The 72,089-nt window shown below is 39.5% G+C and overlaps 1 long non-coding RNA gene across 2 annotated transcripts; it reads left to right on the top strand.

The window, feature by feature from the left end:
- The first annotated feature begins 43,221 nt into the window (after window positions 1-43,221).
- Window positions 43,222-61,629, top strand: LOC122564463. Of its 2 annotated transcripts, none has more exons than XR_006315920.1 (3): window positions 43,222-43,297; window positions 43,751-43,834; window positions 61,061-61,629. It is a non-coding gene; the product is annotated as an uncharacterized LOC122564463 (long non-coding RNA). The 2 variants fall into 2 exon arrangements; XR_006315919.1 differs by lacking the exon at window positions 43,222-43,297 and adding an exon at window positions 43,413-43,515.
- The last annotated feature ends 10,460 nt before the right edge of the window (window positions 61,630-72,089 follow it).

The following is a 72,089-nucleotide window of genomic DNA, read 5'->3' as shown; positions in this document are numbered from 1 at the left end:
CTGAGAACCTTCTGTAATATTAAATACTTCAAAAATGTTCCCTTGTCAATATGTTGTTGAAATGAAAAACCCAGCCTTTTCTACTCAGTCAGGAGCCTGTGAGGAATAATGAGGTTAGTTGCAACTGAAGACAATAAATCAATTTGATCAGTTAGAATATGGAACCAGAGCTGATCACAATCTAAACAAGACAGTGTAGCTTTCTCCCACTATTGAGCAAGTGTGGCGTTGAAGCAAATACACTTTAAGATAAGTGGATAGTTTCTGAAAGTAAAAGTTTCTGTTTATGTTAGTGTTTGATCTAAATAGGTAATGTAACAGTAAGCTTCTGGAATAACAGTTCTTTTAAAAACAGCTTTGCCTTTGACAAGACAGACCAAGGTTTTGTCTTATTTTGGAATTTTACTTTCTCCAAAATTATTTGCAGATGCTAATTTGTAATAACTAGGATGTTCCTTGCTGTAAAGGCACTAGTTGGTTCTATTTGAACGTTTCTAATGTTTTACTTGCAGAATTGATTGGCATTTGGCACGAAAGTTGAAAAAGAATGAAATGTACATTGAGTTTTGTTAATTTTAAATATGTACAGTGAGATGCTACCATCTAACATTGCACAACAATTTCACTCATGTCAGATATCCCTGCAATAGGCAAGACAGTGTGCACACTACTTAATAGAAAATAACCTACAACCATAGGGAAATATGAAGAGAAATGTTAATAAAAGTGTCATTACTGACAAATAGTATTCTGGAGGCAGTTGGTCCAGTCGCACAGTGGTTAGCACTGCAGCCTCACAGTGCCAGAGACCCGGGTTCAATTCCCAACTCAGGCGACTGACTGTGTGGAGTTTGCACGTTCTCCCCGTGTCTGCGTGGGTTTCCTCCGGGTGCTCCGGTTTCCTCCCACAGTCCAAAGATGTGCAGGTCAGGTGAATTGGCCATGCTAAATTGCCCTTAGTGTTAGGTAATAAGGGGTAAATGTAGGGGTATGGGTGGGTTGCGCTTCGGCGGGTCGGTGTGGACTTGTTGGGCCGAAGGGCCTGTTTCCACACTGTAAGTAATCTAATCTAGTCCATATGACCACATATAATTCTGCTTCACAGGCTCATTTCTGCTAATCATATTTTTGTGCCCTGGTTCATTATCAATTGCATGTGTTGTGATTCTCTATTTCCATATGTCTAAAAAGGAAACACATTTAATGCCTGGAAAACTGTACCAGGTATGATATATGTGCACAGCCAGCCTATGAAACTGTGTATTCAAAGAGCTAATCTGGAAAATTCCTGCATCCACTATTTTAATGAGGTGTTAACCCAGGCACTTTGAAACAAGCAGATGTAGGAATGTGTTAACAAATGTGTTAAGCAGTTCTCAATTACTGTGACCAACAATAATAATTCCATTACTACCACAAACAATAATTTCTATCTTCATGTATTTGGAAAGGCAAGGACTGATTAGGGATAGTCAACATGGCTTTGTGCGTGGGAAGTCATGTCTCACAAACTTGACTGAGTTTTTTGAGGAAGTAACAAAGAGGATTGATGAGGGCAGAGCAGTAGATGTGATCAATATGGATTTCAGTAAGGCGTTCGACAAGGTTACCCATGGGAGATTGATTAGCAAGGTTAGATCTCATGGAATACAGTTTGGATACAGAACTGGCTCAAAGGTGGTGGTGGAGGGTTGTTTTTCAGACTGGAGACCTGTGACCAGTGGAGTGCCACAAGGATCGGTGCTGGGTCTTCTACTTTTTGTCATTTACATAAATGATTTGGATGCGAGCATAAGAGGTACAATTGGTAAGTTTGCAGATGATACAAAATTGGAGGTGTAGTGCACAGCGAAGAGCGTTACCTCAGATTACAACAGAATCCTGACCAGATGGGCCAATGGGCAGAGAAGTGGCAGATGGAGTTTAATTCAGATAAATGTGAGGTGCTGCATTTTGGGAAAGCAAATTTTAGCAGGACGTATAACTTAATGGTAAGGTCCTCGGGAATATTGCTGAACAGGTTCATAGCTCCTTAAAAGTGGAGTCACAGGTAGATAGGATAGTGAAGAAGGCATTTGGTATGCTTTTCTTTATTGGTCAAAGTATTGAATACAGGAGTTGGGAGGTCATGTTGCGGCTGTACAGGACATTGGTTAGGCCACTGTTGGAATATTGCGTGCAATTTTGGTCTCCTTCCTGTCGGAAGGATATTGTGAAACTTGAAAGGGTTCAGAAAAGATTTACAAGGATGTTGCCAGGGTTGGAGGATTTGAGCTATAGGGAGAGGTTGAATAGGCTGGTGTTGTATTCCATGGAGTGTCGGAGGCTGAGGGGTGACCTTATAGAGGTTTATAAAATTATGAGGGGCATAGATAGGATAAATAGACAAAGTCTTTTCCCTGAGGTCGGGGAGTCCAGAACTAGAGGGCATAGGTTTAGGGTGAGAGGGGAAAGATATAAAAGAGACCTAAGGGGCAACTTTTTCACACAGAGGGTGGTATGTGTATGGAATGAGCTGCCAGAGGAAGTGGTGGAGGCTGGTACAATTGCAACATTTAAGAGGCATTTGGATGGGTATATGAATAGGTGGGGTGCTGGCAGGTGGGACTAGATTGGGTTAGGATATCTGGTCGGCATGGACAGGTTGGACCGAAGGGTCTGTTTCCATGCTGTACATCTCTATGACTCTATAAGGTTTATAATTAGAAATGGAGGGAATTTAAGACACCCAAATCCAATCTCATACAGCAGGATGAGGAGATGACAAAAAATGCCCTTGAGACATAATCCCAATGAATACCCCTACTTCACATCAACTCTCAAAATGAAGCTACTCTTTTTAACAGGACAACCCTGGAATGCATGGGGGTACCTGGTTCAATTATGGAGGTCAGTCTTTGATGGTCGCACTGGGATTTGACTATCCAAGGCAGTTGGGGGAAATCCTCTGAGATTTTTTTGCCAAGCAGTATCTGTCCAGAGGACAATCTGACACCAGAGGAAAGGTTTTTTTCTTTGAATTATTTTGTTTCGTTTTCAGCCAAAAGGAGTAGGAGTACTGCTCCAGCCCCAAAAAAGAAATCTTGAGTCTCCTGTCCTTGGGGTTTCCCTCCCACTCTTAAAATGGAGTAGAATCTCTTAAATCTCGCATTGGATGACAAACCATTCCTTTGGCACTCCAGTGGTCACTTTTTGTCACCTGAACCTGTGCTTTCACCATCAAATAGATACTGTGATCTGCCGAGTTCCATAACAAGATTGATTGCAATTGTGTAAATTTAACCTGGCTGTTAAAATCCAGCATCGGAAAGTGTGCCACTGGAAAAGCACAACAGTCAGGCAGCATCTGAAGAGCAGGAGAGTTGACCTTTCAGGCGTAAGCCCTTCATCATAAGGGCATCAGCTCTCAGATGCTGCCTGTCCTGCAGTGCTTTTCCAGAGCCACATTTTTTGACTCTGCCTCTTCAGCATCTGCAGTCCTCACTTTCTCCTAGCTGTTAAAATCCAGCCTCTGCTCAACATTGGCATTTACACTCATCATTCTCCAGCCATTTCTACTTCTATCATGTCCAAATTTGGGTGGGATAATCAAAGAGAATTCTGCCAAGTGCCTCATTGCAAGTGATATTGAAGCAGAGATTATACCATTCTGAAATGCAATTAGGTAAACATTTGAAAGATTACAAAAAGTTATTGGGATATAACTGCAGGAAAATGAGATTCAAGGAGATAGCACAAGTTCATTCAGTTAAATCTCTTCCTGCAATGTTTCAATGCATTAACGCAAAGATGGCATCCAAAGACGGAAGAGGTAACCACAACTAAGAAGGACACTGGAAATTGCAACATCATGTAACATCAAATTTCTACACCGTCACCAGACAGGTACAAAAAGTGTTAGAAGGACTTAAATTAATATGTAAACTTACTTGACCAGAGTTAATGAATATAGAGGTAGATTGTAAAAGGCTCTTGCTATAATCCTACCTTACCTTACTGGAAGTGAAATATGATCAACTGACCTTGAAATTATACCTTGAAATCACTTCCTCAACCCCAACTTCGTTCAATCTAATCACAATTGTACCTTCTCACACTGATACACACACCAGCCTCTCAGACCTCTAGCTCTCACCCTACTAACACCAATGGAGGTGTTTTCTTACGAATTATGTGAAAAGTACTTTAATGTTATCTCTTATCAGTTATTTTGAAATGCATGCTTTACTTTTCACGTACTTTGGATGCAGTGAATTTTGACTCTACAATCACTGACATGAAGATACCGCATTCGCTATTATTATTATTAATAATGAATACATTTATAACTATAAAAATGTTAAATAACCGATGACAAGGCAAGATTTGTATGCAGCTATAAACCTAAAGCAGTAATATATATTTTTAATATGAAATTACTTATCCTAATGTAGAAACTGACCTTACTCAAACAAGTATATCAGAAGATTTGCCTCTGGGAAAGCAATTGAAAATCTAAAAGAAAATAGTTGTTTAAGCTTTATATCATCGTATACTTATAATAACAATGGAGTCCAAATATTTAACACTAACAGCAAAGATGAGATTAAGTTTCACATTTCTTCATAAATGGCTTTTGTGCAATGGTTTAGAACCAGCTCCCAGGCTTTTATTGCCATTAAAAAGCAGGGGAAAAAAAGTCAAATTAATGAAAATTTCCAGAGTTTAATACTTTAACTATGGACTGAATCTTTTTTTTGGCATAGTGAGAGTCAGATCAAGTTTTGTGGTCTGATGTTTGCTGAGAGGTATAACGGCTTTCTTGTGGTACCTTATCAAACTCATTGCAAAAGTTGGTGTTTATGATGAGAATTGTGTCTCGTTTCCGCTCCACTTCACCATGCGATGTTCACAGAGCAACTTATCACTCACCAATGATCCCAAATTAGCTGGCACTGCCACCATTTTTAAAAGGGCATTATGCAGTCTGAAACTGCCTTGCGTGGTTCCTGATATTTACCCCAAATGCAAACAGAGGGAAATTGGTGTCCCACCCTGTTGGGAGCGTAAAGGATAAGAAAGGTGCACTTTCTCTTTCCCCAAAACCAGCAGTGGATGCCATGACACCAGACCACAACAGCCTGGTCTGAGGTTGCCACCTAGGTTAGCGCAATCTCAGCTGTCTGGAGGAATGCCCAGTGCTGCAGGAAGAAGGTCAATGTTCTTCTCTACCCTGCCAGCATAGATGTCACCATCTTGTTATACTTCACAGTCAAACTTTCTACACAACTATCCCCACCTCCCAGCAAGCGTCATACTCTACCACTGTCATTAATACTTTCAAAGTCTTCCCCACTCACCTATCCCAACTTTTGACACCACTCCCCTGCACACATCCTCTGTGCAGCCTTCTCATTTTCTGGTAATAGCTGTGCTACCCACTTTCATTATCTGCAATATGTATCTCTCTGTCATGCTAGGAGCAAAACAGCCCACAATAGGCCAGAAGGACTCAGGATGGGTGTTGGTGTGTTGACCGTCATTTGACTCTGCATACCTCAACAGCAGAGGATTTTGACTCTGACCGCACTGAGCAGAGTCTGGACTGGTATTGAAAGCTACCTTCGAATTACAACATTGAAATAGAGAATCAGAAATTATCAGAAATGAATGGTGGAGCAGAGTTAAAGGACCACCTAGCTTACTCCTGTTCCTAGCCTTGTATCTATGTAGACTTTACCTGGACTGAGGTCTGCTGACAACTGTGGCAAGCTTCCTGGCTTTGTGCCTGCATTAATAGCACAACAAAACAGTAATAATATGACTGGTATCTCTGGCTGAGGAGGCAATACACAAAAAGACCAGACAATGCAAGGCAAGGATGCTGTGAGCATCCAGGTATGCCCAGAGTGAATGAGTTCTATGAAAGTGAGTGAAGAGTCTGGAAATACAGCCTGGTCCAGTGTATGTGCTAGGTGCATATCCCTGAGTGCAACTGTCCTTTCTACAACATTACAGTGATAATTGCTGGTTCAGCCCAAGGTGTGTCATTGAAGTCCAGAAGCATCCTTTGAGGTTTCATAGAGACTGGCACATCTTAGATGCCAATATCCATGGACATTAAGTGTGTGTACAGTGCCCATGGAGTATGTCCGAGATTTTGGTGCCCAGTATCCAACAAGGAGGTCCTTTGGCCCAAGTGCTGAGTTGAACCACCAAGAACATTCTCTAGTTTCCATGTCAACTTTCCCCAGTGGTTAGATTGAATGGCAAATTGGACTGTTAAGACCATTAACAAACAGTAATGCGCATCAATCAGAAAATTGTTGCTGCCTCATAAGAATTTCATCATGCTGCTGGGAAAAGGTGAAGAAGATGCAGCGAGATGATCTTGATATTAAGATGGACTTTCAAACATCTCACCATAGCTCATGTTGCTCAGAGTCTGTTAAGTATCTGCACTATATCTAATAAATCTTCATTTCAATGTTAACTGCTTCTGAGTACAGCTTGTCAACTCCTTCAGCTGGTAAGGTGGGTCCGTGAATTGCTTCACAAATAGGTAAGTGATTGGCAGAATTGCAAATCTACACAGTTTTAGAAATCCTGCTAATTTTCCATCAAGTGGTTCTTAGCTTATCAAAATTTGTTTTTCTGCTCTACAGCTTCTCGGAAACCTGTCACTCAACTCTCACAATCTGACAACATCACTGGGGAAATTGATATGTATTCTTCTCAAAACAACCACGTTCTTCCTCCCCTTTCTAGCTCAATATGGAACTACCACCAGCTGCTATTCCTCTGATAAAATAGGCACATAATTTTTCACTGCTCAGCCAGAAATTGAAGCAAATATTTCTTCACCACAACTATTTTGACTGGGATTTGATCCTTCCCACACACGAATGTAGGGAAAACAGATCTACTGACAGAAGATGAAGAATTACATGGACCAACTGGACAGCCAAGAGGCAGAGTCCATGTGATTTTTCAACTTTAACATGAATCACAAAACACATCTACCTTTTACTGCTGCAAGTACAACCTGAATTTGTTTCCTATTGAAAAGAAAAACTTGCATTTACAGTATAATTTTCATAACTGCCAGACATCTCAAAGTGTTTTGCAGCCAATTAAGTGTGTGGTTTAAGTGTAGTCACTGTTCTAATCTCGATAACACTGAAGAAAATTGTGCATTGCAAGTTCCCACAAACAGCAATGTCATGATCTCTTTTTTGAGATGTTGCTGAGGGATTATCATTGGTCAGGACACCAGGTATAAGTTCCCTACTCTTCTTTGAAGTAATGCCACGGATACCTTTACAACCACCTCAACGATCAGGTATCCCTTGGTTTAACATCTCATCTCTACCAGTCATGATTTGGAGATGCCGGTGTTGGACTGGGGTGTACAAAGTTAAAAATCACACAACACCAGGTTATAGTCCAACAGGTTTAATTGGAAGCATGCTAGCTTTCGGAGCAACGCTCCTTCATCAGGTCACATTGCTGCCTCACAGCGCCAGAGACCCGGGTTCAATTCCCGCCTTGGGCGACTGTGTGGAGTTTGCACGTTCTCCCCGTGTCTGCGTGAGTTTCCTCCGGGTGCTCCGGTTTCCTCCAACAATCCAAAGATGTGCAGGTAAGGTGAATTGGCCATGCTAAATTGCCCGTAGTGTTAGGTAAGGGGTAAATGTAGGGGTATGGGTGGGTTGCGCTTCGGCGGGTCGGTGTGGACTTGTGGGGCTGAAGGTCCTGTTTCCACACTGTAATGTAATGTAATCTAATCTAATCTTCTGACTCAAAAGTGAGTGTGCTTCCAACTGAGACATTGTGGCCTCAATGGAAAAGCATTTGGGGTGAAAATCATAAACAACAGCTGTTCAAAACAGCCTGTTTTTCACCACAACCACATTTCTTCATCATTTGTGAAAAAAAGGAAACAATCTATTGCTATGAGCTCATTTTGAATTGCTGCCATTGATCAATGTCACCTCTCATGTTTATCTTTGTTTGAAAAAAGATCAGAATAGAACTTAAAAACGATCATCAAAATCTAACCACGTAATGCAACAGATACTAGTAATCTGAAACATAAATAGAAAATATTGGAAACACCTAGCATCTGTGAAGTGAACAGAAAACGTTTTCCAGTGTGGACCCTACACCCTGTGAAGGATCCACACTTGGAGTCTCTATTCTTTCTTAAGATACTGTCCATTCTGCTGTGCTTTTACAGCATGTTCTACTTATGTTCCAGATATAATGTAATTTGTGCAAATGTTTAAATGAAGTTTTGGTACAAATTGTGAGTGGACCATATCTGCAAATAGTATTGGCCAGTGGAAATCACTGACATAATGAAATTTGACAGAAAATTAAGCAAATGATATGTATTTCCCATTTAATTTTTCTCATTTTGTACAGATTTGGGTGAGAATTCCTTTGGCCTCAGTGGGTAAAGTCATAAGTTAAATTAGTCCAACCATCAAATTAGTAAACATGTTTTTCAGTACAAAAATAAGGAAAACGTGTACAACCATATTTATAATGTGTTGCACCTAGCAACCAGAGAAATCTTATCCCCAATGTTTTTTAATATTGAGATAAACTAAAATTCATCACTGTTACTGTGTTAGGGCAAACAATTATTTTTCAAATTGATTCTTTGTATTTACATTGAGGATGAAGACAAAAACTATTTCATTGGAATAATTTAGAACATTCATCAATTATTCTAAATTCTGGTGAATTTTTGTGTCCCAATATTCTGTTTTTTTATTGAATAAAATGGTTTTCAATCAGAAAAATGCGCTGTTCTGAGATTTTAGATCTGTTAATGTAATAAAGCTGCCCATTGCTATTGAGACAGATGCATATTCTGGAGCTTTTATTGCATAAAAATTTACAAGTGTTTCCAAAATTCAGGTTATTAGGCTCAAAACAGATTGGCAGGCAAATAAAAAAGGATTAAGACGGAAAAATTTAAAGTTCTGGGTTCAAGCAATTCCAATCCAATTTCTCATTCTTAAAAATAAAGTAAATATATTTTGAATCAAAATTATGTATTTCATATATTCAACATGTTGCTAACTAGGGTAAAAGTACTTGTGCATTTGGAAGGATCATGTCAAGGTAAAATATATAATTTTCAGAAGAAACGCAGTTTCTACCTTTAAAGTGACAAGTTTCATTCAAGATTTGACATTGCCTTGTAATGACTGATTCGAAGTACAGAGCTGGTGTGAAAAATTGCACGTATTGGTAGATATAAGCTTCATATCTGACAGGAGTCTACAATCTTCACCTTATCCGAATAAATGTTTACTCTCTGGTTTATCGCTTTGTAAACCTGTATGTGAAGAAAATGCCTGATAATGCCGGATTTATTTCTCTGCTATTGCACTTTTCTATATCAGTAATTATGAGAATGTTTCAAATGCGTTATCAGTTATTAAAAATCAAAAACTTTATTAATTTACATGGATTACATCACTTTTTGTTAGCATACTTAGGTGGAGGCTCAGTATGAATAAAAATAACCCTTAACATTCATTTGTAAACAAATTATTCCAACAATGCATGGGACAATCCTATGTTGAAATGGTGTGGTGCAAAATTCTGACCTAGGTTACTAGCAGCCATAGTGACTATCAATAAGCTGTGCGAACAGGTTTAACTCATTGGACCCATTGAGTTTGCTCCACAGTTCAATGAGGTCATGGTTGATCTCATAATCCTCAGCTTCACTTTCCTGCCTTTTCCCCATAACCCACGATTCACTTACTGTTTAAAATGGCTGTCATAGCTTTAAATATACTTATTGACTCAACATCTATTGCTCTCTGTGGTAAAGAATTCCACAGATTCACGGAGAGAAAATCTTTCCTCCTCTCTGTTTTAAATGGACAATCCCTTACTCTGAGATTATGCTTTTTGGTCCTCGATTCTCCCACAAGGGAAAACAACATCTCCATATCTATTCTTGAGAATCTTATAATGGTACACATCAAATTTCTCCTCATAATAAAATCCTTCAATGCATGGAATCAACTTAATGAAACTTCTCTGACCTTCTCTAGACTGCTGTACTTTTATCCTGAGTAAGGGGACCAAAACTATTCACAGTATTTCAGGTCCTGTTCACTTAGTTCTTTGTAAAGTTTTACCCAAAGCTTCCTGTTTTCAATAAACCATTCCCTTTGAAATAAATGCCAAGAGTTCATTTGCCTTTCCTATTACCCACTGAACTTGAATGCTAGCTTTTTGTGATTCATGTATGAGGACACCCAAATTCCTCTGTAGCTACATTTTTTGTAGTCTAGTATATTCTAAGGGAGTTGAAACTTTATTGCTGGAACAGCACAGCAGGTCAGGCAGCATCCAGGGAACAGGAGATTCGACGTTTCGGGCACAGGCCCTTCTTAAGGGAGCCAACAGAGCTATGTAATAGTGCTGAGATATACAAGTAAAGTGAAATGTAATCAATATAAAATTAACAGAAAAGAATCTGACATTCAAGAGAAGCCCATTCAGAATGATATCAGGAGGCAGGAACATTTTCACTAGTCAATATATGATAACACTGTTGTAATAGTTTTATCCATGGCGTATCATAAAGCACTCAAGTATTGAATGCATTGCTTGTGTTAAGATAACCCATTCCATAAAGATTCATGGCACTCTTTATTATGAAATGCTGTTTTTCAATGCATTGTATTTTCTGCTTCTGGGTAATGCAGGAAAGCTTCTGCTTTGCTTTGTGTAGAGTTTTCCCTTCTGCATACAGGAATGAGAGGATCTTAAAGATGAAAAATCTACTCCTGATGCACATTTCCCCTAAATAGTGCAGAACAAACTCCCCAAGCAATTAAAACAAGATTCCATCTGCTCTTTGCAAAGAGAGAATATTATAGAAGCTGGCAAGTTAAGATATTGTTCATATTTCAAAGGGGTTAAATGATTATGATGCATCTCAAGAAATTCTCCACTATCAGTGGAGAACTATCATTGGTTTATTGACACTGTTTAAGGATACATGCTTTACAAATTTGAGTGAGTTTTTTGAAGAGGTGAGCAAGAAGATAGATGAATGCAGAACGATAGACAATGTCTACATGGACTTTAGCAAGGTCTTTGACAAGGTTCCACATCTAGACTGATTAGTAAGGTTAGATCACATGGGATCCAGGGACAGCTAGCCAATTGAATACAAAATTGGCCTGATGGTAGGAGACAGAGGGTGATTGTTCATACTGGAGACCTGTGATCAGTGGTGTGCTGGAAGGATTGGTGCTGGGCTCACTGCTTTTTGACATTTATACAAATGAGTTGGATGAGAATATGGGAGGCATGGTTAGTAAGTTTTCGGATGACATCAAAATTGGTGGAATAGTGGACAGTGAAGAAAGTTATCTTAGTGTACAATAAGATGTTGATCAACTGGGCCAGTGGGCTCAGGAATGACAGAAGGAACTTAATTCAGATAAATGTGAGATTTTCCATTTTGGAAAATGAACCATGGAAAGACTTACACAGGCAATGGCAGGAGTCTGGGAAATATTATTGAACAGTGAGACCTTGGGGTGCAGGTGCATAGTTCTTTGAGAGTGGCATCACAGGTAGAAAGGATGGTGAAGAATGCATTTGGAACACTTGTCTTCAATGGTCAGAGTACGGCGTATCGGAGTTGGTGTGTCATGTAACAGTTGTACAAGACATTGGTAAGGCAACGTTTGGAATACTATGTACAATTCTGGTTACTCTCCTACAGGAAGAATGTAATTAAATTGGAAAGGGTGTAAAAATAATTTACAAGGAGTTACTGTGACTGGAAGATTTGAGTTATAAGGAGAGGCCAGATAGGCTGTGACCTTTTTCCCTGGAGCATCGGAAGATGAGGGATGACCTTAAAGAGGTCTACAAAATCATGAGGGGCATAGAAAAAGTGAAAGGCCAAGACCTTTTTCCCACGGTAGGGGAGTCCAAAAAGAGAGGGCATAGGTTTAAAGTGAGAAGGCAAACATTTCAAAGGGACTTGAGGGATAACCTTTTTAGAAAGAGGGTGATGCGTATATGGAAAAAGTTGTCACAGAAAGTGGTAGGGGCAGGTGCAATTGCAACATTTAAAAGACATTTGGATGGGTACACGGATAGAAAAGATATCAATGGATATGAGCCAAACGCAGGCAAAAATGACTAGTTCAGGAAACCTGTTTGGCATGGATGAGTTGGGCTGAAGGACCTGTTTCCATGGTGACTGACTCCATGATTCTATGACATATTTCAGACTCGATAAGCAACGTATACTCTAAGCTGCAGATTTTGAAAGTGATGTGTCGGTAATCTGTGCTCTTTTTATTGGTGCTCTTTTTACTCGTAATAGTCATCAGCTCCTCTGATCTATTTATTTCTCATAGCTCTGGCTAAAGCTACATATTCAATCAATGAAACTATCAAGCATGACTCAAAAGCAATGAAGTCAAAAGTGTTTTACAGCAGTGCACATTCAAAACATGGCAACAACATGAACCCATTAGTAGATATTTAGCAATACAACATAATCAAACAACTAGTGATGATCACAGGCTATATACAATATCATTAAAAGACAGGCACAATTAGATCAATATAAAAAGGAAAATAGTCTTAACAAAAAAAAAGCCATTAGCCCACCAACCATGATATGTTTGAGATACTTATGTACATGTTTACTTCATGGCACTTTTGCAACTCATGATTTATGTCATATTAACATATGTCACTATTTATGTAATGCAATTTATATAAAAGAAAACACCAGTCAATTTGCAAGTGACAGATCTTTTATATGTTTCACCTCCCCATCTCTCAATAGTTGTCAATGTTTTGTGATTTAATATCAATACAAAGAATATTCCTGCACACATTGTTGTTATCTGTTAAGAGAACCCGTGGACTTAGTCGACTGCTGGTAACTGATAACCAAGAACCTGATTCCAAATATTGGTGCTTCTTTGCCTATGTGCTGTATCATTTTTAATTCTCAGGACAGGGAAAATCTGTCCTCATGCAAAATGGACACATCAATCAAATAGGTTGTAAAAACTTTCAGAATCAGATATTTGATTTCTATGTTTAACTTACAAATCTAAAATAAGAACTTAAATTTGACAATTAAATAATCATGTAAGGAATAGCAGCAGCAGCATGACCCCTCAAGTCAATAAGATCATGTCTGATATTTTACATCAAGTTCTTGCTGCTTACTTTTTGTGCTCCTTCTCTGCAGCTTCAACATTGTATTCCTCACTCTGTTCTATCACTTTATGAACTTCTTATGGCATGATCTGCCTGTCCTGCATGCAAAAGAAAACTTTTCATTGTACCTAGGTACATGTGACAATAATAAATCAAATCAAATCAGAAATATCCCTTCATTTCATTAATGCTCAAACAGAGTGGCTATCAGTCTTGACTTGACTCAATGCCTGAGCAGTCACAGCCCTCTGGGGTAGAACAGTATGAAACTTTACAATCTTATGAGTGAAAGGTTTCTCCTCATCTTAGTCCGTAGAGATCATCCCTTATCCTGAGACAGTAAGGCATGGTTCTTTATTCTCTAGCTGGCAACACAGACTCTCAGCATCTACCTTGGCAAGCCTCACAAATATCACCTCTCATTCTTCTAACCACAAAACATGTAGCTCCATTTTACTCATTCTCTTACACAAGAATCAACATTTTTTTGCATTTCCTGGAAGACAAGTTTATCCTTCCACTGGTAAAGAGGCCAAAATTTTACAAATTACTCCAGATGTAGTCTCACCATTGTCTTTTATAATTGCAGCAACAATTCTTTACTCATTTAGAATACAGACATAGGATCTCTACAGTGCAGAAAGACTGCACTGACTCTCTGAAGAGCATCCCACTCAAACGCACCTCCCACTTCACTCCTGTAACCCCGCATAGGTTTTTAATGTGGCCAGCTCACCTAACCTGCTTATCCTTGGAAACCACAGGGCAATTTATTTTTAGCATAGCTAATCCACCTAGCCTGCACATATTATGGGCAATCTGGCAAGGTCAATCCACCTAAACTACACATCTTTGGACTGTGGGAGGAAATTGGAGCACAAGCTTTACAAATGTGGAACAGTGACTCTTGAAGACTGCAAATAATACTGGTAGCACAGGAGTCCATGAATCTTAATGGCCTGTTGTCTAGGATTGCTGCCTGCAATACCCTTCTTGCCAACAGAAGAGAGTAGCATTTATATATAGTTAAAATCACATAACACCAGGTTATAGTCCAACAGGTTTATTTGGAAGCACTAACTTTTAGAGTGCGGCTCCTTCATCAGGTAGTTGTGAATGCTAGTGCTTCCAAATAAACCTGTTGGACTATAACCTGGTGTTGTGTGATTTTTAACTTTGTCCACCCCAGTCCAACACTGGCACCTCCAAGTCATGCCGATTTATACATAGATAGCCCCCTGTTGGAGACCATCATCAACCTTTTTAGAGCTTTTTAATTGACTGAATTTAAACTCCACCAGCTGACATACTAGGATTTGAATCATGCTGCAACTGCATTAGCAGGGCCTCTGGATTTCTAACCCAGTAATATTACCACCATTACCCCTTCAAGTCCCCTTTTATGTGGTCAAGATATTCATTCAATCAATATCCTCCCTATGTCTATTCTTAACTTTACCAATTAGCATAATATTGACAGCAATTGCCTGAATGTTGCTTCACTTGCTCCATTGAGTCTAACCCTTTTATACAGACTTTACCACCAAACAGTCTTATCACTTTCTGTGACTGACCCTTAGCACACCGCAACATTTAAGCAGCTGTTTCTGTGAAAGTCACAACAGAGGCTGATGGACATCCTGTAAACACTGGCCTCAAAAGCTTTACTGTTAATCTTTACTAATTGTATTCAGCACTTGTTGGACTACTGTGATAAATCACCTGTTTGCAAATTGCATTGACATCAGGGTAGTATACAGTTACAATCTATAAGGCACAGGTGACAGTTCAGGCTCTGATGGTGCCTGAGCTTTATAGAATCGCCACAAAATTCACAAAACTCAATGCTTTTCGTGGGAAGGGGGGTCATTTTGATCTTTCTTGCTGGCTGTAAAATATATAATAGCAAATCAGCAGCCCATTGTACACCCAGCTCAATTTTCATCCTGATTGATTTTGATTGAAATTGCCTCTCCAGTGCACCTCCTAGTGGCCAGCTTGTGTGCTGCAGCATCACTCAGAGAACAATAAGATCAAAAGTCCATAGTTCTTCGAATGCATTCCTGCAGCAAGGCTGGTGGGAGTCTTTTGGAAGGTGCAGAAATCCAAATATTCAACACGCAATAAGGATTTTATGAAGCCTGCTTGGAACAGAGACTCTTACAAAGCCAGTAAAGCAACGTAGGGGACCCCACCAGGGATTGGAACTCAAAAGATTTCACATTCCCTTGTCTATAGCTCTCAGAAGGAACTTCATACCTGCCACAAGGTCTCTGTCACAAGACTGGTGCCACTGCTTGCATATGTCACTCCATAGGGACAGTCCAACCTGTGGAAATAATTGAAAACCACGTCCCTCACAAAGAGACCTATTGGGGGTACATCAACATTCCAGGCACCTTGCTCTGGAGATGTCGCATTGTACTATAAATTGCAGCTTCTGGGAGTTGACAGATCTCCTGTCTGCATTTTGAGGGATGCAGATACTTCCCATTCAGACACTAATAAAAGAATGTCCCTTTCACCTCACAAAGTTTGGTAGGATTGGCAGTGGAAGTCACAGGGTGGTGAATGACAGAGCTTGTGGTTGAGTGTACAGCCCCATCAATAGTCATCTCCTGATTTCTGGAAAGATATTTGAAGGAATGAGGACTAAAAATAGACACAGACGTTTAGTAAGTTCTGGTTTCAGCCAGGAAACATGTTACACTTCTGGCTGAAAATTGACCTTTGCTATTCAAATTTTTCCCAGTTTTGTTTGTAAGTTAAGCAGAATGTTCTTGCTTGGACAATCACTATATCAAATGATTAAATCAAGAGCCAGTGTGTTTGACCTGCAATGCAACCATGACTTCACCAGCTTGAGAGGTATGAAATTCAGTCCACATGTGGCAGATTGTTTCTGCTATTTTACACCCAAAACTGTGTTCTTGTCATAATGATTGTTTGAAACAGGATATAAGGAGAGTGGATAACTACTGATAGAATACTTTGACCTTAGAAATGCCTCTGACAAGTGGCATCAGCCCATAGATAAACTGAGATTTTACTGAACTGACTGAGCAAAACTACCCTGAACTCACTGGGACATTTCAAATCTCTCAGCCTATTCTTAGTTTCTTGAGCACCATTCATTAGTTACAAAACAGAAAATGCCAAACCTTAGCACTTTTCACATTTGCAGGATGCATTAGATTCTAGCCTAGTCAAAGAGTTACTTTTGAAAAACAGATCTGTTGTAGCTTTGAAGTTGTTTTGTCAGCAAACAACTCCTAATTTGCACACAATAAGGTCCTATGAACAGTATATGACATAACTGACATGTAAATCTCCTCAATGCTGTTCGTGGGAGGACAAATATTAGGCAGAACTCAGAAAACACTCAGTGTCCCTCTCTAAAAATTGCCTTGGGAACTCTTGCTCAACTTGAACATTAATTGAGCCACATTTAAAAGAACTTGACAATGGCAAATAGGTTCACTAGCCTTATTCCTGTGACATTGACCAAATGTGGGTATCAGACACTGCCCTAGAAACAGCACATCAACTGGCGGGCAAAAGCAATTTTATCCAGTTAGGCAGCAAGCTGAAGGCCAATACTGAGTCCGGACATCATCGTCATTCCCTTGAAACAAGATGACATCCATTAGGCTTCTTTATGTATCCTCAGGTGACTCAGCGGGTGAATTCTGGAGCCACAGATCTTTGAGTACAGAGGACAAGAGTCGCCTTGGAGGTGGGAGTGTGATGGTAGGGCTGGGGTAATGAGTTCCCAAGCTTGCGTTCAGCACCCACCACTTCCATTATTGTCCCTTTTCTGCAGCAGAAACTCCCAACAGTGTTGAACTTTGGGAAGGCTGCAGAAAGACACTGTCCATTGGGTGGTTGGCTTGTAGCAAGTTCCTCCCATATACTGATATCAATTCATTCACTTTTGAGGACATCAATGTCCTTATATGTTTTCTTTGTCCTCCTTGAGAATTAGAGACATCCTTACTTTATGAAAAGAAGGTCTGCTTAAGAAATTGATTATTTTGTGCCAAGTGAAGCTAAACTTGCATGACCACTATTGTGATGCTAAAGGAATTGATTCCAGTGAGAATGCTGGAGTTTGGCTTTCCATTTAACCTTGAACATTCCATGTAGACTAAGACCCATAGCCTATTATGGAGATCTCTGCTGTCAAAAACACAGTTGCATAACTTTTGGAAGGCCATATTGGCACAGCTGATTCTATGCTGGATCCCCTCTTTAATGGTGAACTTTCAGAAAGGTAGCATAGAGTCAAAGAGACAAATCCTTTGGCCCACATTGGTCAATGCTGACCAAAATGTCCATCAAAGCTAACCCCATTTACCCTCACTTGGCCCAAATCCTTCTAAACCTTTCCTATTCATGTATTTGTCCAAATGCCATTTAAATGTTACTAATGTACTCACCTCAACCACTTCTGCTCGCAGCTCATTCCAAATGTGTACCACACTCTATGTAAAAACGTTGCCCCTCAGGTTCCCTTTTATTCTTTCCCCTCTAACCTTATACTGATGCCCTCTTGTCCATGATTCCCCAATCCTGGAAAAAAAGAGTGCATTCACCCTAACCATGCCTCTCATGATCTTATACACTTGTATAAGATCCTCCCTCAGAGCTGAAAATGTGTTGCTGGAAAAGCGCAGCAGGTCAGGCAACATCCAAGGAGCAGGAGAATCGACGTTTCGGGCATAAGCCCTTCTTCAGGAATGAGGAAAGTGTTATGCCCAAAACGTCGATTCTCCGCTCCTTGGATGCTGCTTGACCTGCTGCACTTTTCCAGCAACACATTTTCAGCTCTGATCTCCAGCATCTGCAGTCCTCACATTCTCCTCTAAGATCCTCCCTCAGTCTCCTACGCTCAAACTTGTCCAACCTCTCCCTAAATCTCAGACCGTTGAATCCTGGCAACATCCTTGTAAATTTTTCTCTGCACTATTTTCAGTTTAATAACATCCTCCGTATCGCAAGGTGGCCAAAACTGAAAAAAAGCACTCCAAGTGTGGCCTCCCCAGTGTCCTGTACAACTGCAACATAACATCCCATCTTCTACACTCAATGCCCTGATGGATGAAAGCGAGTGTGCCAAAAACTTTTTTCACTGCCCTGTCTACCTGTCACTCCACTTTCAGAGAACCGTGCACCTGAACTCCAAGATCCCTCTGCTCCATTACACTCCTTAAGGTCCTATCATTCACCATGAAATTTCTACCTTGATTTGACTTTCCAAAATGCAAGACCACACACTTACCTACATTAAACTCCATGGCCCACTTCCCCAGTTGATCAAGGCCCTACTGCAATTTCTGATAACCTTCCTCAATGTCCACAATACCTCCTATTTTAGTGTCATCTGCAAACTTACTAGTCATGCTTTTTGCATTCTCATCCAAATTATTGATCTAGACATCAAACAGCAATGGACCCAGGACCAACCCATTGAAGCATTCCACTAGTCACAGGCCTCCAGTCTGACAAGCATCCTTCTACTATTACTCTCTGTTTTCCACCATCAAACCAATTGTGTATCAGCTGAGATAACAACATTTCCCAAAAACTTTGCAAGTCTCCTCATCCATAACAATATGTGGAGGTATACACATTTATGTGGGAGACAGCTTGTGGTGGATTTTGGTCTTACTGATGTTAAGTGGGAGACCAAGCCTTTTGACAGGAAGGGGAGTGTAGCAGGGAACACAATGGAGCAGCAATGGCAGGAGTTTGACAAAGCCTACAATGTGGTGAAGATTAGCGGGAAGCCAGGGGATTGGGAATTCTTTAAAAACCAGCAAAGGATAACTTAAAAAAAGATGTGGGGGGGAAGGTGAGGAGATGAAATTTCATAGTAAACTAACTAGTAATATAATGGGAGATATCTAAAAATAACATTGGACCACTCGAAAATGAGGGTGGAGAAGCAGTAATGAGGAACAAGGAAATGTTGGAGGAACAGAATCAGTTGCATCAGTTTTCACAGTGGTAGACACCCGCAACATACCAGAACTTCAAGAGAATCATGGGGCAGAAGTGAATGTAATGGCCATCGCTAAGGAGAAGGTGTGAGGAAACTGAAAGGTCGAAAAGTGGATAAATCACCCGTACGAGGTGGACTACAGTCCAGAATTCTAAAGGAGACTGTAGAAGTATTGGTAGTGATATTTCAAGAATCACTGTCGTCAAGAAGGGTCCCAGAGGACTGGATGGCTAATGTGTAACACCTCTCTTGAAGAATGGCAGAAGGCAGAAAACAGGAAACTATAGACTAGTTAGCCTGGGTTGGTCATTGGTAAGATTTTAGTCCATTATTAAAGGTGAGATTGAGAAATACTTGGAAATGCACTGTAAAATAGGGCCTAGTTCAGCATGGCTTCATTAAGGGAAGGTCATGCCTGACAAATCTATCCGAATTCTTTGAGGAAGTACCAAGCAAGTTAGACAAAGGATAGCAAGTGAACGGGATTGTTTGGATTTCCAGAAGGCCTTTGACAAAATGCAGTACAAGAAATTATTAGAAGAACCCATGGCATTAGGGGCATGTTTATGGCATGGATAGAAGATTGGCTGACTGGCAGAAGGCAGAGAGTGGGGATAAAAGGTCTTATTCACGATGGCATCTAGTGACCAGTGGAATTCTGCAGGGGTCCATGTTGGAACCATAACTATTCACGTTATAAATTAATGATCTGGACAAAGGAACTGAAGGCACTGTTCCTTCATTTGCAGATGACACAGGCAGTGTTGAAGAAGTGGGGAGGCTGGAGAAGAACGTAGGCAGGCTAGAAGAGTGGGCAAAGAAGTGGCAGATAGAATACAATGTGGGAAAGTGTAAGGTTATGTACTTTGGTAGAAAGACTATTTTCTCAACAGGGAAAGGCTTCAGAAATCTGAAGAGCAATGGGACTTGGGAGTCCTAGTTTAGGATTCTTTTAAGATTAACATGCAGATTCAATCGACAGTTAGGAAGACAAATACAATGTTAGCATTCATTTCAAGAGGACTTGAATTCAAGAGCAGAGATGTACTGCTGAGGCTGTATAAGGTTCTGGTCAGATCGCATTTGAACTATTATGAGCAGTTTGGGTTATGTATCTGAGGAATGATGTGCTGGCACTAAAGGGGGTGAGGATTTGTAGCTCACATTGAGGATCTGGATGTAGGTTTGCTCGCTGAGCTGGAAGGTTCATTTTCAGATGTTTCGTCACCATACTAGGTAACATTTTCAGTGAGACTCTGAATGAAGCACTGGTGGTGTAGCACGCTTTTTATTTATATGTTTGAGTTTCCTAGAGTTGATGTCATTTCCTGTGGCAACATAATTTCCTATGATTATGTCATTTCCTGTTCTTTTTCTCAGGGAATGGTAAATGAGATCCAAATGTGTTTGTTGATAGAGTTCCGGTTGGAATGCCATGCTTCTAAGAATTCTTGTGCATGTCTCTGTTTGGCTTTTCCTTGGATGGGTATATTGTCCCAGTTAAAGTGGTGTTCTTTCTCATCCATATATAAGAATACTAGTGGCTGGTAGGTGGGTGGAGAGTGGGTCATGTTGTTTTGTGGCTAGTTGATGTTTATGTATCCCAGTGGCTAGTTTTCTGCCTGTTTGTCCAATGTAGTTTACAGTTCTTGCAAGGTGTTTTGTAAATGACATTAGTTATGCTTGTTGTCTGTATAGGGTCTTTCAAGTTTATTAGCTGCTACTTTAGTGTGTTGGTGGGTTTGTGGGCTACCATGATGCCAAGGGGTCTGAGTAGTCTGGCAGTCACTTCTGAGGTGTCTTTGATGTAGGGGAGAGTGGCTAGGTTTTCTGGACATTTTGTGTCTGCTTGTTTGGATTTGTTGCTGAGATATCGGTGGACTGTATTCATTGGGTACCCGTTCGTTTTGAATACACTGTATACACTGCACATCTCAGCTCCAGGACATCTCTGCATGAGTTCTTAAAGGTATTATCTTTGGCCCAAAAATCTTCAGCTCTTCATAATGGCCTACCCTCCATCAAAACGCCAGAATTGAGGATGATTGCACAATGTTCAGCATAACTTATGACTCCTCAGATTCTGAAGCAGTCCATGTCCAAATGCAGCAAGACTTGGAAATATTCAGACATGGACTAAGAAGTGACAAGTAATATTCATGCCACACAAATGCCAGACAATGGCCTTCTCCAATAAAAGACAATCTAACTCTCACTCCTTGATATTCCATGGTGTTACCATTACTGGCTCCAACACTATCAATGTCCTGGGGGTTACCATTGACCAGAAACTGAACTTGTCGCATCACATAAACACACACAGTGGCTACAACAGCAGATCAGAAGCTAGGAATTCTGCAGTAAGTAATTCAACTCCTTAACTCCCCTAAAGCCTATCCATGATCTACAGTTCACAAGTCATGAGTGTGATGGAATACTCCCCACTTCCTTGGATAGTTGCAGCTCCAACAACACTCAAGATGCTTGACACTCAGGAGAATGCAGCAGCTTGATTGGCACCAAATCCAGAAACATCCACTCCCTCCACCACCAATGCTCAGTAGCAGCAGTATCTACAAGATCCACTGCAGAAATTCAGCCAAGATCCTTAGACAGCATCTTCCACATCCACAACCCCCACAATCTAGAAACACAAGGGCAGCACCACCTTCAGATTCCACTCCAAACTACTCACTATCCTGGAAAATATCACCATTCCTTCAATGCCAAAACTTTGAACCTCTACTTTGGGTCTACCTAGAGCACACTGACTGCTTGGTTCAAGATGGCTGCTCACCACCACTTTCGCAAGTGCAGTTGGGGATGGGCAATAAAATGCTAACCCTACCTGTGATACCCTTGTCCCACAACTGAATTAAATAAAAACACTGGTTGCTTCAATGTTCCTTGGACCAGGTTCTGTCTCAGAAGGTTAACCCATCAACAGTTCTCCTGGAATGTCTTCCAGAGCAGATGACCAATCTGCTCTCTCCTGGCAGCAGGAGTGTGTTTTTTAAGAACTATGTTCTTTGTACCTCTTCTTGCTATTATTGTGCCCTGTGAGGTAATGCATAATTTTGATTTTTTATTGATCTTTGGTTATATTACTGTCTTGTTTAAAGTTGTTACCTGGTGTACTTTCTCTAAATCCTTTCTTCTAGTCCATGCTTGAACAAACACAAGTCGTTGGCCAAGGTGTTATCTCTAATTCATTAAAATAATGGAATGTGTGAGAAGTTTTATGATCACACAAAAAATTGTTCTTCACTGCTCAAATACAGTTTCAGACTTTTAGCAAAAATCTGTGGCTTGATAAATATCTTCCCATTTTGCCTGGATCTTCATGGCCATAAAAGTTCTTTGGTTAGGGTACCAATTCTTCTTCGATGCCCATTCTACAACCATGAGGTAAACCCAGCACACAGGACTTCACCACAAACATTCATTAGGATGAAAAATATAAAAGTGCGGTGTGTATTAGCTTACACTAAGCTTAAGAAAACTATCCTCAATCAGAGACCAGTGAATTTCATAAAGAGTTCATGGGATCCCTGATAGGAACTGGATGTCATTGCTAAAATACTATCTAGTGCATTACCAGAGTGAACTGTGTGTACACCTGATATTTAGATCTCAACAGGGCATGCTATTCACTGTTCAATTACATTTTTAGCTCAATCCCTCTCAAAGTACAGCATCCTGCTGAAGTAACATCCACTAATGAAACTCTTATCCATTTCTTTGTTACATCTGGATTCAATTAATCTAATACTCTCTTGAGCAGTCTCCCACGTTGCACCCTCTTGAGCTTATCCAAAACACAGCTGCCAGTATCCTAATCTGCACCAAATCCCATTCACTGTTACCTTGACGATCATTGCTGTGAGTGTCCTTATACTAAATCCTGTTAATCTATAACCCTTGCTGACCTAGTTTGTCACTCAGTCTGGCACCATCTCATTTTAAAATCCTCATCCTTGTTTTCCAATTTTCCATGGTATCTGCTTGTTTGGATTTGTTGCTGAATGAATCTGTCTTTTGAATGACTCCAGAATTTTCCATGGTATCACCCCTCCCTATTTCTATATTTTCTCTTCCAGTTCTACAAGCCTCTGAGGTCTCTGCATTCCTCCAAGTCTGCTTTCTTGTACATCCTTAGTTTTAATTGCAGTATCATTGGCAACCATGACATTAGGCACCTCAAGCTCTGTAATTTCCTTGCTGAATCTCTCTACTTCTCCAACTCGCTTTTCTCCTTTCAGATCCTTAAAATCCTATAAGACCATAAGGTGAAGGCATGATGGCTCAGTGGTTAGCACTGCCTCACAACTCCAGTGACCTGGGTTTGATTCTACCCTCGGGCAACTGTTTGTGGAGTTTGCACATTCTCCCTGTGTCTGCGTGCGTTTCCTCCAGCTGCTCTGGTTTCCTCCCACAGTCCAAAGATGTGCAGATTAAGTGGATTGGCCATGGGAAATTGCCCAGGAATGTGCAGGCTAAGTGGATTAGCCACGGGAAATGCAGGGTTACAGGGACAGAATGGGGAGCGGGGGGTCTGGATGGGATGCTCTTTGGGGTGTCAGTGTATACTCGATGGGCTGAGTGGCCTGCTTCCAAATTTTAGGGATTCTATGAAAGAGCAGATGTAGGACATTCAGCCCATTCAGTCTGCTCTGCCATTCAATGTGATCTGATAATCTTCAGTTCCACTTTCTTGTCTTTTTCCCACAAGCCCTGATTCCCTTACTGATTAAAAATCTGTCTTTCTCACCCTTGAATATATCTAATGACCCAGCCTTCCAGAATTCCAGAGATTCATTACCCTCTGAGAGAACAAATTTTCCTTTATCTCTGACTTAAATGGGTGATCTCTTATTCTAAAATTATGCCTTCTGATCCTAGGTTCTCCCACAAGAGAAAACAATCTTTTCATGTCTAAAGCTTAAAGGCTTACCCTTGTTCATCAAGAATTTAGCCACTTGTCTTCATTATTCAGTGTTTTACTGTATTAAATGTGTTGTAGAAATACAAATGGAATTAACTTATTTTGGATTGTAACATAGGACCTTGTGATGTAGAGGTGAACGTTTTAAAACTGAGCCAAGCTGACAGCTTTTAGTCCATAGAAAAGGTTAAGCAATGGCACGTTGAACTGCCAAAATTATATAAGTTAACTTGGACAAAAACTGGTGCTAGATAAATTCGGAACTGATTGCCAGGTACAGTTTTTCAGGCAAAGAGTTGAATAGCTGTCCAGCTCAGGCAGTACAGAAAAAGATTCTGGAGTCATTCAAAAGACAGGCACTATAGTGACAGGCTATAGATTTCTATGGAAGGATGAGCAAGTTGATTAAGCTCCTTTATCTAAACATAACTTTGAAATCTTGATCATGTTGCTCCCAAGCAGCCCTGATATAATTTTTCAACAGAAACAGTGGGCAGAATCCTTTCAGTGCTATGTGCACTCAGCCAAGATGTTCAGTGAAGCCCATTATGACATTAACACCTCGTTGCCAGCGACCCCTCTAATTATTTTCTTCTGCATGGATCTCCAAGGTCCATATGTGGCATTGACCTTTGGAACCAGGTGTCAATGCCACATGCAGCTGAGAGGGAACTGTGCTCACTACACCTTGTATGCCTTTCTTCAACAATATTGTGAGATTCTCATTGTGGAGCAGTGAGTTCCAAACTGAAGCTCAATATTGCTTGTTAAACGTTTTGGTTACAGACCAACTTGCCACAGTTTGCAATCTTACCAAACTTACTGTACAAATTAGCTATTGGGAAAATTCAACATGGAAACCAGAGCGGGTTCACCTTGTCTCTTGCTCTAAAAGATCTCTGTGTTGAGCAATGAGGCACCAACATCTCATTCACACTCATGGGCACCAGCCACACATGTCCATAGACATTGGCATATAAGACATACCAACCTCGATGAACCTTCATGGCATATCTCCGATCCACTTACAGGATGCTTCTGCACTCCAATGCTATACCTTGTACTGCATCAGCCACTCTCATAGTGATGCTGCAGTTAGGAATCTGTATGCTCCGGGCCACACAACCCTGCCCAGGCGGCATCTATAGGCTGTTTGCTCACTGTCACAGCATTCACTCACTTTGAGCCTACCTGGATGTTCACAACATCCTTACTTTCCATAGCTTTGCTTTGCTTTTCTTGCACATTGCCTATTCATCCATAGATAACTGGTTCACGTTACTGCTGTTATCACCGTGCATTTTAGCGCAGAACAAAACCCAGGAAGCTTATCATAGCTATTTGCAGGCCTCAGTCCAGTAAAGAGGAATAACCTTTGCTCAGAGGATCCTAACACAGTAAGTCCATGGCAGCCTTTGATACCAGTCTGGGTCCTGCTCTGTGCAGTCAACTTCAGATTTCTGATCTCATGAGGGTTGAGCAATGGAAGGACAGTCAGTACACCATCTGTCTCGAGGCATTCTGTCCTGTTGTGGGACTTTTTGCTTCTAAATTGATAGAGAGAAGACGAATGTGGGTACCACGGCTATTACTGTTGGGAGGTTGCTAGGTGGGCGAGTAGGCAGCACAGAACACATGCAGGATGAGTGGTGTCACAGGTTAGGGTGAGTGGGATCGATGTTACATGCATTTCAGAGAGTGATAGAGGATAAGCCTTGGTGGGAGATGGGTACAGTAGTGGAGTTAGAGGAGTGTGAGGCATCAAAGACAAATGTGACACTTACATTGGCAAAATGGAGAACCACCAGCAATATATTTCTGCATTGCTGGGCATTCCTCCAGATGGTGGAAACTGGGTGGCAAATTCAGAGCCAGCTGGCATTGTCTGGTGTTGTGGCCTCCTCTGGTGGTCTTGGGAGAAGATAAATTGCACTACCTCACCTTGTCCAGCAGGAGCTCTGGAATGTTCTTGTGAAGCAGGGTGCCAATTTCCTCCTGTCTGCCATGTCCAGGGCAAATGTCAGGAACCATGAAGGGCAGCTCCAGATTGGTGGTGCTTGCCTGTCTGTAGAACTGTTCTTTTAAGTATGGCATCAGAGCCAGGGATGCTAATCAATTCTCTGCTGAATGGTAAGTTGCTATGGGAATGGTGTGCGATGTAATGGAGTGGAAATCGGATGCAATACTGACCGTGAGGGCTGAAATGGCAATTGATGAGCAAGCTTGCTAAGACGGGGTGAGAAAACTCGCCGAGCCTCACTGCGGGAATCATTCCACCAGACTGAGTGCCATTCGCAACTTTCCACAAAACCAAAGGATTCAGCCGCGCTCCTTTCTGAATGTCCTTAAACTTCCCCAGAAAAATGTTTCCACCCTGTTCTGGAGTTGAAATCTCTGGGATGTTTTTATATGGGTCATTTCCTGCTCTTTGTGTTCATCAAGAATAGTTTATTGTATGTTCATCTGCCGCAGTTTTCTGCCAAAATATAATTTGATCCTTTGATGGAATTTTTAGTGTAACTGTGGTTGTTGACATGGGTCACTGCAATTTCTGAGCATTTTCTTTAATAAAGGGGAAAAAGAAACTCATGTATTTAGTAACTTATCATCACTCTCAGAAACATTTCAAAGTGATTAAAACACTGTGAATTACTTTGGCAACCCAATGAGTATTTATAAGCCAGGGAATCCTCAGGAAATCCACAGAATGAAGCTGAGGTAGATCGCCAGACCACAAAACTTCTAACAATCATATGTTTAGATTATATTTGTATTGTTTCTGGCAAACTATTTATGTTGCTAAATATGAACAAATACAATAAGGATAAACTTGCCCAGTTATTTTCATGAACTCCAGTTGTTATTCCAATTACAATCCAGGAGAGTGCTCAGAAATGTCTAGGATTTGGTCAAACCTGACAAATTGAGTATTCATCAAATTTGAGATTTCCCGTTTGTTTAACTCCTTCTAAGGACGTCGACAAATAGAGAACCTGTCATAAATTTGGAGACCAATCCGTCAAATGGGATAAATCTGCCAGCCTCCGTATGCATACACATAGGACCCATTAACATAAGGGATCCCAAGAAGGCAGCAAATTGAACACCAAAGATGGTCCACTGAGAACCAAACCCGATATTATCCTTCTGACACAGGGAAAAAGAAGGCAATCTTGAGGGGTTGGTGGAAAGGTTGGCATCATTTGGCATCTAGAGCTTTGCATGATCCAGCCAGAAATCCTTCGGGCCTTCATTTGTTTTTTATTCACTCATGAGATTTCATTGTCACTGCCAAGCATTGGTTCCCATTTGTAATTGCACTTGAGAAAGTGATTGTGGTGTGAGATAAGCAGTAACTTGAGTTGCATTCGAGGTAGTGTTATGAAGTTGAAGGCGGGTAATGTATCTTTAAGAGAGAGTGAAAGCTGGCAAGCACCTGCCATGTCACAGAGTGTGCTAGAAAATTGAAAGATGTAACATTTTGGCTGTAACCTAGATACCAATTTTCACAGCAGTTCAAATTTAACCAATCAGTTTGAATTATGCCCCACGATACCAAAACTCAATTGAATTTGAATTTTACTGTTTGACAACATTGAACCGATGAGACGATCCGATGTTTGGGGTATAAAAATCAGGCATTTTGGACAGTTAGCCAGAAAGTGCACATCTGCCTTTTGAAAGACTGCTATTCACCACACTCTTTGTCAAAGGTATCTTTGTCGTATGAAACTTCTTTGCAGAAGACCAAAGACAACCCAGGGAGACCTACAAACAGAGGAAGATCGATACTGGAGATGACAGCCGCTGTCTGGTTTTGAAAATCGAGTCGCTGTAAATTTAATAGGGACTTTATTGGATCAGTATATTGTTATAGAGTGGGAGGTAGATAATAAATCTTTAAGAGAAAGAAGGTTTAGAGTTGTAAATAACTGTTATTTATTGTTTACTTTAGAGTTAAAGAATAAAATTGATTTTTTTGGTTAAATTGTGGAATTTGGGAAATTCTCAGTCATTCACACTTTAACAGATTATGAGATGGGGTAAGCTTTTCTGTGTGTTTGGATTAATTAGCAGAAGGGTTTACTGTTGTGTCATAACAGTAGTACAAGCACCCACTCATCGTGCACAAATGCACTTACAGACCTCTGTTGCCACTACATATCAGATACAAGTTTGATAACGATGCGACAGTATAACTATGATATCCTTTCCTATCCTTAAATTATTCTCACTTTCAAACTTTACTATCTCCACCGTCACTCTGCCCCACCATGCTCATGAATGGTTTATTGTACACATGCATATCTTTGTTAACTCCTGGATCAATTTTGCAAAGTTCTCCTTGCCAGCAAGCTCCAATTTGTCTGAAGTCCCACTTTTCCACACTAACGCAATCCCAAAACACAGAGTTTGAGCTGTTTTGCCTCCAATCTCAGAAACTTCCCTTCGGTCCTCACTGTTTTGCTTCTCTTACTCCTCTTTGAACAGATTCCTCAAAACTTGCATTTTTGACCAAATCTTGTACAATTTCCCTGATTATTGTCTTCCTCGTGCTTGCTTCCTATTTTATCTTGGTGGAGTATAAAGGGATGTTCTATGATGTCAGAGGGGCTACAAATTATCACTTCCTCCACTGCCATCACTGGACTGGCCTCAATTTGGATTTGTAATGTTGGTTGTGACACAACCTGGTGTTTAATGAAGATTAATACTTTGAACAATATATATTCTGGCAGAATTCTTAATTAAATGTTCTACCAGCATTTAGATATTTCTACATGCATGTGTAATAATCTGTTCACTTCCTAATGCAATTATTTATTAGCATTGAAATCCTCTGATGCAAAATTACTTTGTAGGCAACAAAATGTCTGGTATAACAGACCTCAAGTTTGTATCCTGTGTGTGAATACTTGAGCTACTATTTTGCTTCTTTAGCCTTCAATTTGAGACAGCTGCTTGCCCCATCCACTCCCTCAACCGCTGACACTCAGTTGCAGCAGTGAATACTATCTACACGATGCACTACAGAAATTTGCTACAGTACAGAAATTAGACCTTCCAACCCATGACCACTTTTATTTAGAAGAACAAGGGTAGCAGATAGAAAGGAATATCATCACCCGCAAGCTTCCCTCCCACGCTGACTTGGAAATATATCGCTGTTCCTTCACTGTCACTGAGTCGAAATCTAGAATTCCTGCTCTAACAGCATCCTGGGTCTAACCATAGCACACGAATAGCAGTGGTTTAAGAAGTAGCTCACCACCGCCTTCTCAAGGCCACCCAGGGATGGTCAATATATGCTGGCCAGCCAGGGATCCCCAGGTTGCACAAATGAACAAGAAAGAAATACTGAGAAATTATACAAAGCAATGAGATCCGCTCTTTGAATTGCATTGTGATGTTGAGCCAACGTTCACACCTGATGTATTAATAATGAAAAGCTATTTAATAATATTGTGAAGCGATTAGCTTCACCAGCTGTCTGATCACACACCTAATGTTAAACAATGACTGTTTTATGCATCTTAATTTGGAAGCTACTGCTTTTATGGCACTATAAATCTGAAATGAAAATCATGATCATTAGACAGCTGGCTATTCTATCTTTCTTATGATCCTACGAAGTATTTACAAAGCCTAATGACAAAAGGAAAACATTAGCTTTATTTAAGAAACATCTTACTGTGGCCATATCTTGCCACAAGGCTGTAAGTGAGAAGCAAGATCATGTGACATTGCATCACTTCCTGTGATAATGTATACCATTCTTATTGACATATCAGTCACATGACCTTCGCTCTACATCTCCGATTCTAACCATGGTGCTCATCTCTTTTCAAATCTCTGATCTACTTGTTTCATGACATCTCCTCTGAAATTTCTGATGATACCTTTTCTCAACTATAAAATAAATGATCCTCTGTACTCAATATATTAATATTGTAATTTTGCATCGATTAGATAACTAAGGATACAAAGTGATAATCACCTGACTGTTACAAATCCTTTTTAAGTAGCTAAGTATAAAAAATCGAATTGGATCTGGACACAAAGTACTGTGATCCTGCTAAGAATCAAGCATATACAAGGTAACTTACAGTTTAGTTTCTAACTTTTAACATTCACAGCACCTGAATCTGAAGCCCCAATTTTCCAATAATGAGAAAAAATAATGAAATCAGCATCCAAACATCAAACATTAGAATCCCTTTAATAGTTTAGTCATATATGAAAGTCTCATCAAGAATGTTTGACCTGTGGTAAACATAATTGGGAAGTGAAAATTGCAAAGGCACTAGTTTGTAAAGAGCTGCAGTTTTCATGACTAAGACTGTTAAATTATGCTGTTTAAAAGTATTAATTCCAATTCATTCTTCCTGCCTGCCATTATAGTATTTTACCAACATTTAGCCTCTGATATAGTTAAGTTTCACTGTGACTAACAAGATTTAATGATAATAGGATCTTGCAGTACCCAACCCTAGAACTTCCTGAAAACAGGCAACTTGAGCATAAATAACATAGTAACCACTTTCACTGACTGCCCTTGCACAGCCATTTATGCCAAACATTTAGGATTTGAGTGCATATTAACTAATGGACTCCCACCAACACAGCAGACTTTCTGCTAAAGTGGAATAGATGGTAAAAGTTTAAAAAGAAACACTTGACCATCTATTTAGTGAGCTGTACTCTTCACTACAAGGTATGGGCTTGCATTAGTTTTTCCCTTTAGGTTGATGCCTAACTTTGAATTTCTTCATCACGGATGAGTAAATGGACAGTGATCATTAAGCAACATCTCGATTATATGCAATGCAACTTGTTTTTATCCAGAGTAGTCAGATTAACAACCCAAGCATTACTAATCCTATTTCAACTGTACTTGCACCTCAGGTGGATAAAATGTAGCTACTGGATTTTGTTGTGCTCTGCTGCTATGAATCAATATTTGTTCCCTAGCAGTTTCCGGGGGGAGTTTGCACTGTTGAAATGTATAATTCAGCATCAAGAGGGATGCTGACTTTAGGCCAAGGCAGTAGCAGTTGGTTGGTAATAATGGCTCTATTGCTGGAGATAAACTCACTGAAGTCTGACTTTTCCAGTGACAGGAATATAATGTACAGAACAGTTGCCATCAATGTGAAAATGGTCTTGCTGTTAAAAATTGCTTATCTCACACAATGTCACATTCGACATGAGTTATCAGTAAGGTCTTTCTTTTCAATGATACAGGACTGTACTCCTACCTACTCAGTGTCTGAGGCAGCAGGGTCACCATTGCATTGGTGCAATCCTTTTTGCTAGTGTCCCCTAGAAACCTGCCTGCCACTCCTGTTTCTGCTTATACATATTTATGATGTCTCTAATTGTTGATCTGGTACCTGGTCCACTGCAGTTCTCTGAGTGACAGCAACCTGGGACACTTCCCCCTCTGCTAACATCAAAGGTGTGGCAGTGATGTGTTTGCCAGCAGGTTCTTTCAACTCTAATCTAGATCTAATACCCACCGAGGTGTCAATATCTGAGCTGGTGGGGCTACAGCAGTTGCCTTGCTGTTTATCTTCTGACCCCTGTCCTCAGAGGTGAAGGAGGGCATGTCATTTGATTATGGTCACTGTGGACATCCTGCTGCTGTCTGTAAGACAAAAAAAGAGATAGTGTCACATCCAAGAGGTAGTCATTATCACATGTTAACAATAAATTCACAGTGGGATTCATGGAAGAATAGCACAACAATGAACAATGCTTCCTACTTGGTTGCCAGGAGATACGTACCGAGACAAAGCTGCTGCAATGTGACTTTCTGTTCAGGGATAGGCACCGTCTCATACAGCAGAACAGGGCACACCTCAGCTCTTTTTTTGTTGCTTTCCTAGTGCTCACTCACTCTCTGCCTATTGGAGGCTCACAGCATTTCTGCCTTCTATTTTTGCATATTGTAATTACATTCAGAACTTACCAGGCTTATTCTACTTCTGTCTTGCCTTGCCACTTTGCACAGACATACAGCCAGGCAGCCTATCATATTTGTCAGCAATGAAGTGATCCATCGAATTGGCATATATGCATGCATTATGAGGCATCAGTTTATGTGCCAGACACACTGAGTTACAGTTCAACTAAATGGATATGTCTCAAAGTGTAGGGGGACTCGTCCTCAGTTCAATCAATGGTCATCGGTCAGAGGGTGCTGGCACAATTTGGTAATGACAGGGTCTGATAACAGTCTGGAGGCTTGGACATGATTGGTCAGGCATTAGGGCTAGTCAGACTGTGGTCCACAATCACTCCTGCAGGTCCAGAGCAAGAAGGCAGGGGACTAAGTGTCAGTTGGGAGTTGCAGAGAGATCAGTCAGCATTTAGTCACTCATCAGTTGTGGCTGTCCTTCCAAATCAGTCAACAGGGTTAGCCCATGGTCTGCGCTAATCAATGATGAAATGTTATGCTACACTGAGCTTTTGGGAAAAAGTTGCAATCCCTTAGACAAGGTTCAAAAAAGGTGTGGCACGAAGGTTGACTATCTTCCGTAGCTTGATTTCTTGTGGTGCAGTTCCAACGTTAATCGATCAGACAGGTTATGATGTAAAGTGGTGAAACATTTGCAAATGTGAAATTCTACTTCCAATGAAGTGTCATCTGTACCACCTATGTGCCCTCAGAAGCTTTTCTTACCTATTTCCCTCATAATACTGTGAAGGGCTATTCATAGCTGGCAGTCGAGTTGGGTTGAGTTTTAAATGTGGTGGCAGCAGTGGAAATCCTGGCAGCTCCTGGATGTAGTGGGTGCCCCTTCTGCTGGTGAGCACAAGCACGATACCATAGGAGTGTGGTGCACACATAATAAGGTAAGCTGTGTAAATTGTGTGGGATAACTCACTAGAGGTCACGGAGAGAAACCTTACTGAAATGGATACATCTAAATTTTGGTAAAAATCAGTCTTATATCATAGAATCAAAGAATCCCTGGACACTATGGGAGAATTTAACATGGCCAATCCACCTAACCTGCACATCTGTGGACATACAAACCCATGCTCTAGCTTTGTGGGTCACTGTGTACGATCAGAAGAACTCCATTATTCATGAGCTAGTAACAGAAGGAAGCAATGCAATTTGGCAATCTAGATAAATGCTGAGGATTTCTGAAAACATTTTCAAGTGGCAATTTATTCTGGTATTATTGGGAGGAATATTACATCACCAGGTTCATGGAGACAGTGAACAGAACAAGGTAACTGTTCTCCCATTGTAATATTGCTCCTATCATAGTAATGCAAACTTGAGCAAAATGCACCATTTTTGCATTTGATATTTTTCAGATAATTTGACAGGCACGTGAGAATCCTCCTCAAACTGAAGTAGTTAATGAAATAGCTTTTTCCTGAAACATTGTCTCTTCACACAAACAGAAAAGTCATTCTTTACTCTGTGACCTCTTGTTTTTCTTTTCTTAATGTGATTCTGAGTTCCCAATAAACATCTTGTTTCAATTTGCTTTAAGTATAAAGCCTTTCAAATAAGCATTTGTATATCCACTGGTCAACAGAGAATGGAACCCTGAAAGGACACCAATCCAAGAAAGAGACAAAATAATCAAAGAGATGCCTACGTTACTTTTCAATTTCATTAACTACATTTTTCAGTGTTGTCTCTTTAAGTTATCCAGAGCATCTCCTAACCACACTCTATCAGACTGTGCATTAACTGAAGGAACAGATTTACAACATGAGTGCATTGGATTATTTTGGAAACTGTTGCAAGAAAGAACTCAAGCCTAAAAAGATGAAGAAGAAAGCTTAAGTCCAAAACAAGTAAAAGATAAACTTGCCCCACTGTTTGAGGTCAGTGTTAAATTGAGATCATTGGGGAATGAAAGATTTCAATTTTTCAAGTAGCTCCACAGCTGTACAGAAACCGAAAAGGGATGTTTTGATGACTTGTCTGCACCTAATGTTTCTGAGTCACCAGATCTGGGAATATTTTGCACCAAGTCTCCAGAGAGGGCTTGTGGAGGCATTTAAATTAGTTACTTGTGAGACGTTAGAGAGAAATTTAGAGAAAAAAATCTCAATTGAATATTTCATCCTTGTTGGACGCATTAGTTACCTCTTTCCCTGTTTGAAAACCCACCTCTTTGACCTGGTTCCTATTTAGTCCTTTTATTATCTCTTTCTTTGGCTCAATGTTAATTTTTCTCTGTTAAGCATTTTAGTGTGTTTTCCATGCTAAAGGTGCTTGGGAAGTGGATTATACTGATATATTTTATGAGGCCGGGTGGGGTATGTCACAATTCAAGAGTATTAGAATTTGCTTGACAATTTCATTCAACTGCAAGAGAAAGCTTTGCATTCATATGGACATTTTACGACCAAAGATTGTTTCAATATTTTATAGCCAATAGAGTATTTTTGAAACCCTTTAGTGCAGGAAAGAAAAACTGCCAATATGACCACAGCAAAATTCCACAAACAGAATAGTCAAAATGACGAAATAATGTTTTTGCAGTGTCAATTGCAGGAGTAAATATTGAAAAGGTTGTAAAAGATTACTCTCCCTTTCTTGTTTAAAATAGTGGTATAGGAACTTTAAGATACATCCAAACAGGCAGATGGGGTCAGTTTTACAATTCATCAATTGCAATTTTCAGAATAAGAGTTCCAAACTTCTAAACTTTTCTGTGTGAAAAATATTTCCTAACTTCATTCTTGAAAAGTCTGACTCTAATTGTTAGAGTTAACTTTGACCACCTCAGTCCAACACTGGCTTCTTCACATCTAATTGTTGAATTATCTCCCTTAGTCCCAGACTCCACAATCAATAGAAATAGTTTGTTTCTAACTATGCTATCTATTCCCTACCTATTAATAGCTAGAAAGCTTGAATATAAAAGTTTGTGCGAAGATTTGTAGCTCGGGTGCTCGTTGTTGTGGTTCTGTTCGCCGAGCTGGAAGTTTTTGTTGCAAACGTTTCGTCCCCTGGCTAGGCGACATCATCAGTGCTTGGGAGCCTCCTGCGAAGCGCTTCTTTGATGTTTCCTCCGGTGTTTATAGTGGTCTGTCCCTGCCGCTTCCGGTTGTCAGTTTCAGCTGTCCGCTGTAGTGGTTGGTATATTGGGTCCAGGTCGATGTGTTTGTTGATGGAGTTTGTGGATGAATGCCATGCCTCTAGGAATTCCCTGGCTGTTCTCTGTCTGGCTTGCCCTATGATAGTAGTGTTGTCCCAGTCAAATTCACACACACGCAGACAACAAGCAACATGAACTCGACTGGGACAACACTACTATCATAGGGCAAGCCAGACAGAGAACAGCCAGGGAATTCCTAGAGGCATGGCATTCATCCACAAACTCCATCAACAAACACATCGACCTGGACCCAATATACCAACCACTAAAGAGGACAGCTGAAACTGACAACCGGAAGCAGCAGGGACAGACCACTATAAACACCGGAGGAAACACAAAAGAAGCGCTTCGCAGGAGGCCCCTAAGCACTGATGATGTCGCCTAGCCAAGGGACGAAACGTTTGCAACAAAAACCTCCAACTCGACGAACAGAACCACAACAACGAGCACCCAAACTTTAATAACCTTAATACATTTGTGCACTGAGGATTGATAGATCCCACCCAGGCCCCTAGCGGATTATTGGAAGCCACCAATTGGTTAAAAATCTAGCTTCATAGTTACCTTGACGGCTATCTGAATAGCCGCACTCATCCACCCCTTCAGATTGAAGTCCTGCTCCAGCAGATGACACAGTTCTGTGACAGTGACATCCTCAGTCTGCAATGTCAATTCATCTTGCTCAAATGGAAGAAATGGAATCAAGGGTGATTCTTGATTCATCAAGGCCACCTGTACCGTCTCTTTTTCCTGAGTCGTACTTCAACTGTGACATCTTCATATTGGAGACTGTTCAGCAGCTGCTGGATGTCACTACCAATTCTAGTCTTGCTGGCACATTTTTTGTACTTCAATTTCCCTGTGCTTTCATACCACCATGACCTATTTGTCACAGTTCAAATTAAAGTGTGGGAAATATCAGAAACAGCACAGGTCCTTAGTAACGTGAGCAGTCAGTAGTCACAGCACACACAAATTACAGTTTAGCAGTCGTCAATACAGTGGGACATGGAGGACTTTGACAAGGTCATTGGAAATCTATACATAAACCTTCAACTTGGTAGACCTTTTTTTTTTATTCACTCATGGAACATGAAGATTGCTGGCTGGCCAGTGTTTGTGGACTATACTGGTTTCCATTGAGAGTGTGGTGGTGAGCTGCCTTCTCGAACCGCTGCACACCTTTCATCCACAAACTCCATCAACAAACACATCGACCTGGACCCAATATACCAACCACTACAGCGGACAGCTGAAACTGACAACCGGAAGCGGCAGGGACAGACCACTATAAACACCGGAGGAAACATCAAAGAAGATCTTTGCAGGAGGCTCCAAAGCACTGATGATGTTGCCTAGCCAGGGGACGAAACGTTTGCAACAAAAACTTCCAGCTCGGCGAACAGAACCACAACAAGCTTGAATATAATCAAGCTATTTGATATCTCATTGTAATTTAACCATTGCAGTCCAGTTCACATTCTGGTAAGTCAACACTGCATTTTGTTTGAGTCCATTATATCCTGAGGTGTGGTGACACAGAACCACTTACAGTATTCCAAGTGTGGTCTAACCAGGCCTTGCATTACTGAAGCATAACTTCTGCTGCCTTATATTCTAGCTAAAAATCATAGAATCCCTATAGAGTGGAAACAGGCCATTTGGCCCAACAGATCCACACTGACCCTCCAAACAGTAACCCATCCAGACCCTATATTTACCCCTGACTAATGCACCTAACCTACATATCCCTGAACTCTACGGGCAATCTAGCATGGCCAATTCACCTGACCTGCACATCTTTGGACTGTTGGAGGAAACTGGAACACCCGGAGGAAACCCACGCAGACACTGGGAGAATGTGCAAACTCCATACAGAGAGTCACCTGAGGCAGGGATTAAAACCTGGGCCCCTGGGGCTGTGAGGCAGCAGCACTGAGCCACCATGCCACCCTGATGTTTTCATAATCCTATTGAAAAATTGGGTCAAGCCACTGATTCTTGGTTTTCATGCAAAATGGACAGAACCATAGAAATCAAAACTTAAAATACATTATCATCATGGTGCTTTAAGTCTTTAAATTATGCCCTGGCTGCTAATATCAGCCCCACACTTGGTAATCATAAATGGCAGAAAAATCAAAAAATGTTCAAGTTGTGGTTTTCGAAGCTTCCTTCATAGACAAAACATGATCTAAATTTCCATTGTTATCCCTGTTTTTCTATTCACAAACAGGCTGGGTGCTCAGTTGCCTATGTAAAACAGTGTTACAGCTTTGGCATTGCTGGACTCTGCAGTCCTTCGTCATTAGTCAGAAAATGAAAGTCATTAATGATTTCTACTTTTATTTAAACACATGTGCAATCTTGCTCACTTGATTTCCCCATTGCCTTTCATGCTCAGATATTTGTCCCATTATGTGAAAGTAACAGGTTTTAACACATTGCCAAATTGCTTCTTTTAGAATTGAAGTGAATCTAAGTGTTCACTGCTTACTAATTCCCTCACTAATGTTAGCGAGGTTAGGAAAATATTATCCCAGTGTTTAATTTTCTTTATGAATCCGTATTATCATGCAGGAACACACAGGAGAATTGCAAGGTTCTGACACTTGTGAAAGTATTTCTGTATTGATCTGTTACGTGAATAATTTAATAGCTCATGCCAATACTCATATTGATTGTCACGCTTTAAACACAACAACCTTTAAAGTTAAATAATAAAAAAGAAATTGCTGCAATTTTCAGACTCATTTCCTCATACAAAAGTTTGTTTACAAAGATTTGTTTGGAGGAAAGAAGCACTTTGCGATGTATTTGTCAATTAATATTCATGAGTGTATCTTGCTTCCTCACTTCAGGCAAACGGGAACTGACATACTCTCAGAAATTTGATCCTTTGAGTGTTGTTTATTCACTTGGATTGACTCCCTGTAAGAATCACGCAACCTCATGCCCCGTAGGTGTTGCAGGGAATATTATGGTTCTGATTATTATCGCTTATTACAAAATTACCTTCAAGGGGCACAACAGGGTGTCAAGCAATGTTCACCAAAAGCAATGTAGTATAACCGCAATCAAGTCCCAATCAAAAAGATCCAGTTGTGCCAGTCAACCCAGGCATGTTATCCACAAACCTGGTTATGCAATTACCAAATTATATTTATACATAATCTGCAGTAAATGTCACTTTGATGTCCTGCAATAGTAATCCCAAAATCTTTGGATGTCACAGCCGTGTGCTGTCAGACAACTTGTGTTTATACAGTGACTGAAACATAGTAAAATGTCCCACATATCAAATAAAATTCAACAGTGTATGTTTAAGGAGATTTTGGGGCAGATGAATGAAAACTTTATCAAAAGGTAGATTTTAAGGAGTTGCAAGTGATGCAAGTGAGGTGGATAGTTTAAGAATACCAGTGCTTTAAGATCTCATCAGTTGAAGACACAGCCATTAATATTGAATCAAATGTAACTGAGATTGCCGAATGACCTGAAGAAGAAGTGTGTTCACAGAATTCTAAGGGAAGAGATGACACCAGCAGGGAGAAGTGAAGCCCATGGAGGGAATCAAAAACTAGGATGAGAATTTCAGGATCTAGACATTGCCAGACTGAGATCTAATGTGGGTCAGGAAGCTTGGGGTGTTGTGTGTGTTTGGATACGTGCAGCAGAGGTTTGGGTGAGTATAATGGCAGCATGCTACAGAGATTGGTTCCAATGAGTTTGAGGTTTTGTATCTGGGCTGCCAAGCACCTGCCATGCATGACAGTTTCTTGATCAGCTCCTTCTGATGAGATATGCATGACTATATAACCTTTTGTTTAAAATTGGATATGTTGTGATGCATTGCTGTGACAGGTGGGACTTGAACCTGTAACTAGGAGAAAGTGAGGTCTCCAGATGCTGGAGTTCAGAGTCGAGAGTGTAGTGCAGGAAAAACACAGCAGGTCAGGCAGCATCTGAGGAGCGGGAGAATCGACATTCGGGCATAAGCCCTTCATCAGGATTCCTGATGAAAGGCTCCAGCCCGAAATGTCGATTCTCCAGCTCCTCGGATGCTGCCTGACCTGCTGTGTTTTTCCAGCACTACACTCTTGACTCTTGAACCTGTAACTTCTAGCCCAGCTGGTTGGAGTACTGTTACTGTACCACAAGATGTTTTGTAAGAGTGTACCTGTGCCTCCACGATTGGGCACATTTCCTATCAGCGCAGTGATAACACCTGAAATCCATCAGTTCATTTGATGGAAGACTTCATTGTCGACTGGAATTGTTCACAAAGCTAGCATTTCACATTTCATAACAATTTATTTAATTTCAAGAAAACTCAGGCAGTCATGATAACACAGTAAAATTGATTGCGCTCTTAACTTTTTCCACTTGGTGGAAACTAGAGTGTAAGGCTGCATCAGACTTGGAACTTATTTACTTCCATTGATCTCAGTTTCATTTGGTGTGTCATTATGCCAACACACTCCTTTGATTATCAAATTATGGCTGTGCTTGTGATTGAATGCAACTAAATACCCATCTAGTGCATACACATGTTTTTTTTTCTCTTCTTTGCTCAGTTTTCTTCCGGTCTTGCTGATACTTAACTGACTGTAGTTTCATGAGCCTTGACTGCTCTCCAATACTTCATTCATAGAACTTGATATTATATGGTCATTTGTGGTTATTTCCAATGCCACCACTATGTCGTTAGAATTTCTGATTCCAAATCTGAACAAAATTTACTGTCTCAAAAACTTGTCAGTTATAAAACGCTATTGATTTGTAACAATTGTAGGAATTCATGTGCAAAATGTAATTGCATCATTATTTAGTTGAACTCTCAACATTTTTCTAATTTCAACTGATGCTGTTACAAGAAATGTTAGATCCCAGACTAACATCTAGCTTTGATAGATTTTGTTTTGCTTTTCATTGAAACATAAATATGCAATAACCCAGATTTGATTTTAACAATAAGACTGGAGTTTACATACAAGAAATGATGATGAAAGAATAAACCAAGCTATTTACATGTAACACAATATGAAACATTTTGAAATGTGGTTAGTACACAACAGAACTTAAAATGTCTTAGCTGCAAATAAGCTCCTCAGAGTTCTACCAAAACATTTTTGGTCTGGAACTTTCAGATAAAATCCTTATACTGATTAACCTATTTTCTAATGTTTCCAAATCAACTGTTTGCTCTAAGACAAACTATCTTGCAGTTTCAACTTCAACCAGGACTTCTGCAAACTGATCCAAAAGCTTATGAGGAAAGGATTTCTCTCCTACGTTAAAATAAAATATGAATTCTTCTAACTAAATGCAAGCTAATGCTTTTCAACTGTCTACTTGCAAAATTCTCATAATACAAACAAATCCCAATAGCCGTCCAGGAAGTCTCTCTCTTATTGGTTTTAAAATAAACATTACTTCAAAAATACTAACAAGTGAATCATTAAACTACCTCATATAGAGCAAAACCCACATTCCAGTAGTTCAAAATCCAACTCTAAGATAAATGATATTAAAATATGTATGAACCAGATGCCTTACATCACATTATGTACTGACAAATAAAGATTTATGAATCCCCAACTACACATTGAACATAGCAACTTAGCTGAAATGTATAGCATTAAACCAGGATCCGCAGATGCTGAAGATCTGAAACAAGGACAGAAATTGCTGGAGAAACTCATCAGGTCTGGTAATAACTGTGGAGCGAAAGCAGAAAGAGGTTCTGAAGAAGGGTCACTGGAGTGAAAATATTAACTCTATTTTTTTCCGCACAGATGCTACCAGACCTGCTGAGTTTTGCCAGCAATTTTTTTTTGTAGTTGGAATGTATGTTCATTCTAATGGGGGTTTAACTCTTCACTGAGGGTGTCTTTTCTCAAATCGTTTCCCATATAATTGACCTTGTCATCTAACGCCAGAACGTGGGAGAAATCTTTAAGCCAGCAAACCGTATTGAAGCGGGTATCAGTGCGCTAGCATAAAATTATTATATTAAAAATAATTAAATAAAAGCATTCTGCTTACCCTAAAAACAAATACTAGTGTTTCTGTTACAGTTAAATGGAAACTGGAATATTATTGTACTTAAATCTCTGGCAGTAATGTCGAATGGCCTCTGCCTTATAATGGTGCAAAGAAGCAACATGACATGCTAAGTGCATTGTAACAATTTAACATTCCTCAATATTGAAAGGGCACCGATATCAGCCACGAGTAACGCAGGTTTGGAAACATGGAAGTGCAGTCCCATTTTACCATAAGCGGTTCCTGAAACAGCTCATCGCTCAGTGGATATCTTGAAATTAACCAGCAATCCTTGTGACATTTTTAAAGGCCTGTTCTGCACTCGGACAACTACAATCAGTTCAGGGCTCCCTGCACAGTTCCTGTCATTTGACCCAGACATGGCAGACAGGGGGAAATTGATGTCCTGCTTTGTGAGCAGGAACTAGGAGGTCTTGCTGGATGGAGCAATGCAGAGGCAGGACTTCTCCTACCCCCACACCAGCAAAGGAGCCACAACACATGTCCATGCCAGCCTGGCCCGAGGGCTAAAATGTTAACTCTATTTTCTCCTCGCAGATGTTGCCAGACCTGCTACGTTTCTCCAGCAATTTCTTTTTTTTTGTAGTTGGAATGTATGTTCATTCTCATAGGGGGTTAACTCTTCACTGAGGGTGTCTTTTCTCAAATCTCTTCCCATATAATTGACCTTGTCAGCTAATGCCAGAATGTGGGAAAAATCAGCAAACCATATAGAGGCAGGTCGTTCCATGCCCTAGCATGAAATTATTACATAACAAATAATTAAATAAAAGCATACTGCTTACCCCAGAAGTCTAAACATAAATGATGTTGTTTCTGCCATTCTTCATTACAAACTGGAATAATATTGTATTTAAATCACTGGCAGTAAAGTCGAGTGATCTTGCTGTTATAATGTTGACCTAAAATGAAAGGACATGGAAAGAATTTGGGAATCTGTTTTTCAAATATGCAATACAACAAAAATGAATTATAAGATCTTCAAGTAGAGCTTCATGTTGTGAATGTTCAGGAAACTCAAGCTTTTTTTCACAGTTTAGAGATAGATCCATTGGATCTAACATCGTGGAGTGAAAGTGTCACATTGCATTTTAAACCAGCCACCAGCATAAACCTACAGGATACATTTTCTGATCTGAGAATGAATCAGCTAGCACTTTCATGTTTCCAAACCTGCATCCTTGATGGATGATATTGATACCCTTTCAAAATTGAAGAATATTACATTGTTAAAATGCACTTATCATGTCATTTTGAAATGTATCAATATCACTCATCAAACCTCCTGTTGTCCTCTCATGCCTACTCCCCCTCCCATGACCACTGCCCATCAATCAATGGGTTCATCCTTTCTTTCGTTGATCCATAAATTATTCAAATTAATAAATTAAATGTTTTAAATTATAAATTAACTAGCTCATGCGTTGTGTGATATTTACACTTGTGAATGCAATGTTTGCCCTTCAACCTGGACACAGAACATTATTAATTTCTACAAAGTGAAGCAACATTCAGTGAAGTTTAAATGCAGCCTAAGTAGTATCATGGATCATTGGTTAAGACATTGTACATGTTTGCGAACAGAGAGCTCCTTTGTGGTTGAACAACTTGTTCTTTAGTGACCCCTGCTGGTAACATATTTCACATGTAAAGGAACAGGCTCCAAATTTATTACATAAACATATCCCAAATCCTCGTAACAGGAAACAATCAAGACTATCATTCTCACAAAATTACCTCAAACTATTCCAGTTATTGCATATATTATCATGAAATCATTTATTTATTCAGACTAAACATAGGTAAAGTCACCATAGTCACACTCTCTCATTGGATGATTGGTGGTGCTTTAACGTGTGTGTCACGACATCTCAGGCAAGAGACAAGGTCAAGAAGGCAGGATCTTCATGATGACCTCAACGGGTACTTGGAATTGAGCCTATCGGCATCATTCATCAGCTGTCCAACCAATTGAGCTAACTAATCTCACTAATCAAATACTATAATGTTAGTTGTTGAACTGCTGAGTAATATGGAATGCCATGGAACATGAAGAACATTATTCCATGTAATACAGTTCCGTTATAATGGACGTAAATATCTGCTGAAGCTGATTGACACACCCACAAATCATAAAATGTGTGGGTTTTTGGAAAATTGTTCTGAATTAATGTTATACATTGTTCCAACTATATTTTATATTCAGTTGTTTTGAAAATAACTTTCGCTGAAGATGTTAGTCAACATCAATAAACTGCATAAAGTTATGTATTAAAGGATTCAAATTTTCATCGGGAAGGCAGAACAATTTAACGTCATCTGCTTGATCGAATGGATGTAAAATATCTCATTCAACTTTTTTTTATTCATTTGCAGGATGAGGGCATCGCTGGTTGGATTTCTTGCCCCCAGTGTCAGCCATATTGTTGTGGTTCTGGAGTCACATGTCAGCCAGACCAGGTAAGGCTGGCAGTTTCCTTCCCTAAAGGTCAAAAGTGAATCAGATGGGTTTTTAAAACAATCAACAATGGATTTGTGATATCATTAAAACCTTAAGTCTGGATTTTAAAAATTGAATTCAAATCTCACCATCTTCTGTGGCAGGGTTTGAATCTGATTCCCTAGAACATTATCTGGGTCCCTAGATTAACAGTCCAGCAATAATACCACCAGACCATCATCTCCCTGGTTTGCAGTAGAGCAGGGAAGATGCTTACACTGTCCTGGACGATATTTATCCTTTGCTCAGCATCACAGAAAAACTGATTATCTGCTTAGTTATCTGTGGGAACATGCTGTGCATATGTTGGTCGCTGCCTTTCTAGATTATCACAGTGACCACAAGTGAGTGTGTCATTGGCTTTGAGATGTCCTGTGACCATGAAAGGGGCTATATCAATGCAATTCTTGCTCTGTTTCCTCATTATCATTGATGTTCTCTGTTGGCACCCTGCGCCTCAGCAAGATTGGCTTCCAAATCCTTACCCTCATTTTCAAACCCCTCTCCAACTTCTGTTCACCATATTCTGTAATATATGTCTGTTCTTCCACTCTTTTGAACCTTGTTTATTGTGAATTGAATCGTCCTTTGTTCCACAATCAGTGGCAGAGGTTTTGTAAGGCACACTCTTACTGTTTTCTAACTATTTCTTAAAACATTACTGCCTTGCATTCTCCTAAAATGCCCCCTCTCTCACTGTGTGCACTTCAATTTCCTGGTGTGTACTTCTCACCATGGAAACCACTTTGTTCACTCAAATCAAGAAACTAATTGGAGCAGTGGTTAGCAATACAGATACATGAATTGTTGAAAGTTAGCTGTAGGCCTGCTTTCCCAGTACAGAGCAACAACTGGTGGTGGTTTAACCTGAGGGTCAAAACACCCCTACTGAGGAGAGAGCTTGAGAAGCAGAGTCCTTCAGGGATTCAGTCAGTGCAAGAACTGAACCCACACTCTTGGCATTACACTACATTGCAAACCAGCCATTCACCCAAATGAACTTATCAAAAGCTAGCAAGGCAACTTGATAAGGCTGTAATGATTTCCAAGGGAGTCATTTTCGTGTTGTTCTGGAATCACATGTCTGCCAGACCAGGTAAGGATAGCAGTTTCCTTCTCTAAAGGTCAAAAGTAAGCCATTCCTCTAGATTTATTCTGAAGGAATAGAATGTAGAAGTTTGGTGGTAATGTTAAATGTTTGTAGAACCTAGGTAAGATTTCATTTTCAGTGCATGTGCAGTTCTGATTCCATTCTACAAAAGAGTATATTGAAGTACCTGAGAAGAGATTGTGAAAATGCGAAACCAATTGCCACATCAAAGAAATAAAGTATTGAGGTGTTTAAAGGATGATCTGATCTTGAGGAAGAATGATATAGGTGGATTATAAAGAACAGAGTGGGAAGACGATATCTTTTTATCCTATATCTTTGATCATGGACTGGAATGGGCAAAGTACGACTATAAAAAGCAAAGGTTGTTTAAGGGATTGCTGTACTTTTTGAAAGTAGGTTACCAACACTACTCCAAAGTGTTGTTTACACTGTTGTTTGTTCAACCAATAGGGAATGTTTAGTTATCGACAAACTAGCATCAGCGAGTGTGGAGAATATGAGTTCAGCTAGCAACAAATAGCTGCTGGTGTCTGGAGTTGTGATCAGTTGTTGATGACAAAGGCCTTCTGTTAGCCAACAGTTATGTGATTGGCTCCCAGATAGCTGTAGAGTTTGTGGTTATGTATGGTATAGGCACAAGCTTTCAGACCTCTGGAAGGGGACATGGCATCCTTTTCACTGCAGCAAAAAGTACTCAAAGCCTGCACAAAGTCAATTTATTTTCCTCACCAGTTGCTGTAACCTAGTTGTGAAGCAGTTACTCTGTGCTTGCTACAAGCAGGTGAAAGTACCTGCAGAAGAGACATTAAGGAACAGCAAGTCCTGGCCAATCAAAAGGATAATCTCAGTAAAGCCTGTGGACAGGGACCACAGAATTGCCTTCCCTGTTCTTCCCAATATCAGTAACGCCAATGTTTTTTTTTTGTTTGTTTGCCTGTATGTGCGTATACAAGGAGTTTTTTATAAGGTGATTAGAATTTTAACCAGTAAGTTAGATGTGGACTGTCCATAGTTGTTTACTTGTAGCTAGAATCTAGTTAATTTTAATAAATAGTAATTTCTGTTAGGTACAGAAACCTGGTCTGTGCTTTCTGTTAATCTAGTCTGAAAGCACAGGGATGTTTTTATACTTTAATAAAATCTTTAACTTTTCTGATGATTCTGGGAATAGTGTTACTTCATTTCCAGTGTGTTATCCCAGTGAGGCAATAAAGAAAGAGTGCATTGAGAATAAACACCTGGCAGAGCCTGTTCACCCAAATGTCCTGATTTAGCCCTTTAGGTTCGACATAATGTTAAGTAATTGTATTCATCATCTTGCTGCAAGGCTGGTGTGCTGAGTTGAATGCACTTGGGCAGTAGAATCTTGAAGGGTGCAGTCCCATTAACATAGAAATGTTAAAGGACCCCTGTTCACTCCATGGTTTTGGCAAGATGTCAGAACTGGAGCAATTTGTGACAGTGAAAAGAATGAAATACAAGCCACTCACTCCAGAGGACAATTCTTCATCAGAAATGTAATTCTATTTGCACAATTGGATATTTTGCAAGCTGTGCCACTATTTTTTCTAAATTGAATCATGACAAATTATTTAGTACGATTTCCTGTGTAGCTTCGTAGTCTCTGAATAAGAAAGTGGCAGCCGGATCTCTCAAAATGCCAGGCACAAAAAATACCACTTTATTGTTGTTCCATAGGAAATTTATGATAACATTGCAAAATAATTGACTCTGTGATTTTCTCCATTCTTGGACAAAGACTTTGCTGTGTGAAAAATCACATGTGACAGGAGAGAAAGGCAACACACGAGTGTTTAAGTTGCTGCTATGTGGTCACTTCATATCATTTGAAAGGACTTATAATTACAAACTCAAAATCGACTGTATAATTCATAAGACAAATTTATGGATTATGGATCATGAAGTACATCATCAATCAATGTTTTACTATTCTTCAGGCTTTTCAAGTGTATTATAATTGAGATATAGTCCAAAACCCATCTTGAAAAGCATTTAAGTGACCAATCTTGTAATATTATCAAAAGAAACAAAATATTTTTAATGTAATAGGTTTTCAACATTCTTACCCATATTCTTAAAATTAACATTACAATATACTCTTCATGGAACAATGTATGCACTGAGCTCTCTCCTAGTAGAGCTCAATCATGAGATTTACAACCCACTGGATAAATTTATTTATCAATTGTTTTTCTTTCCTTTTAATTCTCAAAAACATCTTTTGCTTTCAACTCTCTTATAAGCTCATTAAACATTTCTTGATGCTAATATACCTAAGCATGAGTCCAAAATTCTTTGTGCCTCAGAACAAAGATTGCAGAAACCCACACATGGAGTCTTTGAACATAGAAGAGGTTGTTATTTTCAACACCCATGATTCCAGCTGGCTAGCAAACTTTCACCATCTTCCATAGGTGTACCGAAGGACTTAGCTGAGTGATAATCATGCTCTTAGACAGTATTATGACACACCTTTCATGGTCTTTAAGTCCTCAGTTGGGATTTGAACCCAAAGCTTTTGACCCAGAGGTTAGGACATTATCTTTGCACCACAACACCTCCTGCAACCTTTAGTGGTAGGTATGATACAGGAGCAGTCCGGTTTAGAAAAAGGGCTTGCATAATGTAGTACCTGCATCATCTGATATACAACTTTGAAGGCAATGACTGTTATATACTCAAACCCAGGATGAATTTTGCACAAAGTAAAATCTCACAAAGAACAACAAAATTGACCAATTAATAGTTTATTTTTGGTGGTGGTGTTTAGAGAAAATTAGCCAGGGCATCAGGAGAACATCTTCGTCTGCAAATAATACCAGGGAATATTACCAAATAATACCAAAGAAGCACCTATTAGAATGCAGCAGCATGATATCAATTCAGGTAATTTGCATGTGTCTATGGTTTGGACCCCTGAGCTTCAAGAAATGGAATCTGTGCTTCAGCGCCAAGACTAGGGCTCTATGTCTCGAATGTACACCGAGGGTTCATTGACTTCAGATGTTCATAAATGAGCCTTTTTAATTTGCACAGAGCTGGTTCCTGTCCAAGCAGCAGGTGGACCCTGTAATCCAAGGGCCAATCAGAAGCCTTTCAAATTAAGAGAAGCAATAACTGCAACAAAGGATAAGTAGCTGACCATGTGCTACAAATATTCCCTTTTCACCATCTCCTTTACAACTTTAAATAAAAGCAAGAGGAAAAAAAGCAATTATTGTGGGGAGTTGGTGAGTGTGGGATCCTCTCCATGATAACCTTTGACTGTACCCCTATCCAGGCAGTCAGTTTAGTTTCTGCAGGCCTGGCTGGAGCACTTGGCACATTGTCTTACTGTTGGGTGTGCACTTCAGACAGTTGAACCACCCTCTGTCTGGTCTGGTATCTTAACAATCCTAATTGTCCTCTTCATAGGAGCCAATAGTCCTGCTAAGTGCCAAGCTCATCTTTGCCAAAATATCTCAAGCTGAGATTCAGGTCAGTAAACCAGCATGCCGCCCATCTGCTTCTGGCGGCATGAAAACTACAATGAAGGAGCTAGATTTCAAAATTCAAATTCTCCAGAAAAAAAGAGATCAAGAATGACAGTGCAAATGATTGTGGCAGTCTGGTGGTAAAAGAAAAGAATGTGTCATATTTCTTTCTCTTCAAAGGCCTGAAAAAAATGTATTTTCTTCATATTGCTCTGGCTTTATTGGTCTCGGTGTGATTTCTGTTGTCTTAAATGACAGTGTAGCTGCACAATTTGGAAGTCAATGCAATTCTTTCACCCATGCTTAAACATCATTTGATAACATTATTAATATTATATCTCCGTTGACAATACTTTGTGAAAATCTGAATGGTGCTGGGCAGAAAATGGGATGTTGGTCAATGGATTCTACATGTGTTTAGGATTTTTTGGCAGCAACACAAAAACCATGAGGCAAATCTGCAGCTAGCTCAGTCTGCTTCTGTAGGGCTGTACTGTTTAAAAGTACAAAAAAAATGGTATCAGGTCAGAACCCAGATGAGAAAAATGTTATTCTATCTAATATTTTAGTGGAATGTTGCCAAAGATGAAAACAATGTCCCATTTATCAGCAGACCTTTTTCCTGATTTTAGTTCCTGTTCTGATCTGCTGTTACCAGGGTTACAGATTCTGGCAGGGGAGATGAATACGATGATCAAGCATACCTCCACTATCTGTACACACAAACCAGAAGGTTATGGTGTGAAAATGTTACTTCATGAATTTCCTCTCCTCATGTCAGTTCGTGCCCCAACTTCACCGGTAACCTTGATGGTGTGTAGAGTTCCAACAGAGTTTTGTCACCGGCAACGTGAAGACTTGCAGCAAACCTTCAATGTAGGCACAGCACAACACTGTCAGTTCAACACTATCCACTTCTTTATGGTTTCTGCCTATTCCTTGAGAGTACTACTACTTAAATGTCAAAAGGAGACTTATTCATCAGTCAGTATCACCACCGTTTTAGTCTATTTCATATAGACTACCAGGAGATGTTGCACTGAATATGGAGGCAGTTATTGATGGCTGCTAAGTATCCAGCTGGAAGACCATGGAAACTAAATTAACTAAAATAAGACAAGTGATAATATAAACTAAAGGGTAAGATTCTGAAAGGTGTGCAGAAGCACAAAGACCTGAAGACATATGTGTACAAACGGTAGAAGGTGGCAGGACAGGTTGAGAAAATTGTTTATAAGGCATATTGGATCTTAAATCTTTAAACAGAAGCATAGATTACAAAAGCAAGGAAATTATGGTGAACCTTGGTGAAACACTCTTTTACCTCAGCTGGTGTGTTCTGTTCAATTCTGGGCACCACATTATGAGAAAGGAATGAAGGTACTAGAATAGTGCAGATAAGATTGACAAGAATTATTCTTTGGTTTCAGACATGTCAGTCACAAGGATAGAATGGAGAAACTGAAGCTGTTCTCCTTATAGAAGAATGAACATTGTGACGGATTTGGACAGGCTCAATAGGGAATGATTGTTTCCATTAGCAGAAGATGTTAGAAACAGAGGGCCTAGACTTATGGTGAATAACAAAAGAACCAACACTTTTTTGAGGCAGAGAGTGTAAGGATTTTGAATGAACTGGCTGACAGTACAATGGAAGCAGATTCAATTGTGGCTTTTAAAAGGTCGTTAGATAATTATTTGAAAGTAAGTGTTTGTAAGGTTCAGCAAAAAAGATAGGATTGTTGCAGGATTAACCTATTTTGCTCAAGCAAACAGTCAGCAAAAATAAAATGGGCTGTAATTCTATGATTCAATAAAATGAGTGTGGGAAGCTTTTCATCCAGATGTTGCTTTTCAACTGTGTGCCCAGTTTGTTTAGTAATTTTCATCAATCTATTCAAATGTATTAACACACACCCCTGGAGCAGGTGAGACATCCTGAAAGGATTCCATCCCATTCTCCCAGTTCCTTTGCCTATGTCGTATCTGTTGGCTTGATGCCACCTTCCAAAACAGCACTGCCGACATAGCTTCCTTCTTTCATACACGGTTTCCTGCCCATTGTGGTTGACAGGACCCTCAATCGCATTTGACCTATCACCCGTGCTTCCGCCCTTGCCCCTTCCCATCACTCACAACAGCGTGATTGAGTCCCCCTTGTCCTCATTTTTCATCCCACCAGACTCTGCATTCAAAGAATCATTCTCCACCATTTCAGACAACACTAGCAGAACGCCACCACCAAACACATCTTCCCAACGCTCTTCCTGTTTGTATTTCACAGGGACCGTTCCCTCCGCAACACCCTAGTCCATTCCTCAACCACCAACACCACCTCCCCTTCCCATGTAACACCTCTTCCCCACTCACCATCCAAGAGCCTGATCAGTTCTTCCAAGTGAAGCAGCATTTCACCTGTACGTCCTACAATCTGATGTACTGTATTCGCTGCACCCAATATGGCCTATTCTGTACTGGAGAAACCACAGACTAGATGACAGCTTTGCAGAACACCTCCGGTCCATGAGCAAGCATGACCCCGATTTCACATAGCCGGTCATTTTAACATGGCATCCTGCTGGCATGCCAACTTGCCTGTCCTTAGCATGCTACAATACTCCAGCAAATCACAGCAAAACTGGAGGACCAACATCTCATCTTCAGGCTAGGCACTTTATAGGCCTTCTGGGCTCAATATTGAGTGCAACACCTTCAGGTCGTGAACCCACTCCTATCCCTTCCCCTTCTTTTAACTTAACTTGTTACATTCTCTGGCATCATGTCCTCTCTCCCCTCCCTCTACTCCAGTAGGACTGTCTGTTCTTTCCAGTCTGGTAGTTAGACACACCATTGTTCTGCCACTGCCACATTCGGATCACATAATCTGCTCTATCCTTTCTCACCCCCTACTATTGCATAAATACTGCCCCCTCCACACTCCATGTCAGCTCTGATGAAGAGTCATCTCGACTCAAAATTTTAGCTTGCTCTCTCTCCACAGATGCTGCCTGACCTGCTGTGGTTTCCAGCATTTCTTTTCTTCAGTCCAGATTCCAGCATCTGCAGTAAATTCCTCCTTGTATATTATGCCTACAGGTTGACAGACTACATTTTATCTAACAAATTTTCGTGCTTCATATTCTTAACTGTTTAGATTCCTTTAAGGTGTGCCATCTACTTGCAGGGCAATAAATACTCTAGATGGCCACCCGAGCCACCACCACACCTTACAACATATTTTCCATGAATGTGTTGTAGATTAGTGATTGCAGACCAATCTCTGTACAGTTAGATGCAATTCCCAACTGTGCAATCAGAAGATTGTAAGTCTATAAGACATAGGAGTCAAAGTAGGTCATTCAACCCATTGAGTCTGTTCTGCAATTCAATCAGATTATGGCTGCCTGATAATCCTCAATGCCATTTTCCTGCCTTTTCCCTTTGAGTTTAAAAATCTATCTATCTCAGCCTTGAATACATCTAACCATCCAACCTCTATAATCCTCTGAGGTAAATAATTTCATAGATTGACTACCCTCTGAGAGAAGAAATTCCTCTACATCTTTATCTTTAATGAGTGACTCCTTACTCTGAAATTCTGCCCTCTCATCCTAGACTTGGTCCCAGGGTAAGCAACTTTTCCACATCTACTCTGGCAAGCTCCATAAGAATCTTATATATTTTAATAAGGTTGCCTCTCAGTCTTCTCAACTCCAATGAGTACAGGCCCAACCTACTCAACCTCGTGTGCCTCCTCTGGACTGGCTTGAGTATCTTTCCATAGATATATGAACAAAACCTTTTCACAATATTCTTGGTATGGTCTATCTAGTATCTTGTAGATATTTTAAATCAACCTATTTGGACGTGTTACAACACATATTTGGGACAGGTGAGACCTGATCTTTTATCCCAGAGGTAGGGACACTATAATTGTGTCACAAGAGCCCTAATAAATTTCAACTTCAGCGCTTTAACCACTCAGCTTTGACGAGTACCTTCCATAGCTTTAGTAGGCCCTGCTGAACAATTCTGCATTGCTAATAATGACAGTAACAGTCACTTTAAGATTATTATTTTAACTTATAACAAGACTTTTTCATGCATGATAGAAGCATCATCTATTTGTAACAGGGATCACTTCTCTGCAAACAAGAGCAATCTGTTCAAGCCTTGTAGTTTTTTTGAATTATCTTGGAACTTATGGAGTCTACAGTTCCCCTTTGCTCTCTCTGTAGCAAAATCTCAGCCAGAGTCAATTAATTAGCACCATTGCCCTACAATTGTGAATTGAGCTTTTGAAATTAGTATTTTTGCATTTGTCCTGATGAGCACATGAAGAAAAGAATCAGCAAGAAGTCCCTCTGTTCAGTGATATTCAAAAAATGAATTTGTACTTTGGATACAGCACATTATTGGTGCCTGGTTTGTTTACTTTTGAGTAGCAATCCTTTAAGGGCTGAATGCATCAGATTGCCTTAAACGCTTAATGCATCCTTTTAAGTATTTTGAGTTAAGTAGTTTCAATGAGGTCATCTCTCATTCTTTGAAATTCTAGAGAACACTGGCCCAGGTTATCCAACCTCTCTTCATAGGACAATCTTGTAATCCCAGGAGCAAATCTGATAAACGTCTATTGTAGTCCCTATATGGCAATGATATCCTTCCTGAAGGATGGAGACAAAAATGGCACAGAGTGCTCCAGATGGGGTCTAACTAAATTTCTGTACAATTGAAGGAAGACTTCAAATCGTCTTTCAATAAAAAATAGACTCCTTTAGTCTTTTTAATAGCTTGCTGCATCTGCATGTTATCCTTCAGTGACTTATTAACAAAGATACCTAAGTCCCTTCATACATCTACATTGAAAGTATTTTCGGAGGAGGTAGATAGAGTTTTGAAACATCAGCGACTTAAGGGCTCTGATGAACTGAGATGAAACAGAAGCTGAGTCCTGGGACAGATCAGCCTTGATCTTATAGACTGCTGAAGCTGCTTGAGGGGGTGAATGTTCTACTCCTATTTCTTTTGTTCTTGTGTCCTACACTTTCCAACCTCTTACCATCTAAGAAATACACTATGCACCTGTTCTCCTACTAAAATGGATAACTCCACATTTTTTCATATTATAATCTGTCATGATCCTGCCCACTCACTAAGTAGGTCTACATCCTCCTGAAGTCACTTCATATCTTCCTCCACACACAGATTTCTACTTAGCTTTGTATCATTGACAAATTTGGATTTTATCCCTGCATCCAAATCATTAATATATATTGTGAACAGCTGGGACCCAATACTGATCCTTGTGGCACCCTGCTAACCACAATCTGCCATTACAAAAATGACACATTTATCCCAATACAATTTTCCAATCCTTAATATATTTTAGTATACTATTTCCTCCTTCATGTGCTTTAATTTTTACAAACCAACATCCTATGGAGAACCTTATCAAATACTTTCTGAAAATTCAATTTTCGTTCATAACATCCTCAAAATCTCCAACAATTTTGTCAAACATGACTTTCCATTTCCAATTTCATGTTGTCTATTCCTAATCTGATCATTACTATCCAAGAGTCTATTTATTATGTCCTTTTCATAGATTCTAGCGTTTTCCTTATTATTGATGTAATGTCTATAGTTCCCGGTAGTTTAGTTCACATTACAACATCCATGAGCACCTGCCATCATTTACATTACTTGTTGCTTGTCCTGGTGACAGAATCATAGATCCAAAATCAGCTTTAACAATGATTTAGTGGTCTACTTTGCTAGTCTGTTCCGTTTAATCTTCAGTAGAGCAGCATCAATCTAAAAGAAGCAACAGAGGGAAAAAACTGATTTTATCAATCCGTGACACAGTACATGAGTGGAACTCAGCGATGTGATATCTTACTCTGGTGAGATTTTAAATTGTAAATAAGAAAATGAGAGAAAATGTTAGGTTCTAGCAATGTCATGTTGTCAAATTCACTGCCTGCTTTGACCCAACACTCGGCAAATAGTTTGGAATGAAACACATCTGGTTCATAGGATGTGCTTCTACAGGGAACAATGGACTTGTTCATTGCTGTATCAAGGGAAGCAGCTCTTAAATGCAGTGTAGCCTGTTCAATATAGAATCCCTAATGATTTAACTTAATAGTTGATTTTTGTTTTGTTTATTTTGTCATGCACCAAAGAATTAAAGTGATTTGACTGAATAGCCCCACCACATGTCAAAAATACTGCTCCTTGCTACCAGCTAATTAACATTGATGGGCAATAAGTTCCAGTTGCTCTATTTACACTAAGGTAATAAGACCGGTTGCTTTGTTCACCCCAAAACAACATAACTCAGAATAATGGATATCTCATCCATATACATTCACTTCTTATTTTGTCGAATCATGGACATAGAGTCATAGAGATGTATAGCACGGTAACAGACCATTCAGTCCAACTTGTCCACGCTGACCAGATATCCTAAATAAATCTAGTCCTATTTGCCAGCATTTGGCCCATATCCCTCTAAACCCTTCCTATTCATATACAGATCCAGATAGCTTTTAAATGTTGTAATTGTATCAGCCTCCACCACTTCCTCTGGCAGCTCATTCCATACGCACACCACCCTTTGCATGTAAATGTTGCCCCTTAGATCCCTTTTAAATCTTTTCTCTAACACCATAAACCTATGCCCTCTGGTTTTGGACACCCCCACCATGGAGAAAAGACCTTGTCAATTTACCCTATCTATGCACCTCATAATTTTATAAACCTCTATAAGGTCACCCTCAGCCTCTGACGGTCCAGGAAAACAGCCTCAGCCTATTCAGACATGTCCTATAGCTCAAACTCTCCAACCTTGGCAATATCCTCGTAAATCTTTTGTGAACTCTTTCAAATTTCACAACATCTTCCAAAGCAGGGAGACCAGAATTGCATGCAGTACTCCACACTGTAGGAATTCAATTATTCAAACCCTGGTACCTAGTGCTGTAGGCAACAGTGCTAACCACTAAGCCACTGAAACACCCTATTATTTAATGAATTTAGATTATACAGTATATTAAAAATCATGAGGAGCAATAGTAATTCAGCAATCTATTGTGTCAGATCAGCTGACTTTGTAATTCATGAGCATGAGAATGAAGTGCTTTACGGACATCTTTTTAACTACTCAGTGTTATCTCTCCATCATCACCACCTCTGGTAACGTTCAGGTAAACATAACCCACTAGCACTTAATTTAAAATTTATTCTCTAATCAATAGATTAACAGCAATTTTGATTCATATTTAAATCTGTAGTTAATATACAACGGGCCAGGAAGTGACCTCTTCAAATGTCCTGTACCCAGAGGAACTATTTCCGCATGGGAACTGAAACGTAACTCTGCCATGCTAATTACTAAAAATAGTCCAGTTTTTGCATAATGTATTAAAATGGACAATGTGTTGGCACCATGCACAAAAAAAAAGTAATTGAGCTCTTGGTGCTTACGTTTCTTTTCAGAAACTTGCTGTAAGTTTTTGAATTAGGCACAATGTAATCATTTATAATAACATTCCTTTCATAATCAAAAGCTTTAAAAGTTCCTGTATAATTTCAAACAGTCTGATGGTGTGTGATGCAGTAATATTCTTCCGACACAGCACTTTTGCCAGCAAATAACATGCATTAAAAAATGGCTGTACTGTGGTGAAGAAGAGCACAAGAGCTAAGGTTCTTTTTCCATTCAAATATTTTGCTAAATCACGTGGAATTATGTTGTTCAATCCAGGTGGAAGACAAATAAATTCATGAGTAATCGCAGGCCTTCATTATCAGTGTTCCTTGAATATGTAAAATTCTAAATATCCGATCTAAAGAGCAAATACTTTAAAATACTTGCAATGACTAATGGCATTAAGTATGTTATAATTAGAATGTGAATGATCCATAACAACATATGAAACATTGTTAATAATCTTATCCCTGATATAGGGGTCATTTACTTACATTCCTATTATAATATATCACTAAAAATAGAAACTGTTAGTGTCCTTTAACAGAATTAATGGATGAGGTAGTATTCTGGATAAGTATACACCCCGTGCAGTTGCTAAAAGAAATACCAGATCTATTAAGTTTTAATGTTCTCACCATTTACAAACATTAACAGTGGGGAGGCCCAAGTGTGCCTTCTTTTAGTAATGCTTGTTGAATGAATTGAAGTGCCAATCAGGCACTTAACTCAGCAGCAGTATGCCTTCAACAGTATTGTGGAGCCTGGCTTGGAAACTTCAGGGCCCGAGAGCTGCCGGCCCATCAGCCAGTAGGGGAACACTGGCTGTAGCCGGTAATGCACCAATCTTGGCGTATCACATGCATGATAGTGGATTTGGAGTTGCAAGAGGAGAGGGGTCGACAGCAAACACTTTAATTATCTACTTAAAAGTTCCAATTAACAGCCAGTTAAAATGTGCGGAGGCCGGTAAGTGTCCAAATCAGACACCCTCCTGCCCAATTAAATACCTGACACCAACCCTGCCTCAGGGTGGTTTTCACTTCCACCCTCAATTTCATCAAACTATTAGGAAGTCCATGGATTTCTCCCCTAACATAAACTCTACAACATAATGGGGTACATCCTGGGGTTCTGAGGGAGGTGGCTGAGGAAATAGTACAGCTGTTGATTGTGATCTTTCAAAAATCACTGGAGTCAGGGAGAGTCCCAGATGATTGGAAAATCCGCTGTTGCAACCCCCTTGTTCAAGACAGGAACAAGACAAAAGATGGAAAATTATAGGTCGATTAGCCTAACCTCGGTTGTTGGTAAAATTCTAGGATCCATCGTTAAGGTGAGATTTCTAAATTCGTGGAAGTGCAGGGTCAGATTAGATCAAGTCAGCATGGATTTAGTAAGGGGAGGTTGGGCCTGACAAACCTGTGAGAATTCTTTGAAGAGGTAACAAGTACATTAGACCAGGGAAACCCAGTGGATGTTACCTACTTAGACTTCTAGATGGCCTTTGATAAGGGAGGCTGCTGAGTAAGGTGAGGGCCCATAGTGTTCGAGGTGAGCTACTGGGATGGATTGAGGATTGGCTGTCTGACAGAAAGCAGAGAGTTGGCATAAAAGGTTCTTTCTCAGAATGACAGCTGGCGACAAGTGGGGCTGCAGCTATTCACTTTATATATTAATGATCTGAATGAAGGGATGGGGCATTTTGCCGAACTTTGCTGATGATACGAAGTTAGGCGGACAGGCAGGTAGTACTGAGGAGGTGGGGAGGCTGCAGAAAGATTTAGACAGTTTAGGAGAGTGGTCCAGGAAATGGCTGATGAAATTCAACATGAACAAATGCGAAGTCTTGCACCTTGGAAAAAAAAAGAATACAGGTACGGACTATTTTCTAAACGGTGAGAAAATTCATAAAGCCAAAGTATAAAAGGATCTGGGAGTGCTAGTAAAGGATTCTCTAAAGGTTGATTTGCAGGTTGGGTACATGGTTCAGAAAGCAAATGTAATGTTGTCATTTATCTCAAGAGGGTTGGAATGTAAAAGCGATGATGTGTTTCTGAGCCTTTATAAAGCACTAGTTAGGCCCCATTTAGAATACTGTGTCCCACACCTCAGGGAGGATATACTGGCACTGGAGCATGTCCAGCAGATATTTACATGGATGATCCCTGGAATGGTAGGCCTAACATACGATGAATGGCTCAGGATCCTGGGATTGTATTCATTAGAGTTTAGAAGGTTGAGGGGAGATCTAATAGAAACTTACAAGATAATGCATAGCTTAGGTGGATGCTGGGAATTTGTTTTCGTTAGGTAGGGAGACTAGGACCCATGGGGACAGCCTTAGAATTAGAGGGGGGCAACTTAGAATGGAAATGAGAAGACATTTCTTCAGCCAGAGAGTAGTAGGCCTGTGGAATTCATTGCCACAGAGTGCAGTGGAGGCCAGGATGTTAAATGTCTTAAGGCAGAGATTGGTAAATTCTTGATCTTGCAAGGAATTAAGGGCTACGGGGAGAGTGCGGGTAAATGGAGTTGAAATACCCATCAGACACGATTAAATGGTGGAGTGGACTCGATGGGCTGAATGGCCTTACTTCCACTCCTATGTCTTATGGGTCTTGTTAATTCCAGCCTTCTCCCTGGCAACTCTCTGTCAATGAACCAGACTGATTGTTAACATGGTGTTGAGCAATTAAACATGATATAGATTCACACCATTACTATGAGCACTGTTACGAATGTGGCAGGAGGAATGCACTGATAAGTCCCATTACTCCATCAGTCGCACCATTAGTATAAAGCTGTTGATTCAATTACCAAAATATCCAATTCTACTATTGTGTAGTCCCATCCTGAATAAAAGAAACATCAACCAGGCTTCTTTGATGAACTCAAAATCAATCTGTTTAGTATAGATAAAACTTATTGTTAAGCAAGAGGCAACTATTGATTAATATCTAAATTATAATCTGGAATCAAAAACGATATTCCTTTTATTCCACATGCACACAACTCAAAAACAAAGTTTCTTTAAAACTGATGCTTTTTTTAATAAGAAGGTAAAATGGATAAAACATCCCTTGTGGATCAAAAGTCTGGAAACAAAAGATAACGTGTGATAACTTTTCATTTCCACTGACTTCTTTCTGTCACCAGTCATGAACCCCTGACACCTGCAGATTTCAATCAAATTGAATTTAAGTTGTTGAGAATCGGACAGAGTCCATTTCTTCAGGATTTTATCAGGTAGACAGAAATCTGGCTATTTGGAAAGTTAATCAAAGGAAATTCTTCTGAGAAAGAGGATTTCAGGAGAGACTGTGGCTTCTGGAATGTCTTTTCAATTCATCGACTTCTGGATCTATCAAAGCAAAATTATAAGACCAGAGAGGGTTAACCATTAGTGTGGTCCTTCCAAAGCCAGGATTTTTATTCCCAGTAAATAAAGCAATAACCTTGATTCCTTATTTCCTCATTTTGCCTCGCTGCTTCGCCAAAGTCACTTGATGGTCAGAAAAAAAGCACGTGGCTTACAGTGCATGTTAAACCTTTGACTTCAGTGATTTGCAAATGGGCTGCAGCCTACACACTGTTGAACACAATTCCAAGAAATCATATCATCCAGTTAGTCCAGAAAAATGTCCAAATAACTTAATGTCTTCCCACTTCCCTCAAATAGTCCTTAAAAATGGATATGTATTTCTAACTGCACTTATTTTCAATTCTCGAACATTGCCCAACTCTGCTCCTACTTCAGCTCATCTGCTAGTAAAATCCTTTGTTCCCTCTAGACTTGACTATTCCACCACACTCCTACCAGGTCTCTCACTTTCCAGCCTCCATAAATAATTCAAAATTTATCTTGCTGTATCCTAATTTGAATATTCAATTCTTCACCCATCACCTCTGTAATTGTTAAATTACTTTGGCTTCTTACTAAGTCACATTTTGATAGGACATTTCTCAGTGTTCTTTTCAAGTTCCCCCATGGTTTTGTATGTAATGTCCTGCAATCCTCTGATATATCTACATTCAATCAATGATAGACTCATGCACAGCCTCGGTTTTAATGGTTCTACTTGGTGACTATGCCTTCAGCTTCTGAGGGCCTAAGCTCGGTAATTCCCAACTCAAACTTCAATGTCTTTTTACTTCTCTGTTTTCAATGATGAGAGACTGGTAAATGTTGGCATTCTGAGATTTTGAATGTTTTGTAACATGCAGTAAAATAGTTAGGAAGGAAAAAAAAGACAGTATGTTAGCCTTTATTGCAAGAGGTTTGGAAGCTGCAGGTGACTGTCAGTATACACATGGGAATAGACATTATGTTTTTGGATGAACTTGCTATGAAGTACCATACAGGTGAAAAATCAGAACAGTCCAGGGATAGTACTTTGAAGGACACTAGAGATGACTAGTTTGTTGGAGGAGAAGTCACTGATTGTGATTCTGTGGCTAAGACTAGATTGATAAAATGAAACCAGACAAGTGTAATCCCACCTCGCTGGATGATGCCGTTGAGGTTTTGGAGGAGAATGGTTCAGATCAACTATGACAAAGATTGGAAACAGAACAAGAAGGTTGAGAGCTGATAGCTTCTCTTGTCACAATCACTCAGGGTGTTACCTGTTACTTTGGTAAGAGCTGTTTGGCAGTGGCAGGAAATACATTACAGACATTCAAACATGGTATTCTAGGAAAGGTGGACATATTGTACACTCCAGAGGGTTATGGATGCTCAGTCATCAAGTACATTCAAGCTTGAGATCAATAAAATTTTACTCACTACATGAATTACACAAATTGAGCATAAGTCAGGAAACTGTAATTTATGCAAACAATCATCTCGTTGGATGGTGAAACAGGCTAGATGGGTTGGAGGACCTACCTCTGCACATACATACATTCTCAACAACACAAGTCAAGATATTTCTTCACTGACTTAATGAATTGTTCAACATGGCAGTGGAGTGGCAGTGCTGAGCTCAGGACTTGTCCATTCTGGTGTGCTTTCTTTCTCGCTTTGTCTTCTTGTCTCCTTTCTGCATTTGTTCTTTTTAATTTTTTCTTTTCTTTAAAGCCTGGAAGGTGGCAGGTGAAGGAGCAGCTCTCCAGCGGCAGCAATGCGAGGACAGGCCGGACACATCTCCCCTCCTAACCCAGTGTCTCCCGGCAAGTGAGAGCAGATCCTAGGCTGAATCTCCTGTACTGGACTTGCAGGGTGAGCCGAGGCTCCAGTTATCAACTGAAGGAGTGGTAGTGTCAGCTAAAGTGATGACGGACAACCGCGAAAACCAATGACCAGTGACAGCGTCTTAAATAGTGTTGGATGGTTAACAGGAAAGACAGAACTCAAGCATTCCCAGACCCATGGTTCCAGCTGGGATGTGACAATTGCAATAGTAGCAGTGGAGGAGGCTGTAACCAAGACCCCAGAGCCCATTACAGAGACTACTGCCAATGCCAAGCAGCAACTGGAGGAGCAGTGAAGGAGGAACAAGAAGAGAGAAAGATGAGCTCTTTTAAAGTAAAATCTTGCATTATATTCAGTGTTTCAAGATGGTGCCACAGTGTGGCGACACTTGGTGTATAACACGTGAAAAACATTTTTTACTGTACGTTTTGCACACGTGACAATAAATCTAAATCAATCAAATCTAAATCATGTTTAGCTCTATTGAATCATATTTCACAGAAATAGTAAATAATTACAAAATAAACCTTTAAATTTGTGATGTTTCAAAACCAGTGAAGCTCAGGTGAAGCTCCAATTTGTCATTAAGACTCTGCTTTTGTTATGTAAAAGCTCAGGATTTTTGCACGTTTTTTGGAACTGGTCAAGCCAAAATAAAGTGGCGAAATTCCAAATTGAACTATCAAGGCACTGTCTACTGAATGCAAGTGATACTTCTCAGGAAACAGAGCAAATATTTCATGTTTCTTATGTATGGTCTGATCCTGAAGTAGTGTCCTATTTCCTATAACAGGTTTAACAAAGAAAATGAAACAAAATGGAAAATTAGACCTGACTGATCAAGGAAGTAGGTATACATTCCCCTGATCTTTATGTTATCAACTGTCCTTAAGTCCTTATGAACATGAGAATTTACTATTGCATAAAATATGGTTGCATGGTGTGCAACTTGTTTATTATTCTAAAATTAGTTAAGAATAATTGTTTCATTAATTATCCATGTTTGTATGAAGTTCGGTTCCACAGCTGTTAAAAAATACAGAACCCTTCCCATCAAGAGCACGTGACTAGAGCATAGACTGGGCATTCCAAAATGCTATATTACAAATATGATTATTTTACCAGTCATTGGTGTATTTTTAGATGGAGGATCATGTTGAGCAGTGTTAAAATGTACCATTTTAAAAATAAAGTTGAGTCCACGTTTAAGAACTTTTAGTGGTACAAAGCCAACTGGATCGACTCTAAAGATTTGTAACAGGAAGGAAATGTGTCAACCAAGGTTTATGTGGCCACCTTGGAATTTCTACAAAGTGAACAGGATTTGAACACATTATTTATAAGATTGACATCCTCATGTAGACAGCAAGTCCATGAGAAAAAAAGTCTAACAATCTGCCAAGAAGGAAAAGAGAACCTGGAACAGCAATAACTTAAACTCCCACTGCACAATATTAGCCACAGATACATTATTATGAAATTCCCTTACCTCCTATTTTAAGAGACATGTGGGTTATTTATAACAGGAGGATTTTAATGCATTTGTTACTATTAGTACACAGTGAAATGTAAATGCAATCTGCCTCATCTCCTATAAGGCATTTTTGAATCATAAAATACATTGTTTGATATTAGTGCACAATGAAGCTTCAAGTCTTTTCACAGAAAGGTCTTTTAGGTCCTTCTTAATATTGTAATATAAACTTATCAGTACCATTTGCAAGAAGTGCAAGAACAGACAGGTATCACTGTTCATATACACAAATCTTTGGAAGCATCAGGATGCTGTTCACAAAGCATTGAAGATTTGTGGTTTTATAAATAGGGAGCATAAAAATAAAATGTTAAACTAAAGCATTATAAATCACCAGGTAGGCATTAACTAAAGCATGCTTTGTAATTCTGGTCATCAAACTTTAGGATGGATATCATTGGTGGAATTTTGCACTTTCCACCTACCACCGGAAATTACTCTTGGCCTCATTATGCTGCAATAAAGTATTCACAGATTCAAATGAGGGAACGAAAGAATCAAAGTTATTTACAAAGCAAATGCAAAATTTGAAACATCTTAATGTGACTTCATCTTTCTGCAAGGCTGTAAGAGACAGAGAGAGCAAGATCATGTGATGCTATAATGGTTTCCTGTGATAATGTTGATCGTGTCTTATTGGCATATCACACAATCAGACTTAACCCCATATTCTACACATGGTGGCATAGTGAAGTGCACTGTGTCCATAGCCTACCCATGTTTGCCAGGATTTTAAAAGAGTGAGGGAGGCATCAGGCTGCTCAACGGCCTACCCTTGGGACAATGAGGCCCTTAATTCAACTAATATTCTCTTAATGACACATCCTGCACCATTGGTATTTTACCAGTTGTGGGGAGGGTGTATGCCACTTGCCAAGGCTGCTAGGTAAATTAAGGTAGAGACAAAAAAACTGCAGATGCTGGAATCCAAAATAGACAGGCAGGAGGCTGGAACAATACAACAAGCCAGACAGTATCAGGAGTTGGAGAAGTTGATGTTTTCAGTTAACTCTTCTTCAGGACTGGGGTTGGGTGTGGGGGGAGCTGCAGATAAAGGGAGTGATGGAGGCAGGGTGGTGAAGTGGGGATAGTGAAGACAGGTAGAGGGTACGACCTTGTGCACAGACATGGTTCCCTCCTGTTTGGGCAAACTATGACTAATGAACAGACTTCTCCCTCCAAAACCACAACCTCAAGGGTCACCCCTACTTGGGCCCTACCTTAGCATCTCAATCACCATGGCTATACCTCATTGACACCAGTTTGACTGGCCCTGGAGAAACCACAGCACTTTTTGAATTATCCAGCCTCCACCACTGTTCCCCAAGGAGGACTATCTGCAGTCCCAGCAATGGCCACTGCTCCACATGGGAGGGCTGGACCAAAGAGCTGCCAGGCATCTGCCAGACAGAATATCTTTCTTCAAGGAGCAGAAACCATGACTTCAAGCAGTTGACTGCCTAATGAGGATTAATTCTGGATCTAGCTTCCTGGGCTGGAGGAGAGGGATTCAGTCACAACTTTTAAGCCAGTAAACTGTGTTACCACCTCCTTAAAAAACTTCCAATCAAAATATATAATGGAGTTACTAAAATGGGAGCAGAAATAACAGACTGCAGTACCAGAGAAGGTGATATTATTCTCCTAGGCTGAAGTGCAGATTTAATGCAATGTTTTCTTTGTTGGAGAAAACTGGAGCAGGAGAATCAGTAACCAACATATACAGATTTGAGATAATGGACAAAAAAAAATCCAGGGAATAATTAGGAGCATTTTTACTTTCAATATAATGCGATATGATATGAAATGCGTTACCTGAAACACTGAGGGGAACAGATTCAACACCAACATCGAAGAGAAAAACTGGTTTTTCAGGGGCAGGTGGGACTGAACCCAGGTCTTTTTGTTCTAAGGTAGGGACACTGCCACTGGATGATATAGATACTTGCAAAAAGGATATTGGTAGAGCTATCAGAAAAGAGCAGGGGGTGGAATTAATTGGGGAACTCTTTCAAACAGTTAAAGTGTACATGAAGTTTCTTACATCTAGAGATATGAAATTCAATGTATATTCCCATCCACACTACTGTAATAAACCTTTACATCACTGATAATCAATGATTTATTAACCTCTAAAATATACTCAAAGACTAAGCATCCACAGGCCTCTGGATAAGTCCAAACATTCAGCACCCACTGAGTAAAACAATTTCTCCTCATCTTGGTCCTAAATGGCATCCACTTTATTTTAAGTTATTCCTCTGGGTTCTAGGCTTCCCAACCTACAAGAATAACTTTGCTATATCTGTTCTGTCTATTTCTTGAAGTATTTTCTAGGTTTCAATGGAGGATAATCTCTCATTCTTCAAAATTCTGGAGAATACAAACCCAGTTTATCAAACCTCTCTTCAAGGTACAGTAGTCCCACCATCTTGGGAACAAGTCTAGTGAATGTTAGGATCTGAAAGGTTAATGCTGAAGCTTGTTAAGTACTACTCAAGTGATGATGTCATATGAACTCAGATAGGGGAAGGTGCTATGGATTTTGCAGGAGTGAGACCTAACATCGAGGTCTTCTGTATGGTCATAGAGACATAGAGATGTACAGCACAGAAACAGACCCTTCAGTCCAATTTGTCCATACCGACCAGATATTCTAAACTAATCTAGTCCCATTTGCCAGCACTTCATCCATATCCCTCTTTACCTTTCCTATTCATATAACCATCCATCAAATGTTGTAATTGTACTAGCCTCCAACATTTCCTCTGGCAATTTATTTCATACATGTACTCCCCTCTGCATGAAAAAGTTGTCCCTTCGGTCCCTATTAATTCTTTTCCCTCTCATCCTAAACCTATGCCCTCTAGTTCTGGACTCCCCCACCTCAGGGAAAATGTCTTGTCTATTTACCCTGTCCATGCCCCTCATGATTTTATAAACCTCTTTAAGGTCATCCCCAGCCTCCAATGCTCCAGGGAAAACAGCTCCAGCTTATTCAGCCTCTCCCTCAATATCTATTATACTAATATAATTTACAGTACATCTTGTTTAAGACAACAGCTTCTGCTTGTTAGAATACCAATTGGTTTTCCATCAGATCAAACAGACCCTGGAGATCTATACCAAGAAAGAATAGGGTGCATCAAATCTATCAGATGCATCTTATGCCATGGTGAGCTGTGGTGAGGGTCTATCATAAACATGGTGCCAGTGATGGGCACTGCTCCATTTTACGAAATAGGTAACAGTGGAAGCCCAAAGAATCAAGGTTATTGTGCATTAACCGGTAGCTAAAACTGACTGAAACTAACTGATCTGTCATGATCCCTGCAGCAGAGAAAGATTCTACAAGACTGAATCTGCAGAAGATCATTAAAAAAGCATGTCGGACTAAGAGATGTTCTGAAGGAAGTATGAGCTAGAAACAACAAGGAGCTGGAACACTAGTTACAACTAGTTTGTATCAGATGCTGATAATCTGAAGGAGTGATCCGGAATTGAGTTTCAGCTTGAGAGCGAATGGACAACACAAGCTTTGTAAGTTGAAATTCCTGGTGGGCAAAAGTAAACCTTTATAAAGAAATGGCACAATTTACAGGCTGGTGAAACGAGAAATCAGCAAACTATTTATAACTCAGAACAAGAACCACTGTTGCAACAAGTGGGAAACAGCGGGGTCACAGAAACAATTTAAATGAGATTACATACTTGGGACTGTTGCACAGCCAGAATTGAAACACGACAAGGGCAATTTGGAGCATTAATCTCACAATTCATAACCGAAGAAGAAATGTAGGAGACTATTAAGGTCACAGATGAAGTGGGAGTTCCATTACCTAGCAGCATGGTGAAGCAAAGACAAACTTATTCAACCATACTAACCCTAACTATAATCCTAACCCTCACATATCACCATACCATGTAGTTGACATATTTTGTTTAAGTACATCAGGGGCATAACAGGATACTCAAGAGGCTGCAGATCAACAGCAACTCTATATTGCTTGTGCAGTGAAAGGAATTATATGAAACAACTACTGGAACATAGACTGTAATTGCCCTCTAAAATGGGCAACAGAACCATTCAGCGTTTAGATCAGAACCATTCAGTTCAGGGCATCTAGGGATGGGCAAGAAATAATATCCTTGTCAACGCTTCCAACTTTGCACACCAATAAAAAAAAACTACCAATGTTAAGGCAGAGAACACACATTGAATATACTTAATTGGCTTTGAAACTCTTGTATCGTTTACAGGATGTAAAGGCACAAAATAAGTACAAGTTCCTTTTCTAAAAGGCAGGCTTAATTAATACTGTTAAACATTCTAGTGAAGGTAGTGGTTCCATTGTGCCCCTTATTTTAGACATCTGACCTCCACTATTCAGATGCTGGGATATTGTACACATAATGTCATTTTAAGCTAATTGTATTAGACTTTAGAGAGGACAGTGCATTCACTATCATGTGTATTTTTAAAAGTAGGACAAGCAAACATGACTTTATTGTTGGTAGCTAAAAACTACAGATTGTTAAAGCACCATGTGTTGAGAGAAATTAGTTTATAAAGCCCAAAACAATTCAGTTATTTTCTTAGGTTGCTGAAAAGATTTTTTAAAAATGTTGAAGTGTTCTATTTGGTTTATTTGTCACAGTATACTTTTCTTTCTGCTTGGGTTCCTGGCACATCGATCAGCTCTCACCTCCTACTGGGAACTCTGCTGGTTTCAGGCACAATTAGCAGCTTGAAACCTGGATACCAAAGTGGCCTCTTTGTAAAGTTCACTGACAAGTATTTATGTTTGAAAGAGAATAATACTGGGTTATTAACAGTATATGATTGAAGCAATGATAGATTTTAGTACTGCATTTTTCTTCCGTTGATTTTGTTAAGATACACAGGAATAGTTAACTTGCACTCACTTTAGTTGTCATTTGATGTATTAGACTAACTCTTGATAATTATTCTAAGATATGAATTTATTATACCATTGTATCAATTCAGCACTTGGAAGCTATTGCCAACATGGGATTAATTTTCCCAGTCATCTTAATTCTTGTATTTTGCTAAATTAAGACTTCCTGAAAGATAACTTACAATTGTAAGGGACAAATACAACATTTTTGAAATTCTGAAAATAGAAAAAACAATAACTTGCACATTAAAATTTATAACTAAGCAGTTAACTGAGGACCACCATGCCAAGTGGAGAGACTGGCATTTTTAATTTGACACGAATGAAAATAACTGATGGTTGAAGTTTGGTGGAGGAAATGTTGTGGAAAATGGATAACAGCTTAAAATTTGCAGAGTGTTGAAATATTTAACTTAAGTTACACATTCTCCAGTTTAACATGTTGGTGTGTAGCAGTTCAGGAAATGTTCTGAATTTTACCCTAACCATATCCAGCCACTGTAATTGTTGAAATCACAAAGGTTTTGGTCTGCAATACACATATTTGTTGATTGATCCTTAAACCTGATAACTCACAATGAGGTTCTCAAAGGATTGTATAATTACTGTCCAAGCATTTAGGCAATAACAAACTCTCTCTAGAGTAATTAGGATAAGTTATATGTTTACATTCACAAATAGCCCCAATAGTATTCTGATTAGCTACAATCATCTGTGGAGCTTGAATGGTGCGATAGAAAGATTGCCAATTGTATTATCAGCTTTTGATCAGACAGTTATCCTATTAACTAGTCATAATTGGAAAATACATGTCGTCAAGAGGTTACAAAGGTAAATGGACAGATTTGCACAATTAAGTAGGTATAATTCTATGTGTCCATTTATTATGCTTCTGGGTGGTCTTCACCAACGTCACTGTAATGGCATTGTGCAGTTTCCCAAAACAGTTTCAGATCTTTAAAGCCGTGAAAAGGAAGTCTCTATGGAAAGATAAAACTGCAAGCAAAGTAAAAATATTTATACTGAATAACATTAAAACCTTTTATTTCACATCAAAAAAGAATGACGCTTCATACTGATGAAAGACTATTTACTTAAAAGCATGACTGTAATTTAAAATGTCTGTTAGGTGCCACAATAAAATGTAATTGGTTTTAATTGATCATTCAAATAACTGATTTCAAATTATTCCTTCAAAACAGGTGAATGCTGCATTCAAGTGCAGCCATAAAAAAGTAAATCAACATATTTTTTATTTCTTGCACTACAACATATTATTTTAGTGGATATTTGCAATGATTTATTTTACAGCTTCTGAAATGATCTTTAGTTTTATCTGTAGTACTTGAGAGATGTAAAGATATGGCATGCTGTTTGTCAGAATAAGGAAAAAGAAACATATCACAAAGCATCAAACTTCTGCATGAAATATTATGTTTTTTATAACCCACAAACCAATGTCTTTGAACTGATGTCTTTTGAGTTCTCATTGTTTGATCAACTGGACAAATATAAAGCAATCAGAGAGAATTAGACAAGATTTGTAAAGAGTAAATCACATCTTACAAACCCGAGTTGCATTTTAAGAGGAGATAATTAACATGACAGCTATGGAATTGTCTATCAATCTTATTATATAGTTTTCCAGAAAGCATTTAATGATGTTCCACATAGCTACTGGTAATGAGCTTGCAACGGTATGGAATTGGAGGAGATCTACTGGAAAGGATTATTGGTTAGGAGTTAAGAGACACAAAGTAGGGATATGGTGAATTACTCAAGCTAGCTGTATATTTGTGACATGCCTCAAAAAGTGTACCTCTAAAAAATATGGTTATAATATCATCACCATATCATTGCATGTGACTTGCTGAGTGTCTAAGGGTTTCAGACTCCATTTTAACTGGAAGCATGACATGCTGATGCATGCATGCATGCTACTCCTTGTAACCAAACTCTTAATATCATTCCAGATACAGATGAGCCTGTGAATGTAACATTTGTTAATGTAAGTGAGTTGTACTAAACATATTCTTGATCTTTCAATACCACATTACCCATTTCCCAGTTTCTTATGTTATGAGGGACCATATAAGCATTGTCACATCAGTTTAAGAAATCCTGTTGGATGCAGATCATGGCTATTAGATCTTGACGGCAGGTATTTGAAAACCTAATTAAAGACCAACTAGACAACAGGCTTGGACATCAAAGAATTTAGACAATCAAAAGCATCAGCTAATTTTTGTACAGATTGATAGATTCATCAACTAGAGCTACTTTCTTTCTGATTAAAGTCTAAGTTCTTTAAAGTTAGAAAACCCATCTCTCTTTTTTTTAAAAACACAATGAACTGGCAGCCTATTTGTGTAATTAAAGAGTAAAAAAAACAGTATGATGGATAGTGACAAAGCTCCCTAGAAAGAAAATACAATTAAGAAAATCTTAAAATTTTACACTATTTTACACTAAAAAAGCGTACATGCATTGAAAGGTTGGTTTGTTTCATAATTTTCTTTCTTTAAATTGGCATAAAAGTAGAGGAAAGCACCTTATTTGTCATGAACACCATCTAGAGGCTAAAGCCTGCAAACACAAGCCTGCAATGTTTGAACTAAAAGGTCATGATTCTTCAAATAACATTCTTAATAATACCATGGCTGTTAAAAGGAGACAGCAACAAGAAAAATAAAGGAAACAAAGGCAGAAAAGGTAAAAATAAAAGGTGAGAGAAACAAAACCAGCAAAAGCATTTACCAAATGTAGTGCATCACACTACTTCTCAATAAGAACAAAAACCTCCAAATAGAAATGAAATGAAAGAAATTAATTATGGACTGGGTAGCCAGTGATACCTTTACTGAATTACAACTTTTCAAGTAACATAATCAGTCTTGCTTTACAGATCATGCAATAAATGATCCTGATAAGAGAGCTCTGAAGTTTTTACTGTGGATAATCACAAAGATCCAGAAAAGATCTGGAAGGATTAATGGACTGCAACTCATATCATGCAAACGCTAACCCCAAAAGCAAATTGACCAGTTCAAGTGTGAGTGTGACTTCCAAAAAGGAGGAGTCAGATAGGATCTTTACATCAATTAAAGTGTTCAGGAAGGAACTAATGGGCAAAAAAGCCAGACCATTAACACTTACTTTGTTATGGAAACAAGGATATGGCCACACTCAAAAATCAACAACAATCTAATTACCTACTTTAGGTGCAACCAACACAATTGTTGTGGTCAGCAACATGCATCAAACCAACAAAATCTATATTAGATAGTTTGTTGCATCAACCCAAAGGTGTTCAGCTATTCATGATGTCTGTAAAACATGCAACATCAAAAGGCATTGAACAGGAAATATGGTTTCAAAGGGCCAAGTCACAATCCAGAATAAAATACAGGTGACCAACAAGGTGATGTAATATTATGACATTAGTGGTAAGAAAATTGTAAAGCAGGTGCAAAAATACAGACACACACCTGCAGATCAGAGTCATCGAAGTGGAGTGCAAATTTTGCAAGACAAGACTATTAAAATCACAAACCATGCTGATAGTGTAAGGTGATCAGTGTGTTTACAATCATTAATATCATATGTCCTGAACAAACAGGATGACATACTTAAAAGATAAAATCGCCAGAGGAGCAAATGACTACGTATTTACTACTACTCATCCTGAGAGATCTGTACCTCCGCAAATAATGCTTCATGGTCCATCTTATAAGAGCTCATAGTGTATAATGGATTATCGATTTGATGCATTGGCAACATTATTCTGTAGCACCAATATGCAAGCTCATCTCGGTTTCCAAATTCTTTCATTTGTAGATACCAACTTTCTAGCTGGTGGAAAAACCACAAATGTGCACAGATCTCAATATAGTCATAATAACAGAACATGTGTGATGCAATCAAATCATTTAATGCTCTCAAGATGATCATCAAGAGTGAGGGTGGTGCAATCCTATTTATTGATCCTCCAATGAGGTGTCAAAATGCATGTTCAGGAGAGGCTTCAAATGCGACTGAATGAAATGGAACAACCCAGTCTCATTTGTAAGATGAATCACATATAGACCAGTGTAACCCCATTGCATATGCACTAAAGAAAGGCAATGCCATAACACTTTGCCTGAATTCAAGGCACCTCAAACCTTCATTAAAACATCAAATACCAATGGAAGATTTAAATCCTAAATTGTCTGGATCAAGACTCTTTTCTTGGCATATGCAAAGCATGGCCATTGGTCTGTCCACTTAGCAGAAGAATAACAGGCACACAAAACAGTTACATCATCATTTGGATTGCATTATTTCCCACAGTCAGCCATTTATTCTGTCAGTAAACTAAGATCTAGTTCAGGAGTACATGGATAGGATTATTGAAAATGTGCGTGATTGTTTTTAGACAGGGGATGGTATCATGGTTATCAAGGCAGATCATGATCACAAC

Source organism: Chiloscyllium plagiosum, chromosome 29 (genome assembly GCF_004010195.1).
Source record: "Chiloscyllium plagiosum isolate BGI_BamShark_2017 chromosome 29, ASM401019v2, whole genome shotgun sequence".
NCBI classification, from domain to species: domain Eukaryota; kingdom Metazoa; phylum Chordata; class Chondrichthyes; order Orectolobiformes; family Hemiscylliidae; genus Chiloscyllium; species Chiloscyllium plagiosum.
This window is presented reverse-complemented; position numbering and strand designations above follow the sequence as displayed.